The sequence below is a fragment of the Lipophrys pholis genome (assembly GCF_963383615.2).
Source record: "Lipophrys pholis genome assembly, chromosome: 2".
NCBI lineage: Eukaryota > Metazoa > Chordata > Actinopteri > Blenniiformes > Blenniidae > Lipophrys > Lipophrys pholis.
The window spans coordinates 28623026-28695114 of record NC_137636.1 but is presented as its reverse complement, the minus strand read 5'-3'; the positions used below and the strand labels follow the sequence as shown (position 1 = coordinate 28695114).

The 72089-nt window shown below is 41.0% G+C and overlaps 1 protein-coding gene across 1 annotated transcript; it reads right to left on the bottom strand.

Annotated features, from left to right (window-relative positions):
• Positions 1–20464: 20464 nt before the first annotated feature.
• On the bottom strand, positions 20465–68681 carry insyn1 (inhibitory synaptic factor 1). The gene is made up of 3 exons (XM_080458329.1): positions 67876–68681; positions 65842–67596; positions 20465–21567 (listed from the first exon to the last, which is right to left on the bottom strand). The coding sequence occupies exons 2-3, from the start codon at positions 65983–65985 to the stop codon at positions 20746–20748; spliced, it is 966 nt and encodes a 321-aa protein (XP_080314455.1). The 5' UTR covers positions 65986–67596; positions 67876–68681; the 3' UTR covers positions 20465–20745.
• Between the last annotated feature and the right edge of the window lie 3408 nt (positions 68682–72089).

The window sequence follows — 72089 nt, the reverse complement described above, 5'->3', positions numbered from 1 at the left end:
TAGCTGCTAGGTCAATTGAATAATTGGGACTTTAATTAAGTATTAGTTTGGATCAGAATGTTCCAACACAGTCGAGTCCATGTAGTCAAAGCATCAGCATGAGAGATCATATAGGAGATAGGGTGACGTGCCAAGCGAGAATTTAGATATGAACTCTATCATGCGCTGAAATGGAGGGGGTCTGAAGTGGCTTATCTTTTTGATCTCTGAATCCTCCAGTTCCACTCCACAGAGTGGAGCTGTTATTTTTCCGCTTGCCCATATTATGCTGCAGATTCCAGTGTAACCCTCTAAGGTATGCAGCATTTCAGTCTGTATTATCCCTCTGGACGGCTCCCCTCATCATTGCCAGCATGTAATACAATACTTTGTATTGACTTCTTGGGAAGCGGCTCTCAAAGTGAATTGACTGTGTTCCTGTGGCCTAAAGTAGGCTAATTTCACTCAGTGGTGCATGAGTGAATGTTAAATGAGGCTAGTGAACCCTGCACTATGAGAATATTAGTGCCCTCACTGTGTCTCTGTATGTTAGCTGGCGGGTTTTACTGTCTGTTGTGTGTGCAAAGCCTTTGGGATGCCGAGTGGAGGAATTGACTGCTCCAATGAAACTGACTGTTAGATAAGCATAACCACTGTGGTCAGCGAAAACAGGAAGCTACATAATCATCTTACATTGCAAAAATTTTTTTAAAATTAAATCACAGTATCTTGCAGCTATTTGGTTTATGAATATTTGATGACATATCCAACCACATGTGATGTTTTTGAAGACCTTACAACATCGTGATATTTTACAAATTACTGAAAGTCTAGGGAATTTGACACCAAGTTTATTATTGTGCGACTTGTCATCTGAAGGTGATCTGTATTTGCTTGTTGTGACCTTTTGTATTTGTAGTTTTCTGAACAGGAAAAATGGATGTAGTAATGTGTCAGAGTATAAAGGCAAACACTCGGTGTAGGGAAGCCTGATGGGGATGGTTAGCAGGGTCCAACACAAGGCTGCTGTTTGTGTAGAAATGAAATTAAAGGTTCTTCCTTATGGACAAGTACAACTGTAGTTTGTGTTCATACCTTCTCTTGCTGCTCTGCAGCTTTTCAACACTTTCACATGGGTCTTGTTGGTCCACAAATGTTGTATTCGAAGTTTATTGCCCCAAATCCAGCTTTTCCTTGATTTAACTCCATTTGAATATCGGATCATAGGAGCTGCATTCAGAATCTGCTGTGTCTGTGTGAGTACTTCCTCTCATGGTGCCATGTGCCAGAGCAGAGATACCTAATTGTGGGAGGGTCAAAGGGAGGGCCTACCTTGATTGGGATTGGCTCAACCCCCGATGACACTATATAGGGTTTGAGATCTGATTGGCTCATTGGAGTAACACACTTTTTAAAAACTGAAACAAGCCAGGCAGAGAGAGGACAGACTGTCTTCACTTCTGGGGCGTCATATTACTGTTGGAAATCCATTCGAAAGGGAATTTTGCATAATATGACCCCTTTAAGAGACATTTTGGTGGAAGGACGTTGTCAGAGAACATTGACCGCCAGGTGTTTCGTTTCTCAATGAATGCGTGTTGTATTATGCAGCTGCGTTATAACAACCGAGGGAACTGTTATTTGAAACAATCTTCTACTTGGTGGACTGAAAGTTCAGCATCTCGGCTTTTGTACTGCTGGGCCACCATTCTGAAAAAAATCACTATTTTCCATCAGCCCTGGCTTGCGAAGATGCTCAGAATCACAATTATGGCTGGATGTGTCAAACCACTCCATCTTCACTGTTAGAAAGCCTTTTAATTCAGTAAAAGGCTATAATGTTGTTATATAAAACAAATATAGTATGGAGCCAAGCAAAATGCAATAATGTGAGAAATGTCTTATCAAAAGCAAATGTGTTAACGTTCAGTGCGTTTGATGATTGATGTGACTCGGTTGCTATAATGAAGCGTTTAACTGTCTTTGTTGCCAGTCTGTTTACATCGCTTTTTACAAATGCATAATCCTCATAAAGCCAGCATGTACATGGACATCTTATCGACGTCAATATAAATAAATGGTTTTGTTCTCTTACCAGCTAATCGGAATAAAACTCATCCCACAGTGTTAGTGCTTAAAAAAATAAAAACCCTCAAAACAAAATATGAAAAAGATCTAATCTTTGTGGGGCTTATCAGCGAAATAGTTTTTTGAAATGCATCATAAAGGGCGCCGTCTTTCTAACCAAATACTATTAACATACAGTAGAGAAAGTGACAGGACAGTGTTTAATCAATCGTAATCGCATTGTCTCTTTCAACCTGATGTCAGTCGTGGCTCCTATCAGTGCCAAGTATGAATATACTCTTCAGAGACACAAATATGCGTGCACGCGCATACATAAAGCCCATCTGATTTACTGCTTTGTACACATTGTGCTGACACTGAAAATCACACTATGCATCACAGCACCTGATGAATAGACCCAGTGTGAAGTTATAGTTGGGTTGTAACCCTGTGATATATGCAGGTTACAAAGCTGCATGAAGACTGCTTACGCATAAAGTAGTATTTCTGGAGCAGAGACAGAACTCGGCTTTCCAGAGGACTTATAACCAACACTCGGTTTGTAACTTCCAGGGCTGAGATGTCAGAGGAGGTGACTGTGACCTGAAGGAATACTATAACATCCTTTGTATTCAACATGCGTTGGTTGTGATTGTGAATCTACCAAACTCTGTTTTAAAGTTTCTTAGCAATTTTTTCTGGGCCATCTTGAGAATCTTTTTTCTGGTTATGTGACAGTTGTCTATTTTCAAAATGCTCCCTTTGGAAGGTTACGTAGAATGAAACGATAGACATTTCAAAGATGTGTAGTTGGTTGGGTATTTGGACATGAAGACAACAAACCACAATATTCATTTATGTTGTGCAAATAGCTGACACTGGAAACGTTGTGACGTTTTTACAAATCAAATACAGTATGGGCATGTTACCTCAGGTCTCCGAAGGCCTGTTGTGCTCACTGTGGAACATTTTCAGACTTGAAGAGAAAGTTTGCTTCTATTAAATAATGGTTTGATGAGGACTCTTAAACAATGACCTTTCAGGTGGCTTTTATGTTTTAAGGATGGCAAATGTAAAGGATATTACAGCCATTTTTCCGAACACTGAATATGGAGTTCACCCAAAACACTAACTTGAAAACTATTAAAAGTTTGGATAGGGAAATCTGAAAGTGAAAGCACTAATCCATAAAACTGTTTTCTGCCTCTTATTAGCTATTAATGTTGACACTATTACTTTAGATACGATCCCCAGTTGCCCTCCGGATATCGAAACCACTCACATTAATGCTCCAATTAATGGCCAGATAAGTTGCATATTTACCCAAACACAAAACTTAAAAGTATGTATTATCAACAGAAAAATCAAACATGATGTATTTCTCATTTCTAGCTGTTCGCTCTCTTTACATTATAGTATCTTAGGCTTTGGCAGATCTGCAAAAAACACATTTCGATCTATTTTAAATACAATAAAAAAAAAAAGGGGGTTTCCATATCAGCGATCTAAAGTAATTATTGGTTTTAGGATTAGTGGAAATAACATCTTTTTTGTTGCTATCATTCATCGAACAACCATTTATTTATGCGCTGATACAAAAGTGATTTGTTCTTTCTATGGGCTAATCTTTTAAAAGCTGATTATGGGTTTTATCATTCACAAAAAGAAAACGTACACTTATTATCTCCACTCCAGCTGTGTCCAGATTCATACTGCAGCCTATAAAAATTCCACTACATCATAGATTACAAAATATTATCAGGATTATTTAAACAGTATTGAGTGGCCACCCAAGTTTCTCTTACAAACAGATTCATGTGTCTCCGGCATTTTCCTTGCTCTTTGTGCTCACAGTCTCTTTTATTTACTTTGTCATGAAAACCCCCTCATCTGCAAGTCTCTATCGATTCTTAATGCACGCAATGGTGCACATTCTTCTGCTGCTCTGCAAATCCAGAGACGACGGTAATCTTTAACTATTTCTCTCGTTTCTTTACAACCATTTTCTCTTTGTTTCTGGTCCATTTGGGCCAGTGCTTATATCCAAAGAGGAAATTTATTTGTTTTGTGTAAATGTTGAAATGAGGGTAGTTTATTCGAAGAAGTGGGAAAAATGTCAGATGACATGAATTCTTTGTGCGGCTGTATTTTGGGGACTATTTCTATCGGCCAGTTGGAGGGTTGAGTTGCGATCTGTAGTACGGGAGAGGAATAAAAATAAAGTTTCACTTGACCCAGTGCTGTGTGATCTTTCCCACAACCCCTAATATGATAGGGTATGGGATTAATTGATGCGACTCAGGCCAGTGTTACACTGGTGGCGTGCGGTGCATTTACACAAAACAAATAAATCTCATCTTTTAATAATAAAAACTTCTGAGTGTGCACACAGTTCAAGAGTTTGAAGTTTGTGAACTTTTAAGCATACGTTTCATTTTGCACCATAAAAGAGTTGATTATGTTGTTATTTGAGTTTATCAAGAGTACTTTATATTTTACGATATATACAAAGTACTGTTGGCACAAGATGGTTGAAATTTTTTATAAATGTGCTGACTCAGCCCATCCCCATTAAGGGTAGGTGAGGAGAATATTTAAAATCCTACCGATAACAAAATACAACTATTAATACTGTTTTGCAGGAGAAACTCATTAATTACACTTGTGTGTTTAGTCTGTGAGAAAAAAAAATAAATAGGAGGTGACGCTGGCGGCACCCCATTTCCCCACCAAGATGTTGGTTTTATTCCAATAAATAATGCATGACAGTTTACCAGTGTACATGGCTTAACTTCCCGTTTGGTTCATTAGACTCTCTTGCAGTCCAGCAGCTCACCGGCCTGGTGTATCTTTTCATTTCACGGCTGTAGAAGAGCAGCACTGGAATTAGAGATCCATTTTTAACATGAGATGTCCATGACCATTGATTTTACTCCGCAAAACAAATCATACAGGACTCTGTTTGTGAACGTTTATCACGTGTGTCTGGATGTAGAAAATATGATGATTCATCATTATAAGGAAGGAATGACTGGGGTTGGTTTGTTGAGGTGCTTCAGAATGTTTAAACTGGATTCATGGAAAGTTTGGTCACACTGGGAGATTTTGGCTTTCAGTGTGCACTTGGCTCACCCCTTGTTTGTGGTGAGAAGATGACAACCTGGAGAAAACCTCACTCCAGACACGGGGAGAACATGCACACTTTGAATAGGAAATGCCTCCCAAGGCTGGACTCCAAGTGAGCATCAAAATGAGAAAGAAAAAGAGACTAAAGTGTACCAATGCTATCACCAGAATATCCTCCAGCAGAATAATGTGAGTTGAATCTTATCACACTGTTTGGACCGACTCTCATGCGTTCACATTGTTATGTTTTTAAATCTTGAGGGATTCTTTCCATTACTTCGGTAAATCTGTTTTCACCAATGAAGGTAGATCTGAAGCTATACGAGCAGGGCATATCTGAAATGATGTGGCCAATAATTATATTTCTAGAACTCTATTGTCATGTCAACCCAATGTGGTATGGTTTCATGTTAGCAATATGTAAAAATTTGGAGGCAAATCCCAAAAATGAGCTAAAAGATAATGCCGAATCATCCTCAATCCCAGATGAGGATAATATTTAAAAAGTTTATGAAAACCTTAGGTCTACAACTAAAAACAAAAGTGGCAGTGTGAGAATTTAGTGCCACTTAGGATTAACTCCCAGATCAGAGCACTAAATCAGTTTGTTCAACTGCAGCAGCAAGTCGGAAAAAACAAGCTGAAATAGCACATATCATAACCCATTTCCCTACGATTATGCATGCTTCTCAACCGCTAAAGGGATTTATGACATGATAATAAAGATAAAAAGGAGACATTAATGATTTTGTTTCGTTAATTAAAGGGAAGAGGATTAATAGCAACACAGGATCCTTGTAAAGCAATAAACAGAAAGGGCCTCTGACAGTTTTCCAAAATGATTAATAATTATTTTTGGATTCTGTAGCAAGTCTCATGGAATGTGCAAAAGAAAAAAAAAAAAAAGTTATATTCTCACCTTATTTTTGGGACGCTTTTTGTGTAAAAGCACTCTCATAATGGTAGACGCTAAACCAGTGCTGGCTTTGGGAATTTAGGATTAATGCACTTAAAGGGACAGTTTCTCTCTTCCACTGATTGATTACACTAAATATTAACAGGTGCTATCTATCTCAACACTTTAAAATCCATAACCACTCGGGTGGAAACGGCTTATTGTCCGTGCAATTTTTTCAACCCTTTTTGCTTCAAATGGCTAAAATTCATTCAAGTTACCTTCAGATTGAGGATTTCTCAAGATGCTTTTGCATGTTCGTCTGCTTTCAAGGTGTTTGAGACTTCTGTGGGGGCTTGCTGGAGGAGCTTTTCCAGGATCAATTTGTCTTTTTTTATTTCTTTTTTGTAGTTTGAAATGTAATGTTTCATTGAAATTGATTTCATGGTGTGTATATTGGTCTAGTCATCTGTTCAAGGTTTGCTTCACCATCATTGGGGGATTCCCCTCAGCTACTGTGTGTCTACTTCTCTTTGTTTTTTTGTACATAACAGGTACTTTTCTTATGTGGAGGCACTCAGGTCTACTGAGGACAGGATATTGGTTCAGTATGTGGTCCTGCAGGCAGTTTTGTTCATGTAGCATTAAATAATTTTTCTGTGTCCAGCTATGAACGCCATGGTCACTGTGAATCACCCGCTACAATTTACGCTTTCAGTTTCATTTTTATTATTGTTTCAACGTAAGCACAAACTCTCCTCACAAATTTGTCATAACATTAATTTACATTCCCCTTATTTAAAATGTTATATGTTGTAACCCATCACAGGACAAAATGTAAAATAAACGTTTGCCCACTGGGTTAAGTTTATATTTGTGTTGCACATGACATTCCCTGGTGATAAAGTTCATTTCATATATTTATTACTGAAACATTGTCAACAGATATTTCAGGAGACTGTTTAAAGAAATCTAACTATATGGGACCATAGTCCGTTTTTATTTAATTTTCTAAGGGATCATTCATTATTTCCCATTTAAAGGTCTGATAATTGTTTAGATTGATAAACAGTGGCTGGGTTGAATGGAGGTAGTGAAGTTGTATACTAATAAACTATGGTATGTTTTACTGTTACCATCAATTAAAGGTGGGAAAGCTTGAAACACAAATTGCAAGCCAATTTACTGTTTCACCTCATTCAATGTATAAAAAGCTCTTATTTCAACTTCAAAGTTTGACACAAAAAGTTTTGATATAAGTCATAATTTTATGCTCCTTTAGTACTACTTTTATACTACTTTAAGTGAATTTGGTTGGTTGTTGTTTCAGTAGCAAAGACCAGACTGCTGTCTTAAGCATTAATTTAGAATCATATGTGATGTACATCCACTAACAATTACCTTTAAATTATAGTTTATGTATGACAGTTACTGTTATATCAACGGTCTTTCCAAATTTGACCAATTCTGAGATCCTTCACCTTAATTTTTCTTTTTAAATTAGATTTTTAAAAGTCTAGCTTTGTTTGTGTGTGATTTTAAATAACAATCTGTGTCAATACCTCTCTTAAACATCTCCCTAATCAAACCAAATAGCCACCTGTGTGTGTCTACCATGCTCTTATTTTCACGATGATATTTGCAGCTATTGTTTTGTCATTTTCTGTAATTACATAGACAAGCAGCCTTGCTGACCGCAGTACACCTCTATCTTCACACACAAGACCCTGCCGGTGCTTAACATTGTCTCATCCAGTCAGTTATAGGTGGTTCTGACACTCGTCTTGTAAATAGACTTGTCAAACACGGTCAGCTTTGACACATTATGTAATTTAAGTGTGCTACTGACAGGGTCTCAGTCTTGTGAATGCCAGTCGCCTGACACGGCTTGCTCACGCACCTTAATGTCACAGAGCTGTCATTAATGTTATTAGTTACACCTCCGCTGGTCCTGCAGGTCAGAATGAGCGAGAAACCGGTCTGCTGGCTGTTTAAAGGTTAATGGCGAGTGCAGAGTCGTAGATTTGTTTGTAGACGTGGCAAGTGTGGGTTTTTTTTGTTTTTGTTTTTACCGCTGCACACTGCTCGTCATGGTCACTGGTTTGTAGACAAATGTCATGGAAAGCTGTGGACAAATTGAAATGCTTGGTGCTGGAAAATTGCAGATAGAGTGAAATGGACAGAGACGTGAGGAATGACCAATATTAGTGTAACTGCAGCAGTTACTCCATATGGCACATAGTGGTTTGACATTAGCACTGGCGACGTGTGCTTGATGGGGTTTAACGCACTTGATGCATGAAGGCCGTATTGTTCAACTGGCTTACGGATGACCGCATTGTTCGTGTTGTTAATAGCTCCGGATCTAGGTTAAATGCTTGCGGTGTGCAGAGTTGAATGATATGTCAAGTGATTTTCAATTACTTCGCATTATGAAATGTGCTACGTATTTTTTTAGTTTTCCACTAACAGTAAAGTGGTTATGAAAATTTAACTAAGTCCCGACACTGAATAACCAGGGATGTGAAAGGTCTGAAAGCACCACCGTGTTATCCTGCATGATTGAAGATGACTCGGCTTGTTTTAATTCTCAAACGTACGCTCAAATCTGCTGCGAAGATGTGCGCCGTTGATTGATTGAAATTGTCTTTAGCCTTTGCATGTGTGGGTTGTTAAAGCATATTAACAGGGCAAGATAAACGCTATTGCCAGAATGATCGTGCGTTTCATTCTCTGTTCTTTCAACAAATGAATGACATGTCCTGCACTATGTCTCGAATACAGAATCGTGGATGTGTGTGGGAACAGCTGTGCCTATTTAGAGAACAGAGAGCATTATTGAAAATCATATTTACACCTGGGCAGTGGGCGGCTCTCGCCATTTAAATGCTTCTAATTTCCCAACCATTTGAATAAATGTCACAAACGCCGTGTTCAGCTTTAGGATTGGCTGGCTGCAACAGCTGGCACAATGCATAAGTCAGTGTGCCATAGATGATTGTGCCCGGGCTCCCACTCTCATTCTGTCTTTCTCTTTTTTTTTTTTCCTTTCCTTTCATTTTCAGGAAAATGGTTTCTGCATCACACCACTCTGCCTCTAGCTGCCCCACCATGAGGAAATGTAAGTCTCCAATGTTATCTGAGCAGGTGGTTGGACCCGCAGGAACGGACTACCTGGGTGTGAGTATCTAATCGTGATCAGAAACTGGCTGAGAAGAAAGGAAATGACTTAATCCCGTGTCGGGGCATGGGGGCGTGGAATAAGTGAGGTGGCGAGTGTGATGACCCTCCTGGGAGCAAACCCCACCCTGGACATACCCATAAAATGTATGAAAAATGATCAGGCTGTGACTAATTACCCGTTTAGTGTCGCCGAAAGTTGTTAAACAGACCATTGCCTTTTAATACCTAAAGTAAGGAATGGGATTAATTAAGCAGAAATGTATTCTTCTACTCTGCCAAGTCTCTTTCTCACACTCTCTAAAAACACTGTGTGATGGGGTTTGCACCTCGGGGAAATAGTTGGTAATGGCCTGAGAAAGGGATCTCCTTTCCTCAACTCACTACCTTTTTTGGGTGACTGAATGAATGAATGCGTTCATGAGCAGCCGCCTCTATAAAATGGAAGGCAGGGGGGAAAATGAAAGTTTAGAAGACAAAGGATTTATGACTGCACAACTGTTCCTTCCAAATGCATGACCATAAAATGTGAAACCCATAATGGCTTTTCAGTGATAAATCAGCATATATATATATATATATATATATATATATATATATATATATATATATATATATATATATATATATATATACTGCGAGACTAAAAGATGTCTAAAGTGCCACTTATATTGAAGTTCTCTATTCTGCTTGCTGCTGGGAAAGGTTGATTTCGTTTGTGGGGTTACACCCTTCCAGAGATGACAATACTAATGCTGTCAAGCTTCATCACTTTTCCTAAACACTCCCATCAGTCAATGGCATTTACACTGAATCCCAGAGCTAAAAGACGAAATAAGAGCACAAACACAGCACTAGATGCTCCATTATTGTTGTTTTTTCTTTTCTTTTCCTTTTTCTGAATTATGAAAGGGTATGGATTGATGGATCGGGGCTTTAATCACAACATCACATTGAGCCACTGCGAAAATCAAAATTTTTTGAAGCTGATTGAGACTCGATGAGTCGTACGTTCAGAATTGAGCCTGTGTGTCTATTACACATGGTAGTGAATTTAGACATTAATGAGTCAGGTGTGTTTTCGTTAGCGATCCGGTGTGGTTCAAACCAGACCCAACCACCCTGGACAGTGTAAGTGAGAAGAGGTAAGTCAGCAGCTCTGACCCCAAGATCACAAAGCCACGTCCCCCAGGAACGGAATGAAATCCCCGGCGTAAATTTATCTGTATGTCTGTTAGCAAGATAACGTCAAAACTACTGCACGAATTTTGTACAAATTTTTCACCCCAGATAGATATTTGACCATGAAAGATTCCGTTATATTTAGGAGTCCAGGTCAACCTTTGGCGGACGTCAGAAATCTGCGATTGCTCCTGTTGTAGTGTAAAATCTCACACTGACTTGGCTCAAAGAAGATCGAGCAGCTGAGAAGTGTGACTAGTTTTCTTTAAAGGTCACAATCTCAATATTAGATCTGAGAATTACAGTCAAACGTAAGAGCAGTGCATCACTGTACAAAGTAAACAGCTCAAAGGAAACAGAAAGCAAATTTCAAGTAGTGTTTTTTTTCTTTTTTTTCATTTACGTCTTCTTAGCGTCACCCATTTTCCAACTTGAAGGGATGGGAACGACTCTGAATTGTGTTAATAAAGAATTATGGTCTGAGGTGATGATTCCAAAAACGGCTCCCATTGTTCTGGGGTACTGTTTAGTATCCATCTTATAATGCCGTACTTGGTAGTTACTCTGTATTCTTTATTACTATCTATCAATCAACTGCTCCTTATCCACTGATCCACAGATGTTGACATTAGCCGCTGGTTCGCCTCTGTTTTTTTTTCTTTTTAAACTCTCACTGAGTTAGGGCTCACACACTGAAATGTAAATGGACAATTTGCCAGGTAGGACCCTCTACTTGCAAGATTTATGTCAGAGAAATGGACTAAGCTTTATTATATTTAGTTATTCAAGATGGGTGTTAGGCAACCATGGCAACACTCAAGTGTGTCACTGTGTGTGTGTGTGTGTGTGTGTGTGTGTGTGTGTGTGTGTGTGTGTGTGTGTGTGTGTGTGTGTGTGTGTGTGTGTGTGTGTGTGTGTGTGTGTGTGTGTGTGTGTGTGTGTGTGTGTGTGTGTGTGTGTGAGAAAGAGGATCAAAACAAATGTGTTATGTGTATCATACTGTCAATAATGTGCCGGATCCTCATTAAAAGTTAGCGAAACCAGAGCAGTGACCAGTCATTATTTGACAGTTTTCTCCAACATTCCCTGCAGCATTGTGCTTTTAATTGTGATACAAGTAGGCTAATAGCTGCGACAAACATGATGCAGTGCTGCCATATCAACACAATAGATCGCCTGTCATGTAAATTCAGTAATTATTGGATATTGTTTCTCTTAAATAATGACATGTTCTCGTTAAGCAATGGCTTTAAAACGGTGTTCGGTACCTTCTTTTTTCCAGAATATCCACACTGGCCATATTTGACATTGAGATTGCACCATGTGTTTCATATGAGCTAAAACCAGCTCTGACCGTGGCAATTCATTGAGAAATAACAAAGTTACTGCAGATCTATTTCTGCTAAACAGTTTTGAAAAGTATTTTCACTGTTGATCTGAACAGTATACAAAGTATTGCTGGAATAAAGTGTACCTTCTGGGTATGTGTATATATCAGAATTATTTCAGGTTAATTGAAATTCAGTTGTCTGTAATCTCGATGGTTTGTTTTAAAGGATTTATTTGGAGGTGTTTCTGAATACCCTGTATATGTTAGAAAATGATTGCTTGAATCACGTTAAAATGCAGAGTACGTTCTTCACAAAATCCAATGCTTCATGTTTTAATTTTGACATCTTTCGTGCAGATCTGATTCAATACAACATTGTATAATTGCCGAGGTCAACCTCAATGGAATTCACAATTCACAATTAGTGATTGACCACACCTACGCCTGATATTACAGCCTAAAATATATTTTATATTATTATGCTTGTGCCTTTATTATTATTGCATGATGATGCATTATGCAGTCGAAAAGTTGTGAGCTCAATAAAGATTCAAGAAACAAATGGATTCTACCCTATAAGTATCTAATATACTTGTAAGTAGCTGTTTGATAAAATCTGTTGCCAGACAGAACGGAACATGTTATACATGGCATGTTTGGTCGGATTGTTTTGAAGTGCTTTTATTGTCCTTGCTATTTCTTTTTTTTCTTCTGAAAAAAACCGCGCCAAACAAATTGAGGAAAGACCTTAAAAGCTTATTTGGTGTTCAAACAAATAATTAACGAACCAATATTACATACATTAGAATCTGCCAACCTGTACTACACTCCATTTTACTGGAGATTTGTAGGTACATTCAAGATAAAACCTAAAATCAGTGCATTACTCACCCCAGCACAGATTATTTGTCGGGATTGTAATCTAGAGGTTAATGTCTCTATAAAAGTATCAGGGATGTTTTGTGTTTTGATTCAAACCTTAAAAGTAGTACAGCGTTATAAAGCTTTTCCCCAATTTCTATACAATTATTGAGTTACTTGGTTTTTATAGGTCATGATACCGCCTCACTTCCTGAAAGGTGTGTGTGGATAAAGAGAGAATGTAAATTAAAACAGTTTGCAATGATTCTCCGATGAAACATAGTTCTCTGTGCTAACTTTTTCTTAAGATGTTGCTTTTATAACACTTTTCATCAAATGGTACAATTGACGACTTTCAACGTCTGATATATAGATTATTATCTATTGTGACTACTATATCCATTTTTCACTCACATTTCACCCATTGTCCCAGCCTTTGTGGGGATTTCTGAGCTGGTCGTAGTTCAATTGCATTAAACTGTACTTGTTGAAGTTCAACACATAAAAGGCAAGCGAGGTGTAAATGTTCCTTCACCTGCTAAAACCACAAACTAACATGGAAACATGTACCTGTTGACCTGACTGAAGGAAGTAATCAGTGCAGAATCATCCTCACTACCAAAATTGCAGTGTCCTGTCAAGTAAACACACTTCCTCCTGCACACCTGCTGTGTTGCACACTGAGTCACCGAAACAGTAGCTTGGTGCAGATGAGAATAAAGCTGAACACAAAACAGAGCTGCAGAGTTAAATCACTGATTGCTGTTTGGAATTTTCTCTTGCGTTTGAGGATTACCAGTGTTAGTATCAGGGAAGAGGCGTCACTAATTTCTCATTTCTTTTTGGCAATGGGAGGCTGGTACAGCTGGCCTCTTAAAGCTCCATGCAAGGTGGTAAATTCAGCCTGGAGACAGCAAAGATCAGTCTGTCAGCGGCAAGATTTACACTTTACATGCTCTTAAAGTCCTGGTCCGACACCAAGGGTGCCAGAAACAGCTGCCAGCTTGCCAGACACCAGACTAGTGAAGGGCCCACACAGCCATTTTACGGCTGTGCTTTCCAGGCTTTATAGCCCATGCTGATGCACTGAGGAAACAAGCAAAAGAGAGCATTGATTGACCACTTGGACAAGGCCAAGATACCATAACTTAAAACTGGCCTGATTGCTTTTTATCCAAGCTACATTACCGGCCTTTTGCTCACTCAGGATCAATTTTAATGGAAAAGTGGTGATGTTTGTTCATGATGCAACTTGGCATCCCACCAATCACCCTCTATCCTATATTAGCCCATTCTCACTTATGCGCTTCTGTTTGAGTGTAGGGTTGTCTAAAATCTAAAGTACATTACAAATTTGCGTCTATCATTTGTGGAGATGACCCAAATTGAAAACTGTCATCGTGGTTTCCAATGTAGGGCCTGGAAGTTTTATGGGGGAGCTGAAGATTACAGGAGCCCCTCTTGATAGTTGATGAGAGTGGGCGTGTCCACCCATGTTTGGACTATCAAATCAAATTTTGGAGAGTGGGTCTGCTGCCTTTCTTTGAGACAATCTGGGTGGACTGCAGAGTAAAAAAAAAAAGTTAAACAGCCACTGGTCCACGCAATTAAATTGTCAAGAACAAGCAGTCAGGACAATGTCACTGGATGTCCCACCTGTTTTATCACTTTTATTGCACTTTTGATATCTTATTATAAATCGTGTATGTATTTGTGGAATGGGTTAGCACGGAGGTGTTTTTTAAAAATTTAGTTTTACACTCCTACTATGTTCCCTCGACTGTAATGCTTTCATAAATCAGATAAAATTTTTTTTTTTAAATATTTCAGACTGGATCTTTCTTATTGGGCGAATGGATATTTTATATTTTAATTGAGTGAAAAACCAGAAAGTCACAAAGAAAATGTTGTAAAACAACTGAACAACTGCAGCCGAGTTCTCTTTCTATCTCATTGGTTAATCCTGCAGTAAAAATTCTGTTTATGTTCAATTCTTCACTTTCTTAAGCCAAACTGGTGCATGTTTTTTTGATGTCAAGACTTTTTGTTCTTTGTTTAATGTCCGGAGCTGCAGTCGTTGGTTAGTGGACTCATGGATTAATCTCGTGACGATGCCTAATGGCCATTTGCAGTGACACAGAGTTGAAAGAGCTTCTGCTGCAACTTTTGAAGCTGTGCCATTAATGTTATGTTTGATAACACACAGACATAGCACATCCTGATTATTCTTGTTTTCATTTGGATTGGTTGCTATAACATTTTAATATTTGTGGGAGAATTGTCATATTGCAAAAGTCACTGGGTATTTCTTCTGAGCTCTCTCCTTTTGTACAGCAAAAAAAAAAATTGCCATGATTAGTTTACACAACAGGAGTACAGCAGTCTCTTTTTTTTTTTTTCTTGAAGTCTGTGCCTAATTATGAGCTAAACTTCAGGCAGAAGTTGTAATTTGTGTTTATCCCTCCAGTTTCTCTCCAGCACCTTGCTTAATGAAACCCCGCAGCTATTAATCTTTTGACATACCTTTGAGCTACTTTGTCAGCAAGCCACCATGAGTGTGCAAACCATTCCTGACATTTGACTAATTGCAGTAATTTGAGAATGATCGCTGCTATAATGTATTGGAAATGCACAGCGGCGTAGCAACATGAAGTCACCCCTCTCCGTCTGGTGACCCACTTTATAGTTAGAGTAAGGTGGGAATGCTCCAAAAAACTCAAGTAATTGGAGCAAGGTGAGAAGAGTTGTGAGTATTACAATCAAAGCCCCATTATCATTCGTATTATTATTATTATTATTTTTTCTTTAAATAAGGTCCTTTCTGAGTTTTGAAAGCTTAAGAGAGAGACCGATCCATGGCACCATTCCTCACCTTTCGGTGTTCTACAGTGGAGCCCCAGCAGAATGACTTACCTGTCCTTGCCACCTTCCAAATTGCAGCATTTCTTGATGAAGACCTCAGTCACAGCCTCCCGGGTGGTAGTGGAGAGCTCATTACAGCTAGAGTAGTCCATTGGAAAGAATGAATATAGGAAAGTGGACGTGTGTGTGAGAGGGTGCAGAATGGATGGAGAAAGTACTAAATATGAGCGATGGGGAAAGCCCTTTGTAAGGTGAAATAAGGGGCACTTGGGGACTCGGCGTATACATTGCACCTGTCTTATCATCATTTAACTCTTATTTGTTGGTTTTACTAAACTGTCAGCAATTCCCTGCCTCCTTGGCCTTTACCTGTAAAATGCCATGGAAATGCTGACAGGCTGCCAAACCACAGCTGTGCGGAGAAAAAGGCCGTCGCTGCTTTTCCCGGACTTTTATGGTTCGTCGGAATTAGATGTACATGCACAGGGCTGCACTTAGCAGCTTTTGTTATTCCATAGCCCACCTTTCAAATGCAAATTTAATTTAACAGCGGCTCTCTCTAATTGATTCCTTCCTTCCTAAACTCACCCCAAACTTGGTAATATCTAGGTTGTCATCGCACTGTTTCCCTGAGACATGCTTCACCCATTCTTGCAGTCTATCAGTGATGCTTCCTGTAATTGTGTATTTTTCTGGACCAATTCAATTGTCTCTTGATGTATTCCTCGCTCAGCTGAGCATGTCATTACACACATCATTTGTGTGCAATTTAATGCGGTATGCAACAAGGTTACATTTCTATGGTAGTTCAATTTGAGGACTCGTAGCATTTCAGCCGCAATCATTTCTCTCTCTGTCTCTCTTTTTCACTCACTCACAGAAATTGCTTCAGCAATGATTCCACACTCCTCCGCTTTACTCGGTCATGCCACATTTAAAATTCACATTGGAAGGTATTCCAATTATCAGTCAGGTAATGTGATGAAAATGCAAACTTTCTCTTTAGCCTGGGTATGCTTATCAATTCTTGAGAAGTGCTCAGCATCATAAAATTATGTTGCTTACTTCTTCTGAAGCAAAATGTAGCTGTCATTTGATTTATGTGTCTGTCTTTTGAATGGTCGCCATGATCAGGTATGTTCTACTTTTTGAAGAGTTTAAGTAGCAAGGACTAAGCTCTGTTTCTGGGTCACTTAGCATTAGCTGCTGCATTTTACAATTAGTTTTACATCTCATGGGTGTCCAGGGGACAGTTTGTCACTCTAAAGTATGACCGTCACACAAATATAAGTGTAATGTCAAGGTTGTTCACTTTTTAAAGTGTCGCCAGAAGTATATTGATACCACTTTTCCCCAACTCTAACCACGTACAAGCACTAAAAATGATCTGGTCGCTTTGTTTGATCAAAGCCTTACGGACATTTTCTCTTTGACCTATCATAGAATAATTATTGCCTCCTATTACCTTTCTTTGTACTTCTTGACAGATTGTTAAATCACAACGCCATAGTGTATGTGAAAGTGACAGGGTTCTCATTAACTTTAATTATGGTGTGCCAAGTCCTCTGAAGGCATTGTTTTGTCCTAAGAACCGCCCAGCCCCCAGTTCGCAGCCACAGGCCCTGTCCTTCATCACCTGTGAAGGTCTAATCTTATCTGTGGCTGTTGCATGGCTCTTCATTAATCACTCCCCTGGCCCAATCAAATGGTGACTGATGGTTGACGTGGCCTTGCCCGGCCATCCTTTAGGTGCGGGGAGTTGCTCGGTCCACTGTATGGTGTCCTGTGGCCAATCGTCACTGATGTCTGCATGTGCACAGATGCAGTGGTGGACTCTTCATCCTGTGCCATGTGACCCTGCACCAACTGTCCAGTGTACCTGAAGTTCAGTATCATATTTGGGTGCTGCTAATTCTGGCCTATTATGAGCAGTGCGCTCATTGTCAGCTTTGGAACTGTGATTTGGGACCAATACACAGAACCATCCTCTTGCTTGAATAGAAACCAATACATTAAGTTATCATGCTATCTCTTGTTCTTGACTGAAATCCTCCAAGACCATGAATGGCGAGTGGTGTGGGTGCAATGAAAGGAAATTGCAAGCAAGGGGAAAGAGGATGGAGACGGAATAGAAATAGTTTGCTCTCGTAGCAGCAGAAAATAAATGGCACAAAGATGAAACAAATCAACCTTAGGTAGCCCTGGCCCTTAGCCAATCCATAGTAATCAGTGGGACTGCATTGAGCTCTCCGCTTCATGGACCTTTACCAATCAGCAGAGAAAACAGAGATCTGTCATCTGTTTTCCTCTGCTCAATGATGGAGACAAAAGGCCAGAGGACAGAGTGGAGTGTAGTGATTATATATGAAGGGTGGGCAAGACCACTGTTGAAGGTGTATATTGTTTTGTACATTGGTGCCATAATCACCTTTTTAAAGTACTTTTGCTTCACACTGTTTGTCAGTCACTCAACGCTGTCCCTCTGGCTGTGATTAGAGGATTGATCAGGAATGTGAGCTAATACTTGCCTGCTACTGATGTCAAAACACAGATGGCATGACTCACTTTGCAGCCTTCTAAAAGAGATTTTGTTTAATCTTGTCTTATGGACGAGTCTGGCCAAATGACTTCCAGTGGGATGTGCAGCATCTATTTGTATTGATCTCCATTAATTGCTATGACAGAGAAATATGAATTTAAACATGAGGCGATTTATAAGTCTGAAAAGATTGCTCATCTGCTCACACAGTGTTGTGAGCGCAATGGCTGTCAAAATGCAGAAATGAGACTCATATGCACATAGAAACCAATGGACAACGTCTGCTTTGTATTTGCTCGTATCGTCATGATCTTCCTGGTAGGCAGGTGATTTGGCATCAGTGTGCACAGGTTTTCATAACCTTTGGATGCCTCCCATCCTTGTCCTACAGAGAACCGAGGACAAAGCTCTGCCCTATTAGAGATGAATAATGAGCCTGTTGGCAAAAGAGACATGGCTAATGTTTTGTCCAAATATCTCAAATCTGTCCCCAATGATAATGTATTCTTCACCCGTGCCAAACAGCTCTATTTTTGAAAAAGGTGATTTCATCGCAGATATGACTTATAGAATTTTTAGACTGGAAAATACATTTTAAAAAACCCTCTCACGTTGTAATGTCTGGCGGCTGTATATGCATCACAATAAGGGCTTAGTTTGTTTTCCCGTAATTGATGCTTTGCCTGTGTGGCGGCATAGCTTTGTTTGTTTATGCTAATGGCTGTGATGACCTGTTGGTCCCCAATCTAGCAAGGAAATGGCAGCCAATGCTTTGGGGAGGAAGCCATTGATCTCTCTTCAGTGCTTCTATCTTCACAGGTACTTGGGATTAACTGAGCCAAAGCAAGACAAAAGACAACATTACAAAATTAGGGGGTGGGGAAGGAAGGATAGAAATCACAAAATTACTTCTGGTATATGCGTGTATTGCACATCAGCCTTGGGCTAATTAAGACTTGTGTGTCTCCCACCATGCTGCCTGGTATAAAAGCGCTCGCTCTGCTTTCCTTATATCGGGCTCTTGAGGCTCGATGCTGCCTGAACAGCACAGCTGTAATTCCCCCACGCTATGCACTTTGCAATAACTGTTATACAGGAGCGCACAAACAAAATCCTCGGTGTGCTGTTGTGCATGTGTTTTTCCAATGCACCGCGTAATCTTCAGTGTTTCAGTGGCCAGTTGGACTGTATAAAACTAAGTAGGTAACAATGTTCCCAACGCTGGCTTCATTTCATTGACTCTCAATAGGTTACATTTTGAATTTAAGTCCTTAGAATAATAAGAAAGCTCATATTTGTCTTATTTTAAATTATTATAATTTTTTTATCAATTTAGTAGAGTAAATGGAGTGTTTATTTCTGCCTCCTGGTGAAGGTTAAGTCCTTACCGGGCACATAGAAACACAAAGGTCAGCTCCACAGGAGTGAGTAAGGATTTTCCCCTCTAAGACTGCAACATTTTACTTCTTCTTTTCAAACTGTTAAACTGAACAAGAGTGAGGGGACGAGACTCACAAAGCCGTTCCCCAGGGTGGATTATTGCTCTGTGGGAAAAGAGAAAAATCTTTGAACGGGAGCTGTCTCTCCTTTCACAATCAGCGTTCACTCTTGGACGCACATTTTTTCTGAAATGTCAGTTCTTTAAGGCAACAGTTTTAATTTTTGTTCTGCTCGGCGCAAGTAAATAGGTCTGACTGTGAGTTTTTGTTCACAGATCCCAGGAGAGTGGCATGCACACACTGGAGAGAGAGACCTCTCGCTGCAACCTCCCTCTAGCATATTGATCAGGAATGGCTATTGGCGTTGGTTCTGTGAATAAAATGCTGCTCTGCTGAGTTCAATTCCCCACTGGGTGACTGAATGAAGAGACAAAACCTTTAGTGCTTTTTTTGTGGAATGCTATTTAACTCAGATCCTGTGCCTAATAACGTCACCGGGAGGCAAGGAGGAAGAGAGCAAATGGAAATGTCACTTCGGTGAACTGCACCTCCTGAAATGACTTTATATATCTGTTTTCCCTGCCTGCCACTCATGTGTTTCAACTTCTGCAGTAGACCAGGAAGAGATCACAATGAGAAAATCAAGGGCAGGTAAATAGTGTTGTTTTCTGGCGCTTCGCTCAGAGTCATTTGTTGACATCAAAGAGAGGAAGAGGCTCGACATATGCATCTAGATACATTTCCCTGCTGGATACAATAATCCCCTTGACATTTGAAATTACTAGAACATGAAAAAAGACATTGTTTATACAGATTCAGGGTACAGAATGAGCAACGTTTTGCATCCACATTGTAGGAACAAGCACCCCCCCCTCCCCTCCCCCCCTTCTTTGTGACTTATCCTGCACGACGAGGGGAACACAACCTTTTCATACTTTTAATATTGAGCTCTTGAAAGGTTCTGATAGAAACTGACTTTAGTGATTTTTTTTTTTTTTTTTTTTGCAGCGGTTACACAGAAGGAGTCCATCCATTGTATCTTTAACATTAGAACAGGCACTAACCTTTTGGTCCACCGGTAACTTTCATCGCAGTGATCTCATTTAACTCATTCAACATTGTTTTTCCCTGAGCCTCAGAATGACTTTAGGTAGTCGAGTGGTTTCCCATATATCATTTATTTATTTAGTAATTAATTTATTTGTGTATTAATCTATGAGCTATGTATTTAATATTAAATAATGCACAGTCCTCTTCATGAGATTTATGATCAACTTCGGCTCTCTCAGTGGTCCTTTGTTTTCTGTTTGGTTGGAATATAGGGCAGTACAGTTTGGGTGCTCTTATCAGAGACAGTTTGTGTGCTGCTATTTCGTAACAGTTTTTTGCGGCAGCCAGGGTTTAGGAGACCTTTTCTGGGTAGTGTGTGAGCTCCTGTTGTCCCCTTCATAGGAGAGTATATGTAGGAAGGGTCCAGACAGTTATGGAGGAGTGAGTGCTCAGAGGAAGAACGTTTGGGGGCGACCGAGCCGGCCAGAAGGCTGGGTTCAGTATCGCTATCCGGCGTAGCACAGCCACTCTTGTCCTCTTGTGAGTCCTCCTGCTCCTCCTCTTCCTCGTCGTCGTCGCAGCACAATGCATGATACAGAATTTTGTCACTGAAACGGACTCTTTCTCTTGTGCCAGAGTTACGGGAGGTCTTGTGGCTGTGCGTGGAACTGCTGGCCTCCTCGCTGGATGAATCTGGAGTAATAATGCGTGGCCCGTTTGGTATGGGCAGCCCGCCATTCATCTGGGAGTAGACTGAGGCAGTGGTGGGGGGTGGGGTGGGGGTCTGCGTCTGGGTGGGGATGGTCCCATGACCCAGATCCTGTCTTGGATCCCCTGGTTGCTCGCAAGAACGGCGGGCAGCCGCACCTGCGGCCTCCAGATAACTACAGAATTCCCAACTGTCAGAAAGCACATCTGCATTGAGGAAGTCCAGTCTGAAGGCCTCTCCCAAACCCCTCTCACTGCTGGACGTGCTGCTGGCTGTGGCCACTGTCCAGTCATCTGGCTCCAGGTCAAAGTCGAAGTCGGACGTCAGTTTATCGATCTGACCCACCACCTGCAACAGAGGTTGAAAAGCAAAGGAGATTAACTGATGATACTGTGCAGAAGAAACCCAATGATCAGAATCAGATGTTTTAACTCGTGCTGCTTCAAACCATACTTGTATTGAGACTCTGCCATGGTCAGCTGACCTCCATTTTACCTCAGGCTAAAATATCTGATCAACTATTACTTCAGGAGAAATGGTAATATTTGCACTATTCGGAGACCGAATCATTCTAATGTTGATATCACCTTTATTTTAGCCCTGCCACGATATGAACACTTGTGGATTTTTGTGAAGCCTCTTCATTACTGTTGATTGTAGTCATTTGAGAGAGCTTTCCATTTTGTAAGTGATTGTCAGGACTTGATTGGGTTTTTAATTACTAGCAAAAGTAACGGCAGACACAACAACCTCTCCTTATCTATCTGAACTGTTTTGGTCAGGACTTATGCAAAAGTACATGACGTGAATTTCTGCTGGGATGTATCAGATGCAATGTACATAGACAATTTCTGATTTCTGTTGGGTGTTTTCTTTATATTAAAAAAAGTTAACCCAAATTTTAATCTTTTGATTGAATCGACTTTGATTTAACTTTGCAGTTAATCTGTGGTCTAATTCTGCATAAGTCAAGAAATCTTGTGATATTTTGATCCATATATGTAAGATTCATTTTTATGTGAATATGAACTTGGTTGATTTTACAACGAGCCACTGCTCTACTTTTATCCATAAACAATTTTATGATTTTTTTTGTAATATTAGGCGATTCCTGTTGATTTATGCTACATTAAGTCAAAGTATTATATCCTCTGTAATGAGGCCGTAACATTAAGGACAAGGTACGACTCATCAAAGAGGCTTTTTGAGACAGAAGGAAGGAAGGAAGGAAGGAGGGGAACTGAAGAAGCCCCTCATATGAGGGGTTTAGGCTGTGCCTCTTAAATCCAGTGCCTGATTCATTTTATCTTGATGTTGTACGCTAGCTACCAGAATGAATGAGACGAACAATCACGGATGTAGAGCTTTACACTATGAAGCCTGAACCCAGTGCTTTTGATGCTTGTTCTTTGATGTTTATGTTAATTAAAGTGCTATTGTAATGCCCACAAAAAAAACTACCTCAAATACACTCCCATATACTTCCATATGGAAACATATAAAAAAAGCATTTCATATGTTGCTACCTCAAATTTAACCTCAAAGCTTCTGTCATCAACAGCTCCGCTGTTGAGTGCTTCATGAATAGAAAGCACTTCAGCTGAAATCATGCTGGTTTGCTGACAACACCTAAAACTCAAGCCCTCCATACTTGACATTTCAACACCTTTAAACATTACGTTCCACTCTCCCCAAAAACCTATTGTGAAATAAAAACACTCAGCATTACGTACCTCGTGATACATTTTCTCAAACCATTCAGCAATTGAGCACAGTGTTTCGAAATCCTTTTCTTTTATTTTTCTTTCTTTTTTCTGCCTCATGCATGTGTGTGTGCAACATAATAGCAGCAGAATTCAGAAGGTGTAGTTTCACCCTCACAGTTGTGGGAAATGATCCATTTTCCCTGTGTGTCTATATAGAATTTGCAGTGTCTGCCACTTTCTCCCATTTATGACGACAAAACAAGCATGGTTGTGTCAACGTCTGCGAGTCGTATCCCGGCATGTAGAATTACAATCCTAATTCATTCTTTGTAAAACGTTAAAGTACAAATTGCATTCTGCAAAAGGCAAACATACAGATGAAGCAGGAGTTCTGCTCATGTGCCTGTGAAAAGCTCAGGTGATCTACGCTGCAGACATGCCAACTGACACTCGTGTGTTTGAAGATCTTTCTCAAATATATCAAGATGATCACGAACAACTACACATTTGCTCACTTAATCCTTGAATCCAAATTAAGTATACAGACTTACAGTACCACATACTAATTTAGGAAGGGAAAAACCATTCAACCTAAATTTGTCTGGGGGAAAATGGGTGTTATATTTTCCTCAAAGCTGCATTTCATATATCCTTTCAATTCCATTTCAGTGATATGGATGTGCTATTAAGTCAAACCACCTGCATCTGAAACTGGCTGTGCACCTCTGCATGTGCAGCATTGACTCATCTGTCAATGAGCTTCTCTGCAAATCTGCCAGTTGTGGCATCGTGCAGCTCATGAGTACCTGGACCGTGCTTCTATGTTGGCAGCCGGCCTGGAGGGAATTGGGCTGCATGAATCCTCTAATCCTTGGATTACTCAACCTGTTTGCTGTGTGATTTGCCGACGTTCACTCATGAAAATGTGAATGTAAGATGCTTCTCAGGGCCAGGAAAGCCAGATAGCTTTGTTTGCATGACTACACAAGTTCAGCAAATTACTTAATGTTTTTTTAACACGCTGATTAAATGATCAATTAGATGTACTTCACAACTGTCAATACAGCACGAGGGGCAATTGGTTAGTTGGTAGTTATTGCAATGAACATTCTGTCAAAACAAAATTGGCTTTTTGTCTTTGTCTCTTATCATTCTGAGTAATGTGAGGTCAAAGAAAACTTCCAAAGTAATAGTTTCTGACATACAAGGTCAGTGCCTATTAGTTTCTGGCTGAATGAAAAAGTGGCCTCAATCAACCCAGGAGGAATCAAAACGTCCAACACTCCAGGAAAGAATGTCATTCTCATGGATAAAACAAAACTGTAATGGTTTTGCAAGTCGCATCAGCTCTATAGTCACAAACATACACTAAGAAAACAACACCAGACTGATACATTAAGGAAGCTCAGCTGCATTCAATGAACAATGTCACTATACTAAAAGCTTTGTTTCAGGTTATGGATCCTGCCATAGACGATCTAAAGATGCAATAAAATGTATTTTTGGGATAAACTGATATCCCATGAGAAATCAATACAAAATCAAACTTGTAACTATTCCAAAGTGGTCCTCTGTGAGCTGTTATATCAAAAAAGCTTTAGTGAATAAAAAACATACAGTCATGAGGATTAATGTCATCTTTATCCGTTTTGTCTTTTTTTAAAATAATTTCAAGTATTCATTGTTTTATATATAAGCTACTCAAATCAAAATGTGCTATTTTCTGTTCAATTAAAGCTGTGTATGTAAGGTTCATCCATGAATAATCTGTCTAATCTTCTCACAGCTTTTGTGTGCAGCTGGCTCTTGTTTGGTGTTTTGGATGATTGAAGTCTGAAGTGAAAAGATGAATAAATGTGTCAGTAGTGTATGTGGAATGACGATACACGTCCAGCCTGGCGCCGCCTCCTCATGGTGGTCACCAGCCTGGTCACACACTGCTGTGGAATAGCATTTTCAACAATCATTTCTATTTCTGTAGGCAGAATATAGAGTCTTCACGCAACATCACACTGACAATCAAGTGCCAATCGCGTACCTTCGGGTTCCAGAAACTCAAAACCAGACTCAATAGCAAGAGCAAAGAGAAGCTGTTTGCCATGAAGAGAGAACATTTGGAGAAAAATAAAATCATGTGCACTGCCCAAATCCTCAACGATAAAGCTCGTCTCACAGGTGCATGTACCTCACAAATAAAGGAGCCATTTGAAAGGGAAATAATCAGGCCTTCAATAGATACATGAAATACATTTTGTTTTTTTATCCATGAAGCTTTGTTACAAATAATCTGTCAAACACAATAGTCCTTCAGTTTAGATATAAACTATGTTCAAAAACAGCAATGAGACTTGCTAGTTTGATAAGACAGAGAAACAGCAACACTAGTTTCCAGGTAATTTAGGTAGTTTCTCAAATTATTTAGAGATAAAACTAATTTCTCCATTATTTAAGTAAATATATCACCTTCAACAACATTTAGGGTCATTTAGCTTTCCAAACTCACTGCCCAATGTTGTCTGCAGATTTCTTTAAAAAAAAATTTGGGGGGGGGTCACTACATATGACATGCCTAATACATCAACAAAGAACTTTGTGCTTTGTTTTCTCTTTTGGACAATGTGCGAAGATGGAGCCATGGAATTAAATGAATGAACATAACAGGAGCGAGTCTTTAATAATGTACTCAACAGAACAGAAAAAAACATTCTAAAGAGCAAAAATCCAAAAGAAAAAGGTAAATATAACAAAGATTTAACAAAGATCCGATCCTGTTTCCCGAGTGATGTCTTTAAATAATTCTGAAGTGTGTCTGATGTTACACTAAAATGTCATTCAAGAAATGATGTAAATGTTAAACCAGATACCAGAAGAAGTCATCATAGCCTCTAATGTCTGAATCCATCCAATGCAAGCCCACTGTGTGTTCACTTTTCACAATTACTGAATTTATCAAACTAAATAACTTGACAAGTGGATCATCATATGATGGCAGGAAGAAGCCATACAGAAAAAGAGCCTTGACAGGCACAGGGAGAACATGCACACTCCACAGAAATATTCCTGGTAACTTCTCGATACACGTCTTGCAGCAGAGATAAACCTGAGGAGTCAGACTGTGTTTCCCCCGTGGACTTAATGGCACCATCACTCTACAAGGTTTATGATGCAGTGATGGCATATCCTTGTGACTGAAAAGACTCCATTTGCAACACAGTTAAGCAGTAATGTATGGTATAAGTGTGGCTATAAGTACCGGGGATTTGAGTATAGCGTCAGTCTTTAATTTTCTCCCAATGCCTCGGCTGACAACTTCACTTTCTTTCTTCACTTGTAAATGGTGTCTCGTGGAAACTACTAAACTGTGTGATGACTATAACAATATCCATGATTTTCTCTGTGTGAATTGGGAGCACAGGAATTATTGTAATAAAGAAAAAACAACTCTTCGATGGTATTTCATCTATTTACAGTATAGGACATGGAGCATCATGATCTGTTTTATACGGTCCATACAGGGCGATAAGTGGTACTCTAATTTTTTCTTTTTTTTTCCTTTTTGTCTGTTTCTCTGCACACTGTCGGCAAGCAGCCACGAGTCAACTGTGGTCACTGCACCTAATCAACACATAGTTCAGTCATTTCAGAGCTCTCAGAGGTGCTTTAAAAGAGAGGCCACCTCGACAGCATCAGCCGAGGGTTTATTACTGTACCTCAACACCTGTCCAAGATGATTGGGCCGGGTAATTGAGGGTCAGAGTGAAAGAGGGCACTCGGAGCCTTGACTGTGACAGAAAGGTAGTGATGGAAAAGACGGGCAAGGATAATCTAACACAGCGCATTTGAGTGATGTAAAAACTCTTGAACAACTTCCTCTTAGCTGGAGTGGTGATTTGGGAAATAGAATCAGTGCTGTCCACTAAGATTACACAAGGGGCCTTTTTCTTTTCTATTCTGAAGCCTTGTTCAAAACTGGTATCAGAGCTTGTCTTTCGTGATCAGACAGCTCCGAGTACGTCATTTCACACCTGGCATAAGAAAGCATCTCAAGTGGCCTCTTGTAACCGGATCACTTTACCCGCTTTATATGCAAATGCCCACACGTGTCATTGACAATTGCCAAGAAAAGTGCGTTGTTGTTTTTATCATGCTTTGCTGTTTGACCTAAACAAAATGTTTTTCAGTTGTTCACCGGGGATTGTGTTGTGTTTTAATGAGATTCTGGTAGACATACTTACATACACATGCGCCGCTGCTATGCCGGTAAGAAGTGCAAAGTAGTGACATGCTTTTATTGAATCCATCTCTTTTGTAAAACAATCGTCCCCAAACACCTTAAGAAGTAAAGTTGACGATTGGATTTTGATTCTTCTGGGATTTTATTTGCTCCCGCTCTCAGAGCCGGCTGCTTATCATCAAATCACCCAGTTTCTGCTGATTGTCATGAGGTTCTTGATGCGTTTCTATTATTGCTTATTATGTTGTGAAAATATGGAGATGTCAATATCAGCAAATGTAAAACCTGAGGTGTAGAATATCTTCACATTCGAAGGGGAGTATTTACAATTTTCTTTTTATATTTCAAAAGATGTAAGTGAAAAGGGCCGATTGTGTTTTTTTATTTTTTTTTTTCATTCAGGCTTTATTGTGTACTCAAGTATTTTCCTTGAAATGAAAAGAAAAAAAAATAATCATCTGAAATATAGCAGCTGTTCCAATGCAGCTTGTACATATGCAAGAAAAGAAATCGGGTATGGCTTACCAAAATAAATGAAAGCTCGCAGCCTCATGGGTTTGTTTAAAATGCCCACTGTATGAGTGAATTTTCAGCGGATCACTTCATTACGCTGTGTTCAAGTGGCCTCTCTCCATCTGTTCCTCAGCCACCCGTTCTTCCAGGAGTCATTTTCAGAGGAGACGGGGAGAAGTTTGCAGTGCTTGTTTAATTATGCAGGATCCGGTGTCTCGCATGGCTTTCTTTTTTTTTTTTTTCTCTTTTCATGGGGAAAATTTGAAATGTTCAGTGGAGCCATTCAAACAAATCTAAGTGTTATTTCTTTCTCAACATGTCACCATGGATTTTCAGCTTGCCCCCATGCAGCACTTCCAGCGCTGGAAGCGGTTAATGCCAGTTAGGAAGTCTCAGCAATTATCAAAATGGCCTTGCATGCTGACTTTGTAAGTAAAGTGTTCACAAATATTGTTTTAATGCAGTTCGCCCCTGCAGTTTTGCTGTTTGTCCTTGCGCTTCACCCTATCCTTATTTCCCCTCAATTTAGTTCTCCTCAAGATGAGGAGACGGGGGCATCAAAGCCACTCGCATTGCAGTGATATGGTTTATCTCATCCCCCCAGAAGCTAATTTATCATTCCTGACTTACTCTGAAAGGACATTTTTACTGGATTTGCAAGGAAAATGTTCAGTGACTCATAGATCTTTGTTGAAAAAACATTTTAAGAACCATTTTCAGTCTTTGTTATGTATTTACATTTTACACAGTATATTTTTCTGGGCCACTTCCAGTATGGAATTTCCTTTTATCGCCCACTGCTATTTTATACTTTCCCATATGAGTCGCTGTGTCTCCTTCCTCTTTAAGACCAACTTCCCAGAGTTTCTCATGGAGAAAACGCTTCGTACTTGCTTGAAAATAAATCGTAAACCTACTAACAAGTATAACTACTTGCTCTTGATTGGAAAATGCAGCATCTTTCATTTTTAGCCTACATGTTGTTGGTAAATGGCATTTAGAAGCATAATACTGAATTGCATCTGCATTTACAACAACGATTTCATGTGAAGGAAAGAATAATCTTCAGCCTGGGAAAATAAGTTATGTGACAGATGGTTATAGTTGGACTATGACATACCCATAGCTTCACTTTATTTCCACCTGTCTTTCAAATACAGAGGTGAGACGTATAAGAGAAAGTCGGGGCTACTTGGCAGATGGCTTGCAGGGTGTTTTTCAGATGACGACTAATCATCTTTTGCTGACAAGTACGCCTGTCAGATCAATAAAATGCACTTCTGTAGCCTCAAAAAGCAACAGGTGCACAAGAAAATGTGACTATATATTGTGTTTCATTTATTTATTGTGTATATGTGAATTCTTTTAGGACATATTTCACATATCTGTAGCTTCGGGCTACCGCTGATCCTTGCCTGTGAACTATGTAACTTGGGTCAGAAATGTATATAAGCTGCTGTTTTATGCTTTTGCTCTTCATTAGTCTTGTGACGTCCTGCCACATATAACGAGAAAAACGTGTCTGTGTTCTGCAGCAATGTCCACAACACTGAAAACCAATCTTATGGTACCGGCTGAATCTATCGAGTGTGATTGGGATTCGAGAGCAGTTGACTCTGCTAAAGTCCAGTGAGTCAGTGGGCAGGAGGCAGAGGAGAGGAGCCGGAGGGACCTGATTAAGGTCAGGCAATCTTGATTGGTGAGTTGTGTTGCTTTGTGTTGGCACCGGGATGAAGTGTCTTTTGAAGTGTTCGCTGGAAGCATTTGGTGTAATTATCCTGTCATGAGAGGGGCTATAAGCCTGAGACTTCATTAGGCACATGCCTCCTGCTTTTTCATCTTTTCTCAAAAAACACTCATCTTTATGGAGGCCTTAAAGTGCTAAACAACACTGTGATGAGAGCAGGGCCAATACCTCCTGACAACCCACTAATCAAAAGCATCATTACAAACTTCACTGAATAATGGGCCCCATCTATTCCTCTGGGGCTTTTTGAAAGAGGTGGATTTCTCCAGTCCTCGAGTCCTGAGAAATCAACCTCCTCTTTAGTCCAATTTAGATCATTAGACCGGACCAACTCGTCTGCACGTCGTATGACACATTTGGGAAGTTTACTCCATCATCTTGGAGAGGTTATGGGTCGTACAACCGATGAGGGAGCAAAATGGGAACTCGGACTTCCAGATGCAGATGCAGCATGTGTTGGTGCCGGTAGAGTAGACTGATCATTCATTTTCATTGCTTCTGTTGCACGTCGCAAGGCGCAGTGCTGGTACAGACTGGGAAAAGACTGTACGGCCACCCTACAGGGCTCCTCATTGTGTCTGCTTCCCTCAGATAGCAGCTGAATTAGGTCGTACTGTCAAGTCATGCTGGTCACATGCAAGGAGAAACAAGGTATTTCCCCAAGGGAATGATAAAGTATGGTTTCTTTAGTTTAGTTTTAGTTTATGTGAGTGCAGCCAGGACACACTGATCCTTTTTTAATGACTCAGGAGACTTTTTTTTTTTTTTTTTTCTATTCACAACATTGTTTCTTGGTGTAGAGAGCAAGCAAAGGTCAGAAGTGATTGCAGTTCATCCATGTGCAGCCAAAGTGTGTTTGTGTGGTGGGTTGGAGGGTAAATGTAGTTGACCTATACTGTGAAAAAACAGGGGCAATCTCTTGGGCAGAGAGGAGAGTGCCACTGGCTGAGCCCAGTCCAGCAGTAAATCCTTCACCCCGACACCTCAAACCGCAAGTTTGTCTACAAGCCAGACTCACATGAGATAAGCACCAAGTCTGTACATGAAGGCAAAGAACGGGTTCTTAGTATACAGCTGTGTGACTACACACCCGTTTTGTGGTGATGACTACTCATAATGTCTGCATTGGAAAAGACTTTTTAGATTTACTGTAGCTATGGCTACAAAAAACAATGCGTAACATAATTCTCGCTATGGCTCTGAATTCGGAACACTGGCATACATAGAAATATGTCACTATTATATAAACAGTTTTTCAGGGCTGTCAAAGCCTGTTTGCATTAATAGCTGATCTTGTAGAGCCAATTTGGTCTGACATTTAAATATATATACATTGAATTTCAGACGGACTAATTGTTCTTTTATGATATTTTTCTTTTTTTTTTTGAGTGAGGATGCAGATATTTGTATAGGTAGAGGCGGGGGGGGGTAGTGGAGGGGTTGAATAATATTAATGCTAATAATGCTAATAATAGTAATAATAATAATAATAATGCTAATAATAATAATAATAATAATAAAGATACTTTGAGTTGTAATTAAAGTTGGGCAAACACACAAAGATATACAATTGTGAGTTTGTAATTGAAGCAACTATTAAGAATCACTTGTAATGCACCTCAACTTCAAAGTCACTTTATGGGAGAACAAAGAAAAGCTGAACAAGCTATGAACAGTGCGAAAGACTGACTGACAGCAAAATCATCTCCCTCACCCAGACTCATTTTCACATTTAACTTGCGCAGCTTTTCAGGATCTCGTTGTCAGCTTTGTTCCACTTTTGTATCTACGAAGAACATATTCATATCTCAGAGAAATATAGCCTCCAATAAAAACTCTCCATAAGATCAGACTTGATTTGCACTTTGAGGCACACGCGCACGTGCGCACACACACACACACACACACACACACACACACACACACACACACACACACACACACACACACACACACACACACACACACACACACACACACACACACACACACACACACACACACACACACTTTATCATAAGTCAGGATGAAGCTGCAAGCAACCCACTCAGCAAAATATTTTGCTTTAGCCAGTCTCTTTCGCCAACAAAACAGCATTCTATTTATGGTTCACGAGAGAAATGATCCATGTCGGGAGTTACCATGCAAAAAGCTATCACCTGCTCTCTTTTGTAATTAAAAATCCTTCTTTCTGGATTCCTCCTATGGGCCCATATTGCAGTCTGTCCTCCTGGGCTGGGGCAGATGATACTGCCTAATGCCAGTTTTGGCAATGCAGCTACACTGGGTGTTATTTCACAATTCCAGAGGTGTAAATGGATTTGGACGCCCCCAAATATCTGGGACAACACACCAAGTTGCCAAATGGCAGCCCTGAAGGCAAACTTTTGTCAGGGGAGAACATATTCACACCATTTTCCTTACAAGCGTGCGGTTGTGAAGACGAAATAGAGGTAAAACACACTGGCGGCATGCAGAGGAAGTGATATTTTGATATGCTGAGCTGGATTTCTACATCACACAGTTTGCACTTAATTAACCAGGTATCACCTTTACCTGTGCGACTCATGTTCTTCTGTTGACATCACTGCTGGCATATGCCAGGAAGTCGTGCTTGCTGTTAACACTTCAGCTCAAGCTTGTGGCAAGTAAAGGAAGCGACATTTCACATGACAGTGTCGTCATATACTGTAGAACAAGCTCAATCGCAATGTGGTGCCAAAGTAAGTTACACATTATTCTGTAAACGGCTTATTCAGCCTGGAGATGTTTAATGCTGGAAAAGTGATACTAGAAAAATCAATAAAGCCCACAAGTCAAGAGTAACTAAATGTTACCCGAAGGCACAAGAAAAAAATTGTCTGCATGTAACAGTCATAAAACAATCCGATCTCCCCTTCAGTTACAACCTTAGTCTTTAATCTGTTACATAAGAGATTATTACATTAGATATTTACAGTAATGCTTGAAACAAATGAGTGCACCATTGAGCTAATAACTCCAAAAAGAAATAATTGTTGTTGGGAGTAAACCTGAAGTCAATTCAATAAAATCAAATTAAGTCAGATTGTAACTGTAGCCAAAGGCCCAAAGACCTGTCCTCAGGCAACATTTGTATCCTTTTGAAAGATTGCTCGTCAATTTGTCCTCAAATGTAGCTGAGATCACTGGCCGTTTTCCGATACCCGTACTTGTCTATGCTTGTGTTCTCGTGTACCCGTGAAACGTCATCAGTGGGAGACCAAGTACTGACCCAATTCTTAGGTCATTTCTCACCGAGTACGCATGGAATACCCGGATGTATTCTCGCTCCACCCACTTTATCGAGGCTGCACCGACACCGGACCTGTGTTGACTTGGGAAGACAAATTACCCATAATTGCACCCCTGCAAGTAGTTACTCATGACGTATGCGAGTAAGAATTGGAAAACGGTCAATGTCTTGCTATCACCGGCCACACGCCATCTCCATGTTCCCTGACAAGCGCTCTTCTCAGGTTATGGGAGCAAAATCCTCTCTCAACAGTGAATGTAGAAGGAGCATGAGGCTGTTTTGGCTCTGTAAGAAAAGGCTTAAGGGAGTTTGGGTCGGATAATTGACAGTGCATGTCCTTGAGATAACATTTCACACTGCATTTTTCCACCCACATTGTGTTTGCTTCCTCACCATAATAGAAGTTTTTTCCTATACATGATTCAAATTTCCTCAACTTTAATAACCAGAAGGATTGTGAGACAAAATCTCTGTAAACAGGCCTAGAAAGTTGTTGGGAAAGCTATGTCTCCTTTATGCATCCCTGCGTGCATTAATATTCAAATTAAGTTAAGTACTAATACTTAAGACAAAGCTATCAGTCGTTTATCAGTTAAACAACATTCAGTACTGACCACAGCCACAGCTCTCCATCATATACTTTCTTATATATTGACCATGAATTATGTACCTCCTTTCATTCAAATGTCAGCCATGAATCTGCTGCGCTGGCTGTAATTTTTTTGTACGAGTGTCGGCACACTGTGCAAAATCTGCTCTCCCACATAATTCAGTTGCATCTAAAACAGGCAATAAGATGAAGTAAGACATATTCATCAACGGCATGCCAACAACAGAAACAATAAATCCTGTAACTTTGCTTATGGCAAGCAGTAAAGCAGAGTAACATGCTGTGGACTCAGGAGTTTGTCGCTGTTACACTTTGTATTATGCTCGGAGTTAATGATGCCAATTAGCTGGCACATAGGTGAATATATGTGGATATTGATCAGTAATCAATGTTAATTACAAATCCTTGTGTTCACCACAAGTGATTAATTCTCAGACTGTTTTCTCTGCTGTTACAAAGTATTTTTTTACTGTATAAATACCTGGAAACTGGAACCAAGCAAATGTAAATCAGTCAATACGAGATGCTTATTGATAATCTATTTATGCCCACTGGTTCACAACAATTATTGATAACAAGAAGGAAAAAAGAAGAAAAGAAACCCTGACTGTTTCCACTGCTGTAATTTAGAAGATATGGCTATTCTATACTAACATAACAGTGACTATCACAACTCCCGGTATTGCAGATTTTGAAGCGTTGAGTTAAATACAAGCCATGGTATTATTGGTGCGTTCAAAATGACCGCATGTTGCACGTTTCAGTGCACCACAAATGTCAGGTTTCAGCTTGACAGCACATGTGCCTTTTCATTGCTGCTCATTGCTGTTGGATGATAGCTCTGGAGAAGCTATCTGGGACTGACAGAGCAGCAGCTACCCCTACTATTAATATAGAGCATGCAATCAATATGCCACTGGCATTTCTAGGTTTCCTTTGGCTGCAGTACTTATCTTAATGGGAGTATGCTCCCGTTTTCTTTTAATGTGTGAGCACATATATCATTACCCAACAAACACAATAGCATCTTCCGTGGTCGAATGAAAACATATAAAAGCCTAGGGAAAAAAAAAGTTTCATGTAATTTATTTTTATTTCAGCCTTCCCTGTGCTGCTTTATGACAGGGATGGTAGACCTCAGGTATATTCAATTGCCATTTCCTTTCTGCTCCATTGTTTGCGTTTACGTTTCTCTGCAGTTGGATGGCGATTATCATCCAGGCAGTGTTTGCAGTCGTGCTATTCCTCATGAACCGCAGAGGATGATGTTCTGTGCGTTAGTCTGCAGAAATGTATTTCTATAGAGAGGTATTTTCCCTCCTCTTCCTTCCTGCTCACCTGGGATTATCTCAAAACGATGCACATTTAGCCACATGGGGCATTATCTCGCTTGAAGACTGTGACCATGTTGAGATGCATCTAGTCAGCAAGCCAAGACTGCATAATTTGTGTCTTTCAAAGGCTTCTCAGTCGCTGCTATAGCCACAAATGCAATATGTGCCATGGGAATATTTCATGCAAGCACATCAACACTAAATACCGGCGACCCGCAGTCTCAACGTGATGAACTACAAGTCCAATCTCTCAGTTAGTACCATGACTTGGAACTTGGTATGGTTCATTACCATAATGAGCCATATGTCTTACACAGTTTGAAGATGTGTTTATTTTTCTACACCATTTATCACATGCTTGCAGCATTAGGCATTGAGTTGTGGCCACTCTGTTATCTTGAACAGGTCTCCTCTTCCTCTGACCTCTCATCAACAGAGCTTTCTCACCCCCAGGCCTTTGACTGTGACTCACTGTCTGGAGGAGTGAGCCGTTTAAAATAAGCGCCGTATTTTACCTTCCCACGTTAACAGAAATGCTATAATTTACAGTGATGCATTATCCCAAGGTGTTTGGTTTTTTTTCCCCCTCCCATCGGGCTGAAATTGGGAAAAAAAAAAGGGCCTTATAAAGTGTCACCTCATTCAGTAAATATAAACTTCAACATTATATGAGTGATCATCCAAAAAAAGCAAACAAAACACAAACACATGGTTGTAATTATGAGCCAGTCTCTCCTGGGCTACAGATGGTAGAGAAGAAGGGAAGCCCAAGTAATGAAGACTTGGAGATATAAAAACCTGTGGATAGGCCTATTAAAAAAATAATTGCAGATTAAATTTGTGTACTCATAAAATGTTTGTTTGAGCTCTTACACCCAAATGAGTTTTATCTGGTGTAGTGCTAGTGCTTACGGACCAAAAAATGTGCCCATATCTCTGTGAAATCACCCTGGCTTCTGTTACTGTGCTCACAACGTCGCTCTTACACTCCATCAGTGGAGCACATCCACGATCGCTCTCCTGAAGACATGAAGCAAATATTGACAGCTATGTTTATTTTTCTTTAGAATAGCCTTGCTTGTGTGCTCACACATGTATACTTTAACCGTGTTGTTTTAAGCTACAAAAACCAAAAAAAATTCATAGGTTGAAATGATTATTTTATAAAGGTGGCAGCAGCATTTGATGGGAATCCCCACGGCCAAGCTTGAGCAAGCTTTTGAACGGCGTATTCACATTCAGACATTTTAATATCAAAGTGGGATTACATGCTGCAGTTTAAACAGAATACGTAATAGCTACATGTAGGAATTTAAGTGACATATTTAATTATACTGATTAATGGAAATCTAATTTATTGCAGTGCTCATTTATCAAAAACATTGTGACTTGTGACACACATAATGACGGGTATTGAAAATCAAGATCTTGAGTGATGTATTGTTCCCGTCCTTATCCACAACCAGGCTGAAGTAGACCACATATATTGGCATGACGCGCTCTCGTTTCTTCTTTTTCCCAAAACAATTTGACTTGGCTTCCAGGTTTCTGCCATTCCTATATGTGACAATCTGCAGGGCGGTCGCCTCAGAGAGTGACAAAACCTGTCACAGAGAGTCGCTTTCACTCTCTCGCCGGCAAGCGGTAGGACATCTTTGAGTCGGCAGCACCTTTATCTGATATGGCAGTTCCTAAAGCTCTGCCTATAACAGCAGGCAAGTTGGAGGAGAGGAGTCGGTGACTTTACAGAGACCTATTTGCAAACAAAATCACTGGGAGACATTCCCCACAAGGCACCATCTGGCTGCCACATATACCTGCCTCCATCACTCCCTCGCCATCACCAGCTTCTCTATTTATAGACGCTCCTGTCCGCCCGCCCACACATTGCTTCTAGTAAAACAGCAACTAAAATCGAGCAAACGGAAGGATTTCCTTCAGGCAGTCAATCAAAAGGGTGACAGATGTCAACACATCTCCCCCATAATGTGCCGATAACATCTTCCTAACAGTCTGCCGCCGCTAACAATAGGAATGAACAATCAGCCAGCTCCTTGCCAGACCTTGCAGAGATAGGGAGTCTGGCAGTGACCTTCTTTGTCATGATTTGAACCGTTGTCCTATTTTTAGCTCGGCAGTGTTGGAGTAAGTAGTGAGATGAGCTAGAAAATATACAGTGGCATCCAAACTTAGCGACTGTACCGGACTCCACTTCATATTTGTGTGTTTCCAGGCTGACGTCTGCATATTTGGTGATGACTTCAGAAGGCAACCGTCATTGAACTGTCAGAGTTATCAATAAAGCAATTAGCGTCTCATCCCTGAAGGGAGGGGGGCTGAATTATGATTGTTGGTGTTATGTTATTGAATATGCATTCCCCAGTGAGGGAGTGATATTGAGAGCCTTAACACAGAGCACAAACGTGTACTTGCAAGCTTGCGAGACATTTGCTGCATTTTGATAAGGTCCACAGTGACTTTACTTTGAATGCTATAAGAACCCTCACAGCAACATTCTGCTTTAATTGCAAAGCTAAAATGTCACATATAATTAAACTTAAGTGAAGGAGGATTGCAAAAAATACTGCCGCCTGACTAATAGATGCTGCTTCCAAACACAATTCCTCCTGCCTTCATTTGCACACCTAACATTTCCCATTTCCATTTCCCTCCCAATCTAAGGGTTTGATACTCTTGAAAGAAGAAAGAACTTTAACAATTTTCCTTTGAAAAATAGACAGTTTCAATGTGAAATCACTCATCAAAATCCAGATGTTCTGGCACAACTCTTCATTAAGAGTCTCTCAGAGAATACCTCTCTTCTCTTCTTCTCTTCCTGTTTTTGGATGCATTTCTATCCGCTGTCTCATTAGGAGAACAATTAGTCAATGTGTATGGATATGCTGCTTAAATTAATTATTGAAATGTCGCTCGTGAGCTCAAAAACGTATTGATTACTTGCCTGAAATGTGCACAGAATATACATGTTCCCGGCAGAGAAATATCACATGATTCTCTTCAATTATTTTCTTTTGATTGTAATTTCTGTGTGTGACTCTTGATATTTATGGGCGGCAGAGTTGGCAGGGGAATCTGATAGTATGGAGAAGAACCACTAGGTCAGTCATTATTGTGTCTGTAAATGAATCTCTCAACAAAGAAAAAAAAAAAATTATTCAGATAGTGTATTGGTGCACTATTTATATTTTTCTACTACTCTGTCCAGACAACAGACACGTCACCAGGTAACCTTCCTCAGTGCCCATCATTACAAAAAGTACGTGGATAATGCTGAATTGTCAAACTCGCATACAGCACGGAAGTAAATGCAGAGCCAATGGATACTCAGCCAGGAATATATTGTATTGCAGCATGCATTGTTCATCTGTCAGATATCCTCCCATCAGCTACGCTCCCGCTCCTCTCCGTTGTATAAAAAAACCAAAAAGAAAACACATAACTCAGCGTGGTTCTTTACCTGCATTCTCCAGGAACATTAAAGGGGCCAATTACCACCGACAAATAAGCAATGCACATTGTAGGTGAAGGACAGGAGAGGCAATTTTCCGTCCTGTTTTTGACTTCATCTCGGGCGTTCACGCTTTAAATTGCCGGTCTGTAAACTGCAGGCCAATTGTACTGTACTGTTAACACAAATGGGAAAGAATGAAGAATGGCGATGTATTGTTCTATGGAAAGCGTAATCATCTTTTCAATAAAGTCGGCTTTGGCAAGGGAAGAGAAGGTGTAAAGTCAGGCGCAGCATGTAATTAGCTGGTGGAAGTATGGTACAGAAGCTTCGCCGAGCCATCCCTACGGCACATTTGTGAGGATATCTGTGACTGAGCTTCTGTGGCGTCTTTCTCTTCACCTGCATTTCTCTGTGATCCGTCTCCGCTATACTTTCAGCCTGGCAGCAAATCAAATCTTCCCAAAAAACTACAGTATAGTAGCTGTTTGCAAGGCTGCATGACGCAACAACCAGTGTTTGCCAAGGCACCTTCTGATGCAAGCTCCTCGCATTTCACACACCATTTTACAAGGTTCCTGGAAACATTTGAAAAGGGGCTTCATTAATAATCCATGGATTTCATGTCCATGCGTAAATGCAGGGCCAAACTACAAGTGCAAGCCCTTAGTTGGCCACTGTTTTGACATCTTTCAGTGCTTCTCTCTCTTTCTGTCTCTGGCAGCTGAGTTTTGATTGATGACTACAAAAGGAGTGGTGAAATCTGAGGGCTGGATGGAGAGATAACTGACTGGCGGAGAATGACTCAGTACGTAGCAGAGAGTTGGTATGTTGCAGCCTGGAGGAAAAAGCGCGAGACAAAGCAAGAGTGGGGAGGGAGCAGGAGAGGGAGAAGGTATCACAGGGTAAATGAGGCCTTGCGGTTTGGTGGTGCACATAGCTTCATCATCCTTGGCTCATGTTTGGGAGGCAAACATGACTGGACTAATGTGGCTTTATTTGAGAAGAGAAACATCAGAGTCAAAGCGATGTGACCAAACACACAGCAGGGCCTCGCCAGCAGCATTCCATCTAATCAATCTACTGTTGGACTGTGGGAGGACAGAAAACACACACACACACACACACACACACACACACACACACAGACACACACACACACACACACACACACACACACACACACACACACACACACACACACACACACACACACACACACAGTCAGCAGTCACAATACTACAATATATGCACATACACACACATGCATGCATGCACCCAGACAATCTCATTTCTTCTGGCAGATACTCATGCACCCACATGCATCAATCACAAGTGCTTTTTTTTTTTTCTTCTCCCCCTTTTCAGATAAAAACATGCTGTCATACACACACAGTGAATAACGTATACAGCACAAGCCAAGTCACACTGACTGCCAGGCTGGCTCATGTTAGTTTGATCCTGATGGGAAACAGTGATTATTTGGATGGCAGCACGTACAGCTAACCTCAGGGTTATGTAGGTTTATTTATAGGCTAACAACAACCCCTTAAAATGTGCACGGTAGCTACGACTGCATCTCTGACAGCATCATGCAAATTCCTTCATGCTTGACCTTGGGTTTTTATATGCGGTGAAGTTACACAAATGCAGAGGACCTGCAAATGTGATCAGGTCAGTCACGGCGGAGTAAATATGCCCCCGTCCTTTTACCTCCTTTGTAGCCATCATCTATGCCTCATGTTTTGTTTAGTTTTTTGTTGGTTTTTTTTTTTGTTTTTTTGTCACAAGGTGATGCCTGCCAGTAATGTCAGAGCGGCGGTGGATGCAGTGTGGACACTGGCGTCAGGGCTTTGGCGTGCGTTCCCTCTTTAAATAGCCCCAGATCTAATCTGCAGACAGCAGCAGAGTTCTGACAGATTCTGCCTTAGTGCCTCCTCCCACTAGGTGACACATTCTTTATTTATTTTTCCTCTCCTCCGCTCTGGTATTCACTCCATGGAGCACTGGCCCCTCAAGCTATTGTCAGTTCTGTTCTCCATCCATGTCTGAAAAACCAAATGGATTTACAGGGTTTACTGTCAACCCCTCCCCTTTTCTGGGCTTATAAATGTGGCACAGTCTTCTATTTCCACTCTTTTATATCCACACTATCTGTTCCTTCATGATCAGTTGGTCATTCTTCTCACAGCTGCAGCACAGTAGTGACATTGTTTTCATTTATTTCGGCAAAGCATATCTTTTGTAGGTGACCCCATTATAGGACATGACTTATGTATGTGTAGTGCTGGTTGAGGTCAATATATAACATTTATGATCATTTTATGGCCATCCTGATCATTTCAAACTTAAATGAATGGTTTAAGCTTAACAACTTTTATATTCTCATTGTAATAAAGCCCAACAAAAAATGCGTGAAACAGTACTGCATATAGCCCTACAAATTTACAACTACTCGGTAAAAAAACCCACAATGTAAAAAAGTAAATATTATTAAAAACAGCTGTTTCAGTGGCCTAATTCGACCAGGCCATATTTATCAGTGTGGCGCATTTTAAAAAGCTTTCATTTTTCCAACAAATGCTGAAAACTATCTTCAAAATGTGTTTTACAAATGTGAATGCCAAAAAGTGCAGTTTGGTTAGTTGATCCTTCACACCACTTTAATGGGAATCATCAGAGGTAATAAATTACTCTTGATTTGTGACAAGTTGACATTTTCTATTTTCACGTATTAACCTGAGCAAAAGCAGTCGTGATGAATGATGATGCGGTTTTCATTATCTTTTGCCTAAAAACAAGGATATAAAACATTGTCATTGTTCATACCTGGAAACCACTGATACTTTGAGTGCTTGGAGGCTGTTGGTAGCTTTTTATTTCACTGAGGCCAGAAGGTGACTTTTAGTAGCTGCAATAATTATGATGGAAACAATGGCAAAAATCAGGGGATGGAGTATAAAAAGTGACAAAGGAGTCTGGATGGCAGTGTTAGTTGGGATGGATAAAATCAGTGACCTTCATTTGAAAAAAGCTCTATTCATACCTCAGTGGAAAAACAAGCAGGTTGGCCAAGACCATCTTTTTGTCCTATCATTTCCTCTCCTCCTGTCCCCTCACCCCACCCGGAATAGCAGAAAGTCTCCACCCCTGAGCCTGGTTCTGCATGTTTCTTACTGTCAAAAGGGAGTTTTCCCTTTCCAGTGTCGCTTATGCTTGCTCATGTGGAATTGAGTTTTTCTCTGTAAAAGTGCCTTGAAATGACAGTTCTATTTGGTGCTATATAAATAAAACTGAATTGTTTTGGATAGTTTTTTTTTTTTTTTTTTCTTTTTCAACTCAATAAATCTTTGAAATGTCATAATGTTGCAGACTACGATGACAATGATAATGAGCCAATGCTGATGCATAGAAATGTAGATTGTGTGCTTGGATGAGAAATGTTGAAATTCAAGATGTTCATTGTGTGCTATAGAGGAAATGTAAGCATTCTTCTGGTAATCTTGGTAACTGGATGTATGCTGGTGTATTACAGAAAGTTGTGCTCATGCAGAACACTTTCAGTCTGAGAATCAGACACACTTCAGACCACTACTCTTCATGCTTATCAAGTAGCTGTTGTCCTTCCAAAGCAACAAGCTCATAAACTGTGAGATGTGGTTTTGGTACACTACGTATGCCAGAAATTAGCGACCCATATCATCCCCAGTCTGTACATCATAGGCTCGTATAGGCTAAAATCAAAAGGCTTAAGTGTTCAGGACCAAGCATCCACTTTACAAGCAGAGGACTTCAAATCCATGGGGTAATCTTCAGGCAGTAGCTTCATCATATGTTGGTTTTGCATGGGCATCTCAATGTAAATTCCATTCCATCTATTCTGCAGTGACAAGCCTGGAAAATAGCTAATATGTAATGCTGCACCATAGCCCCGCACTGCTATTCTGTATTCTAGTGGTGGCAGCAGCTGCGAGGACTTCGCTGGGATGAAAGGGAAGAAAACAAGGAATATAGTTTTACGTTATGCTATTGTGTAATGACATGGTGAAATCCATTTCTATAAGATATTCTCTCGACCCTCCTCACTCCATGAGCAATTAATTTGATACAAGCAAGAAGCATAAATCCTAGATGATTATGCCGTGGTCAGGACAACAGCAATGAATATTTTCATCTTCTCAGGACTCAAGAACAGCAGGAGACAGCGAAATTAGTTTTGTTGTATTATGTAGATGCTGGCTCATTCTGCAGCATCGACAGGATTCGGCAGTCGAGGTGTATGTGCGTTTGTGCAAGTGCGTGTCTGCTGTATATGTTTGTGAGAGGAGGGGGTTAACGCTATCAAAAGTAAGCATTCTTGGGATCCTTAAAACATTTTTGCTTTTTTAAACCACTTCACATTTCCCCCGAAAAAAAAAAATCCAACATTGTAAAACAACACCTTGTGTTCTCCGGGGTTGCGTGTGGATTATTGTCAGGCGGATCCTCTTGAGTGTTCGGAAACCGGAATAAGAATGTAATCAGACTGAACCGCCCCGCGTTCTTTCCCCATAAAACACGAGCACAATTAAAAGCGCCGTCGTTCAAGCTGGAAAGGGGCCAGCTGTTGTGGGTTAATAAATGGGTTTGGCCAGACGTCTGCGAGGTGACCGCTACCTGGCAGCTCGCTGCATAAGGTCGCAGATTGTAAGTAGACATGTACTTTGCTTCCCTCTATACGCAGTTGTCACTGGAGATGATAAAGCACCCTGAATTTTCTTTCTTCTGTCTGTAGCTCCCCTGTCTTGCCCTTATTCTATCTTTTCTAACCCTCTTTTGGCTGATGAAAGTCTGTTGACACGTGGGCACAATCTTCCCAGCCCCCTGACTTTAGACCCCAGAGTGGAGTGTCTCTGACTCGGGGGAGTTCAAGGACTAAAAGAGCAGGATAATAAGAGAGACGGGGGATGGAGACTGATACAGCAGAAGCCAGAGACCATGCCCTTTGATAACCTGTGTCCCATCTCTCTGACATAGTGTTATTTTCCTCCCGTGATTAGCTGGCAGTGCCCCTCTCTACTACGATGTGCATTTGCCCTCAAAACTGGTGTGAAATCAGTGCAGGCACTGACGTGATCTGCGTCGACCTGGAATGACATGAGTTGGCATGTTAAAATATGTACATCGCTCTAAATACTCGCCCAGTGTGTCCTGGTTTTGCTCTGTGTTATTTCAGCACTGCTCTGCTTAGTGGTTTCATTTGGCATCTGCTGTCATTTCCAAAGCAAAAAAAAAAAGACATAGAGGAAGGAGGGGGGGGGGGGGGGGGGGTTGGGGGGGGGGTAGTACACTCAGTTGGAAACTGTAGTGTTTAGTGTTGAGCTGCATGAAATGGGAGTTGAGTGGAAACATTGTTCAAAAATTCTCATAGACAGATTTCTTACATCTCATGGACAGGCTCCCATCCATCCCAAAACAGGTATTATATTACAAAATAGATCAGTTGATGGCTCTTGGTGTCTGTTTAAAGACCAAGGTTTCATGTCACAAGCCCGTTTTGTCCTGTTAAATGTTTGTCTGTCTAATATTGGACTAAAAATGTACATAATGTGAAATTGTACAAGAAGTACAAAATACCAAATGCTGATTTCTAACACCTGCACATGCCAACCTTTCAATGATGTATGTGAATATACTGTACCTTCTCAATAATTAATGACGTCAAACAAATGACAGTTGGAGCCTGAGAAGTATTCACTCTCTCTAATGCAAAATGGAAAGAAACCGCAGTATGCGGGTAGAGCAATAAATAATAGGTAATGTTTGAAGTCCCTGATAGATCCCATCAAGATGTGTATGAAATATTCATTTAATGCGTCACACTTTATTTGGACAGTCCTTTGGTGAAAATTGGTGTCCCATTAAGTGACTTTAATGTGTCACTAAAATGCCTTAGGTGTTTCTAAAGCTGCTCGTAATTGTGCGAGAAGTAGTCAATTTATCTCTGGGCCACAGTAAAGCCTATGCTTGGGGTTACTTTAAGTAGTACAGTGTCCAGAAAGCCTGAAAGCTTTAATGCAGTTGAAAAGTAGGAGGAATACAGGAGTGGAGTCTCTTGCAGTTCTCGTTGGCTTCTCACTGGCCTGATTAGTATTCTCTCTGCAGCGTAGCACACTTGGTCTAAATTTAACCAGTAAGAAAAAATAAATATATATATATATATATATATATAAGAAACTGGACTCGCCCATTTCTGAAAGAGCAGAGCTGACCGGGCTTGAACTGCTCTTACACTTGCTGGAGGAATGATGTTTATTTTATTTCATATTTTGCCTCTGGCCTTTATTTTGACACTTGAGCAACGGTCCTCTATCTAAACTAGATTGGGTGCTTCTAATAACTTTCCGATGATGTTGGATGGACGCTTTAGGCCCACACTCACACCGGTACAGTGGTACCACGCTATAGCTGGGATTTAGCGCCGAGATAACTCATTAATAAATACTCACTGTCTCAGGTTGCATGGCATTACAGAGACACTTTAATCAGCAGCATGAATAAACATAGAAACATGCATCTGAAGAGCTCTTGTATGTGGAGAGCCGATATTAACCTGCCCTCATTGGGAGCTTCACAAATAACTGTTAGTCATTACTGAGAGAGGATACGGGATTAAATTCAAGACGAAATCCACCGATCTGACATGCAGTGTGTCAGTGCAGCTGCAGCTTTTAGTCTCTTTCTATTATCGCTCTGAAAATGTCTCTAAGTGTCGCCTAATAGCAAAGGCAGATCCTCCTGCAATTGCTGCAGTCCATCTAATTTGTCAGCCTCCAAATATCCAGCACTGATCTCCAAAAGGCACTGATGTGCTCCTAATAAGGAAAATGGCCATGCATAGATGGCTTTGTGGGGAGAACGGGAGAATTGGGGCGATAGAAGTGGGAGGTCAGGGTGGGAACTATCCATCTATAATTTAAATCACAGGCAAGAGTGTTTATGTTGTGAATTATGAGAATTGAATGCATGATTTTTTTCCCCCCCCTCTTTCATTGGAAACCATCAACACCAAATACAGTAAATATAGGCAGGAATTCCACTGAAGTATAAAATGGACTGGAAATACAACCACTCGCTGTCACATAAGTTTACCGCACAGTTTACTCTGAGGAAATATTCTCCATTGCTTCAAACGGAGGTCTTTCTGTGAGGAGCTGCTTAGGCTTGCTGTGGTGCACCTTTCATCAAATAAATAATATTTCTAAATCGAGCTGCTATGCTAGATTTCTTTCTTTAATGTCCTCAATATTGTGAGCACACGGCACCTCCCACAAAGGCCAGCAATTTCTCCAGCAGTTCTGAGGCATGAAGCTCTTCTGACAGTTATTTTGACAATCTGGTGTGAAAGGAGGGTAAGAAGTGGGTGGGTGGGCAGAGTGACGATGTTGTTAGCAGCGCCAGCACTCCTTTCTGCTCTATTCCCTGGAAGCCTGTTCTTGCCTTTAATGCCCCTCAAAGAGATGACACCCGAGGCAACCTCCGATTGTTTGTCTCCCGCCCTTTACGATGATCACGCTGAAATTATCTGCTGCTGTTTTATTTGTCTACCAAAGATAAATGACACCCATATTGAGATATGTACATGAGTAGAAAATAAAATCCAATTTATGCATCTTCATGGATCAGAGGTTTTAGTATCCAGAACATTTGAAGCCAGTTGTTCTGAGATAATGCGCTCCAGGTTTACCTCTGCACATCTCATTAGAATGCAAAACCGTTGACATTGCAGTGTCTAAACATTATCTATTAAATGATCAGATCTTGCAAAGATATTCTCTAAGGCATGGCTGCACCAGATCTCGTTTTTTTTTTTTAAAGACTCTTGATACAAAAGTGATTTTTGATACACTCGACGTTCAACAAAGTTAGGTTTAGCTCTGCAACAAAGTTTGTTATTCCTCAAGGATATCCACTCGTGTCTTAGAGTTAGAGATCAATAATGTAGCCTCTGCCTCTGTTAGGTTGGTTCATGAAAAAAAATAAAGTAGTAGAGTAAAAGTAACATTTACTGATTTCTGTACACACTTCTGTGTGCAAGTGTAGAAAACCTTGCAAAATCTGCAGCAAACACCACAGCAGACCATGAGCATTAATTAGTTGTATGAATGAAAGGAAAATAAAAAATAATAATAAACTTAGTCTTTATAAGGTGATTTCCAATATGTATTTCACACAAGGAAAGGTTATTAAACACCCTAATGTGGGAAATGTAAGCTGATCAGTATATCAATTGGATCAATTTCTAAAATTCTAATATGTGGTGTTGGTTCTTTGCTCTCTGGCGAGATCTACATCCATAAACTACATTAAGACTAACAACACGTCCATCAGTTTCTACACCTGTAGTATTGTGGCCAAAATCAACAGTCAACAAGCCATAAATGTCTTTGCCTCTACGATCAAGTGAGATGACTGTAGGCTCAACTGACTTGACTCTCCAGCAACGTGATTTGAACACTGCATTCTCACCCTTAAAATGACAATTAACTGTTGAACATCTTAATTTGAGAAATAATTACTAGCAGATTGCAGTCTTTGCATGTGAAAGTGATATCTAAATCTGATTTGTGGTGAATTGTATGTAAAAGGTATTAATATAAGGGCAAAACAAGAGTCAACACATGTGGGTGATTGGGATCGTATGCCTCCCCATTGCAACCCATTACGACAAACTGTATTCAACACTGATAATAGATAAAGCTCATGGGTAGTTTGCTACTTCTTTCCTCTTCCGGAGTTTATACTCATACATATGTATAGTGCTGAGGCAGGCAGGCAGGCAGGAGTGGGTTGAGAACAGCATGAGGCTGTGTTTTGCACTGTGTATATCTAATTGCCTGACCACCAACAGTTATAGCCAGATTCAAATCCAACACTAAATGCTTCCTGAGCTGTTCTCCACCTCTCAATCCCAAAGCCAACCTCCCTGGAGCCCCTGTGGAGGTGGAGCAAGCAGCCCCTCTACCTGTGGCGTACAGAGAGCACAGCCAACCTTCAGCAATCTGTCAATCAGGCTGGGACTGTCAAAATGAATTTTAGAGCGTGGAGTCTCGGCTTCCTCTCCCGCAGAATTTGGCTGCTCCACCATTTCCCGACTGCCAATGTTGTGTCGGTGCAATTAGACGGAAGGAGAGGTAATGATGTCGCCCTCCTCCAGGTGTCTGAAAGGGGGCTGCATCTGGTCAAGAAGGGGACAGGGTGCAAATTTCTCCGAGGCGCCCCCGTACAGGAGAGGTGCTAAATCTTCACACGAAGGAGTCAAAGCGGCAGTTTTTTTTTACACGATGTTGCTGCAGGCATCAATTAGTGGAGCGGGAAAGCTTTGTGTGAGATTAACATTCACAGCTATGTTATGTGCAAAGGTCACGCTGTCTCCTGCTTGTGTCAAAGTGGAGCACAAAGAATTAAAAAAAGTTTTGAAACCAGAATCCCCCTTGCCTGTCTCTCAATCTTTTGCTTAATTACACTGGAGACACATTGACTGAGGCTGATGCGAGCAGATTTTTCTGGACATCAAAGTAGAACAAAAATGTCAAAAATGATTTAGCTTTAGATGATAAGTTGCTTTTTAATACTTTTGTCAGACGTTCTTAAAATGCTTGGTTGAAACATTATTGGCTGAGAAATTAATCGAACGAAGAGACTCCTTTTTTTCAGTAAAATCAAAGTGCGGCATCATAATGGCGTCTCAGCTCTGGATACAAAGCACCGTGGGACTTTTCTGCAAAGTCGAAAAAAAGGAGTACACTGATCTGAACAAAATAATGTGATAAGTACGGAAATTGGGTTTTCATTTCCATTGAAATTTGTCTATCACCTACATGCTTGCTCGGAGTTTCGTTAATTGAATTGGAAATGTTATTGCGTCTCGCACCGTGATTCTCCATAGCGCATGCGGTACGTGCTTCAGAAGTGTCACTCTGTAATGCCTGCTCACATAAAGGTTACTCAAGGATTCACTGATATTTCCATCTGTTTACATCTACGCAGTTCCATCAGTGGAAAACACACCTACAGTTATATTCATTGCACATTAGTAGGCTTACCAGCACTTGGATATCAATCTTTTATCCATCCAAACAGTCTTAGAACACAGTGTAAAAGAATGAAATAAGATTGAATAAGAATATGTAAAACGACAACTCATCTCATTTTGGTGAATAATTTCACACAGACGCTCCCAACCTGGTCTGGATTCCAGGACTCCCCCAGACGTCTTGCAGATGTCACAGAAAACTTCAAATTGCTTCCATAATAAATGTTAAAGGCCTTTGTATGTTCACTCTAATGGTTTGGTAAGTCTAAGAATGAGGAGGGATTCAGAGAGAATACTTTGCTGCTGCTCACCTCCAGGATTGCCACAATGGTTCCTGCAGACCGCATGTTTGATTTGGGGCACGCTTTGTGCCCGGCGCCCTTCCTGACACAACCTGAGCAGTTCGGGGTGTCGGGACCACAGCAGTGACGCTGCAGCAGTGGGATTTGTAGTGACAAAACTCTGGTTACAAGCTTGCTCTCCTTGCCTCTAGGCCACCATTGCCCTTTTAACCAATGCAGAGACCGTCTTTAAAATAACACCAGCAAGGTGAAAACAGGCAATGGCCAGCTGTTCCAATCCTGACTGCACCTGTTCTGTGTCTTGTGGTGAAATCACCCTCCAAGTATTATACAGTAGTCTTCGCCATTATAGTTATTTGTGTGTTTTGTCTTGAGTGTCTTGAGTCATATCACATTAGGCGTCCTTAATTCCACTTTTCTTGCAGTAGATTGTATAATAGGTTTCAGTTGGCAAATGCAGACTTGTACTCCATTTAAAAACATTTGCGTTGCAATATTGCCCCCCGAAGTGTAGTTGAAAATGCAGCTGTGGTTTGTATTGCAATACAAATGTAGTTATCGTACTTTCTGAGGATGCCTCTTTGTTTTTTCTGTGCTTTGACTTTCCTCTTTTATTTCCCTCCTTCTTCCTTGAAATGGCATTTCTGATCAATACTCCCTCACCTGAAGCTGGAAATTGATATCCTGTACGCGCACTATGTCAAATTAAGGAAGCTCTCCAGGAGATGAGCATTTTGTCAAGTGTCAATTTTGCTCTTCGTTTGTTTTTTTTTGTTTTTTTTTTTCATGTTCTTTAAAGACGGATCCCTTTAAAGATTTTCAGCTGCCACATTTAGCTACTGGCCAACCCATTTAATATTTCCTCCATTTAGGTCACACAAGATGTCATTGACTAAATGTAGACCAAAGCTATTTTTGGTTTGTTACAAATGACTCTGCAAAGCAATAGTGATGCAAGACAGATGGATTGGATGCTTCTGCAGGGCAAAGGATTTGTGAAATTCTAGCACCAGTTAAATAAGTGAAGTCCAAAAACACAAACAAACAAATAGGCGAGCGCACAGATGGAAAAGGAGAAATCCTTCGTGCTCCTGTGTGAACCCTTGCAAATATGCTTTGACTAACAGCCGCTCCAGTCAGCCTCTCTGTGCAGATGCTGGAATGACAGGTGTTAAATAGCTAGACCTACTTTTTTTTTTTTGGGGGGGGGGGGTTCTTTGTCGTTCATCCTGCGACAGACTCGCAGCCATAGAATTATGTGCTGAACTGCTGACCCTCTGGCTCACGCGCCCCGAAGAGGAACACACCAGCAGCCCCTCGGCGCCGTGCACACAGCTCCAGCTCCGAAAGAGAACTGTTGTCTGCAGGCCAAGAGATAAGCCTTCTTTCTGTCTGTCTCTTCCTTTTTTTTTCTTTTTCTCCATCGCTCCCCAGCTCCTCCTTGCTCCCCTCCGTCTCTTTCATACCGCCTCATTTTCCACTTCATCTTCTGGTTTCTCTAAATATTTTCCCTGCACATACACACATACATCAGTACAGAGTGCGACAGACATGGGACGCCCCGCTGCGCTTTATCCTCGTCCCATTTGTTTTGTGCTGACAAAAGCCTCCGTACTCAAGCCCAACAATGGATGACCTGCGTGTCTTCACCCTCACCTGACTCTGAAAGTCCTGACTGTGGGCAAACCACTCCATCAAGCTCTGCCCTCTTTGCCAACATGAACAGCTGATTCTAGGAGTTATAATTTCAGCTCTGACCTTGACCGTGTGTGGAGGGCGTCATTGCAGCGCCACTCTGCTTCATCCTTCCTTTACCTCCCTCTTCTCATCCATAGTCTGCCCTTGTTTGGCTTCAAACAGTACGTCAATTAGTCAGATGCCTTTTTTTAGAGTCACATATGCACGTTGAATTTGTAATAACCCTCAAGCTGGAGACGGGACTCAATGACTTGTGTGGGTGGGACAGAAGATTTTGCCCCTCAAGGGTCATTGCAGTCATTATTAACTTTAAGTTCTTGGTCACACACAAGTTGTCAATCTCATTTCGTCACACTGGACCTCACATTGACCAAGTTCATTGCCGACTTGAATCATGAATTTACCATTTTACCTTTCAGAACATACAAGTACAGCAGTATTAATGATTCATAGTCTCTCATCTCTATCATTTTTCCCACCTATATTTATCACACATTGTGTTATAGCAAGTTGTCAATGAAAGTCTGCTTGCATCTTCTCTCATCCCTGAAGTCATTCTTCCTGCCATCTCATTTTCACGGAATAATCTGTGCTCTTCGCTGGTCGCCTCAAAAATTGTGAGTCATCGTTGGATTGAGGACAGTGGAGAGGCCTCAGTCGTTAGACTCGCCTGCTATTCCGTACTTACTACACACTGCATGCAAAAGTGTCTTACCCAGTGATTGTGTTGTACGCTGGTGCTTGGTTGCTTATTGTACATCGAGTGGAAACTATCGTGACGTTACCTTGCTTCATCATTCTCCTGGTCATGCTTACCAACGGCCTGTAACTTTGAACCTTTTTTTTTGGATGATCTTTCAGAAGTTGTCACATGGATGATGACTAAAATGATGAAAGTGATACTTTCATGAAATTAATCAGATATTCATCTCAATAAAGTTTGGAGTCCATCTTTTCACAGCGGTAGGCTTCAGGGATAAGTATCAAGATGACCATCCTCACAGGAATCTCTAATTAAAGTGACCTTTACCGATGATATCTATCTTTAAATGAATAAAGTACATCTTGCTATAGCAGTGTAGTAATAATGAATAAGTAAACTACAAACTACAGAGAACAACACTGAAGAATGGTTCTGAATTGCATGAATGTATTTAATTGTATTTAATATTACCCTGTACTCTCAGCAGAGGAATATATTAGAATAAAAAAAAAGAGCATAGTATAGTAATTCCATAGCATAGCAGATTTACAAAATCTGGGTTAAAATAGGAATGGTGGCATGGTACCATTCATCACCATCCCTCTGGCACCCAGCATCATAGCATGGCAGAGTAAGGAATCTAACTATTGATTAAATATTGATGGAGTTTTTTAGAATCTTTACACAAACCAGTATCTTGACACTCTACTGTGTCTGTATTTTTAATATAAACTCCTGGGATTGATAATGACTACTTAATGGAAATTTGCATTTTTCCATGCACTTTTCCATTTGATCATTCATTTGATTTGATCATTTTAGAGCAAAATAATTTGCATTCTTCCACACTTTTTGTGTGCAGTGATACACTGCCTGATTTCTACTCTTAGGGTAAAATAGATCAGGGACAACCTGCGCATCCGAACGTCCTTTATACCAATTTATCCTCTTAAGGTCATTGGTGCTCGAACACAGAGACAACCAGCCAAACTCTACACCGATCAGCATTATTTGAGTCTCCTTATTGACCTCAAACATATGAACTGAGGTAGGAAACTGGACTCCCCAGAGAAAACCCACGAATTAAAGGCCACTCAGCCGATTGGAACTTTGGATTTTCTCGCTGTGAAGCAAGAGGGCTGACCACTGCCCCATTTCAAAGCTAATCCTACCCAGGCCTTTAATTTCTGAAATTAATTACAGTTGTTCTTTTCATAAATTGTTGAAGACATAACGACAAAACTAAATTATGTATGACTTAATGCGTTGATAGCTGGAGTGCTCGATGCAAAACAGTTAGTAAGACATTCATGCATCTAACAACTCCATCTTTTAGATTTGTAGTAAACATTTATTACTGTTATTGTTTCAGTGGTGTCAATGGCAGGTTCTCTTTTTTGCTTCTTTGAAAACTAATGATTAATACCTATGTAATTCATAAGTTCTGTTATTGCTTTTGAGACACATATGGCCTGATCTGCTAAAGCTTTGCACGTATTAAAACATTTGCATACATGATCTATCACCAGGATGCATTGAGGAGAGCATCTACTGACATGCAACACAACGATTTGCTCCTTTTACATTTATGAACATGACATATCGAGTGTGTGTTCCAGATCATGCAAAATTTGATTTATTCAGGGTGACTAATGTGTATTGCACAATGTGATTTACTACATCTGGAAGCTTTGCATTGTGTATCATTGCGTCTGTTTTTAGAAAAGGAGGCACAAATTGGCTCAGCCTTCCTTTTATTGTGGTGAGAAATATTTCCTTAGCTGGCTTGCCACAACTTTTGTTTTGTGGAGTTTATCATGAGATATTTTCTGTGTTGTCCCTCAAGATTTGACCTTTCGAAACCTAATCTCCCGTATTGAATTTTTCTTTTCTTTCTTTACTTTTGTTCTTTTGCCAAATTTACATCTATTTGCTTTGCAATATATTTAATAACTTTCTCCACCAACAAGACCGACTCCCTATCTTTTTTATGAGGATTTTTTATTTTTTTTTCAATTCGTTATCACTTAATACAGGTTTGGTTTCTGGCTTTTGCTTATGCCTCTATTGTACAAAAAAAAAAATCACATTTCTTATGAGTCTGTTTTGCTTTTACCGAACTGATATGAATGATCGCTGGAAATTCTGCACAAACAATCTTATATAAACTGTTTACTAAATATTCATTCACATTGTGACTGTAATGGTAAAAATTGTGAAAACATATGTTTTGTGTTAAGCAATATTTGAAACACACGAGATCAGACTTTTTCTTTATCCAATCACATATCAATATTCAGCCACCAATCCTTCTTCTATACTGCTACATCCAACTTCATCTGACAAAAAGAAACAGCAGCATGGTCTGAAAATAAGAGCATGTAAAGGTAAGTATGAGGCCTATTGTAAATCCCAGGCTTGATCTCCTAAAAAAAAAGAAAAATCATCCTTTTGACAGCAGAATAAGCATTTGAATGGTTCCCTACTGCGTTTACTGTAATAAACCCATAGAAAGTGTTGCCTCAAGCCAGTGAGTCCAAGTAACACTAGAAGCAGTCACCTACAACAACTAATACCTTATCGTATACAAAGTGGGATCATTTGGGACACTAATACAGAAGTTGTTTACCTTGACAATTTGTTATTGCATGTTTATCACCTATGTTCTTTACAATCTTCATACATAATTATGGGTATTTTTCTAGTATTTTCTTCTCTAATCCCAACCTTGCAGGACATAGTCCCCTGCTGCCCGTCTCAACCTGCGGTTCCATCTTTAGTTAATATCCTCAACAACAACAGCAAATCAGAAAAAAAGTCTTTTCTCCCCACATAGACCGTGCTGCTTTGCATAAAAGTCAGAAATCTTTATCGTCTTACTCACAAACTGCTAACTGTACAGGTGACGGCTTTCATGACAGAAATTATTAATCACCAGAAGAGTTTGTTGACATGTCCCCCACCCCCCTGCGCTTTCCTGTGTGTCTGAATAATTAGCCTGTCCTCTCTGCAGTGCCTCTTTTATTTTGTCTTGCCCTGCATTAGAGAGCATGTTGTCGTGCTATTGACAGTGGTCGTGGTGGCAGCCATCCATGGCGTGCCACTGGCAGAGTGTGAACTGCCAGTGCGCAGCAATGACACAAAGAAGGACAGGCAGAAAGAGATTGCAGAAACATGGGGGGGGTGATTGAAGACATTGTATAGCTTCATATTTCTGGTTGCACAACTATAACTTGATATCAAAGGGGACTCTCTTTGCAGGAAAGCAGGGACACTAGTAAAATGTGCACTAACATGTCATTATCACAGGTTTCATGAATAATGACTAGATAATAAGGGACTCTTCTTTTCCACAAATGAGCCTATTTTTATACTGGATATATAACTTATTACCATGGCCAACTTGTTCACCTGCAGCCTCAGCACCTGCTCCACCAACACTTCCTGGCACGAACCTGGTTCCATGTTGGATAGATGGCTTCCCTTTGGATATCGTGCCCGTGCAATATGCAAGCCAGCAACTAACCACTCAGCCAAAATAATTGGTGACATAATACAAATAGCTCGGAAAACAAACAAAAATTTTTTTCTCCTGACCCAATATGTACCCACCTCCCAGCATGCACGAGTCTTCGTCAGTGAGCAGGTGTTGTGCCTTGATGTGCCACCCTGTTTATCTTGGCTCAGTCTTTGTGAGTGTCTACATGTTAAAATTCCTATGTTTAACAGAGGCATCTTTGAAGAATGCATTGTTGTTGTTTTTTTTTTTTTTTTTTTTTTTTTTACAAAGATTTATATATCATTGCCCAGCATTCGCTCCGAGGCTCTCAAACCATATTGATACCCATTTAAAAAAGAAAAAAAGAGCTTTAGATTTGGACCCAAATAAAAGACCATCAAGTGTGTAATGTATATATTAATGTGTATAATATCAAAATACCTCCATATACATTGACTGCTATATTGAAACAAAAGTGGCCACTGTTCCTGATGTATCCTCGGGGGTTTGCACTGTTTTACTAAAAGTAGTCGTTGTAAGTACAACACAGAAAAGCCAAAAATAAACAAAATTTTGCAACCGTGGTCGTAGCCGAGGACTGTAAAAACTCGCTATCTTAATGCTGGGTGTTTAGCATTTGCATCTAATCCATACCATGGGGGAATCTGTGCAAACATGCATGTTATATACTGCAGAAATCCTGTGTTTTGGAAAGTGACCAGCTTCTTCACACATTAGTCAAAAGAGAAACAGTGGCAGGATTTACACATTGCAATTTTTCAACAAAAGGCTGCAGGGTTGGTATTTTAATGGCAATTGTAGGTTATGTCCTTTTAATATCCCACCAAAGTTGAAAGCACAGTTAGCTGGACATTGACCCTAAAGAAAGGAGTTTTACATCTTTGCTCTATGGCCTCATTCGTTGGTCCAAATGTGAATCACCATTCGCATTGCACAAACATTGAACATTTTTAAATTTTTTATTCATTTTCTCTGTGTTTGCCTGTTGACTGACCGTATGCGTGGGTTTTATTGTGGCACACCAGGTGGAGCTGGGGCAATGTGGGGGGGGGGGGGGGGGGTCATGAAGCCTCCAGGTGATTGATGCCAGGTGTGTAAGCCTGGGAGAGCAAGCAGTTTCTGAGAGACAGGTCAGGGTGAATGGCAGAGTCCGAGAAGTTTATTTGATGAGGAAATGTTTAGAAGTGGGCTGGTAAACTATGATAGGCATGGACTTGTTGGAGTCTGATATCAGTAAATGGAATGATATATCCAAGGACGAGCCGCGTATTGGACATTGATTGTTGCCCCAGTACACACATGGAAACCAGTTACCCGTCGTCAGCAGATTGATTGATCCTTGTCTACTTGCTAATAGACAAGTAGATTAGAACCTAACGCCAATGAGAAAAAGCAATGTTGAGCATTACTTTTCATTCTGGTGCTCAAATGGCAAAAGTGCCCGACTTAGAATACAGCGGTCCTACTTTGACATTTGTTTTCTTGAGCATTAAAACATTTTGTGGAGACACAGAGACATTACTGCATATTTAAAAGTCATTTGCAGGCTCAGCTATACCTCAGTCTGACCATTGTACAAGCAGATGGAGGCTTTGATCTTTCCCACTTTGCCAGTGCTGGCCTCTTTCTGTGTGGCGCCACTTCAGGTTTCCCTGTGCTTATTTCAGTGCAAGCCAAACAAAAACAAAACCAACCATTTTATTCCCGAGCTGCTTGAGAGTGCTACATATGATGAGAGTAAGGACTCGCTGGACCCTTAGGAACAATCAACTTCCCGAGCTCGCTTTAGAAAAATAAACAACCCTTTGGAACTGTTTGTCCTGGCGGTGATTATAGTTACAATAGCAAGTTGTTCACACAGATCACACATCAGAAAGCATACGTTTTATAAACTTTTAAGAATAGAATTAAGGAGCAAGGACATTGTAGTCTGTTTGGAATTTTTGAATTATTCTGGTTGTAAGTCGTAGTTTGTCGAATAATGTTTTGCTCAGGATTTTTCTTTGCTTTTTCTCTGTCATTTTTTAATTGTGTCAAGTTAGTTTATTTATAAATCAAAACGTTGCTGATCAAAGTGATGTACAGCTCATCCAAGGACAAAATCCAATGCAATAAAAGTGAAACACAATCAATATGTATTTCAAATATTTTGTGGCACAGCATAACACAATACAATACGATACAATTGACAATTGAATAAATTCAATAGATGATGAACCAGATAAAAGAAAAATAACAGTTGAGTTTAATTAGGATAAAGAGATGTTTTTGTTATCATTGTTTTAAACTGATATATGGCTACGGCAGCTCTTTTTTGATAGGGGAGGCTATTCCAGAGCCTGGGAGCAGCTACAGGAAAGGGTTGATCAACATAGTTGTTTTTTTTTGCTTTTTTTTAAGTGTCGATTTGCGGGGTATGTCAAAGCATTTTTATTTTTTTATTTTTTCCTCTTTCAACTGGAGAGGGTGTAACCTGTTAGTGGCTCTTTTCAGTATTCACATTGCTGCACGCCTCAAACCGAAAAGAAAAAAAAAAAAAGAAAACCAGAAAAAAAACAATTGGTGTAAAATCTTTAATTCTAAAATGGACTAAAATGCAGTGTAAGGAGGCTAATGCTGGTGTGATATGATGACATTGTTCCCTTCGCATTTGTTTTTTTTTAGGGGGTGGGGGGGATGCTTTTAGAAGGCCAAACTGAGGCCCTGCAAAACAAACAAAAGATTATCAAGTACTTAGATGTTTTCTTAACTGGTGAAAAATTATTAAAGTCAATCCACCCAGAAGAGGATGGTACAAATATGTTTCTATCTAAAAAAAAAAAACAAATTACCTAAGAGGCTACATCTGCCACTGAAACTGCTTTCACAGCATGAAGAAGAGAGCATTCAAAAATGTTTATAAAGCACAGAAAGACCTGAATTCATCCACCATGCTCGATGAAACTACTGCAAAACAAGATGAAGCAAGTGAGCCAAAAGATGATATCAAACTATGTAGGCCCAAAAAGTAATATACTTCCATGGTGGTGTGTTCCCATTTTGTCCTCTGCATATGCTGTTTTTCACCACACACAGAGATAATGCTTCATGAAATGTGCTTAGTAATAAATGTCCCGACGGTGCTCTAATGTATAACTCTTGACACCTTGTTCGTAGAATCACAGTGCACTTTTTTGTTTTTTGAAAATAAGAGGAGAACTTGGCACAAATATACTTTGTCACAAAGTAAACAGGAAGCAAAGCACCACGTGTCACTATCACATTGGAGTGTTTTTGGTACTGCATATTTACAAACCTGACATTTCAGGAGAATTTCCTTCTTCATAAACCCACAATAACATCTCAAACCTGCGGTTCTTCGGGTTGCTAAATGTTATTTTTATAACATGATTGTTCTTACATTGTACCTACATTTACTTGTTTTTGTCACTGTGATTTATTGACAAATATTTTTTTTATTGGATTATATTCCACTGCTTTTATAACCAGTGACACATTTTGTTTTCGAATGCTCACAGCTACCAAGTCGAGAAGCTAAATATTCACATATTCATCACAATGATTAAATTGAGACTTATGAGCTGATAAAGCACCAAAACACATCACGAAGCACTGAAAGCTTAAACAAATTTTAACTATGACACACACACACACACACACACTCTTTCCCCCCTCCGTCTCTATTTTCTCGGCTGTCTCCCCTCTCACCAGTTTGCAACTTGAGAGATGCCAGAATTAGAGTCAGAGTAGTGAGTCATTCTGTTAAGACTTGTCACCTACTTTTTTTGGCAAGGATTCTCACTGCACAGAATAAACGGAAAGTCCACCAGTGACATACTTTTGTTCAAGGTCACCATAATCAAAGATATAGCAGCAATTAGAAAGGCCATTGAGAGCATCCGCTTGATACCGTCAGTCAGAATTTAAATTCTTGTCCAGTTTGTCCAACTCTTTCAGAATGACTGGACACAGTTAGTAGTTAGAAGTATGCCCAATGTTATCTATTTCTGTTAGTTAAATGATAAATCTCACTTGGTTGATTCATGATGTATCCCTATGACTTGGGACCAGAATAACTGTCTTGATCATCTCTCAGTAAAACCCACTTCCCAAGATTTTAGCTGGATGAAGCTGCGATGCCAGTGATCGCAATGGCTCACTCGGCTCTGAGCACTTTTACGAGCAACGGAAAATCAAATAAAATATAGTATCTCTTCAAAATCAGATCACATGTAGTCATTTTAGCTTTAGATTTTTATTTTTTGCCTTAAGTGCTCCTGTACACTTTGTGGATGAAACGAGTCTCCACACCTTGTGAGGGAGACAGTCAGTCTGACGGCCTAATGGAGAGAAAGCTGTCCTTCTGCGTACAGTAAGCGTTGACACAATGAAATGATGTAGCTATTCTGGGAGGCTGCTTGTGCACTTCGATGGATGCCATTTTTCACACCATTAACTACAGCCTACTGGTTTTATTCACAGCACAGAGATAGGCCAAAACAATCCTAAACACGCCCACGAACGAGCACAATTGCAACAATTGATCTAAGCTGTTCCACCCAGTCTGTCGCAATTCTGTGCAGCAGGAGAAACCATTATCTCCATCCGCCCTTCATCTCACCCTCTCAGTTTCTTTCTCTCTTGCCCACAGTCTGTCTTTCTTTGCTCTGCCTTTAACGCCGCCTTTTTCTTCTTTCATCCCATTCAGCTCCATGCCTGCCTTGGGACAAGCGAAATGTTTTTCGTGGCTGAATCACAATCATGCATGTTAAAAGAAAACTTTTCCTGCTTCATCAGTAACTCGCCCACCGTAGGTGTGTGAGTTGATAAAAATCAATGAGCGCGAGCAGTGCAATATTTAACATTTTTTGGGGGGGAGTGTTTACCTCAGCAGAGGTCTCACCTAAAGCCCTCATTACAGTCTGTGCTGAGTGCAGGGTTCGCAGAGGGAGGCAGAGCTCAAAGGGCCTGCTAATCCAGTGGGTCTTACAGGCATGATGGGCTAGTCAATATGCTGGGCCTGCATCTTAAAGAAGCTGGAGCTCCACGGCAGAGCTAGGTAAAAGAGACTCAAGGGAATGCTTTGCCTGGTGCACTTTTTATTCTCGACACAGCTCTCAAGGTTAGATGCCGCTAAAGTCTTAACCAGTTGTGTACCTGTACTCCTTCCCTGCTTTGATCCTCTCTCATTCCTTGATACTGCTTACGTTTTAATATGGGGATCCAGGACTTAGCGGTCTAATAGTGTTTACCTTTGCATGCTGGTCAGCTTTTTAAATTAAAGCAGCGGGGGGTCGTGGTGGGTTTTTACCTCGAGTGTGGCCAAGTCAGAATTTGAAATCAGCTCAAACGGGGATGATCGGACATTTGTGCTTCAAATCCCAAAGCAGCAATTTGTCACTTGTGTGAATAAATGAGCCCCTGATTCCGTCCGGGAATGGATAAACATATTTTCAGCTCAGCCGAAGACAGACACGCAGGTGTAGAAGATGGAAGGGTGTTTTGTATTCAGTCGAAGAATAGATAAGGCTCGAGGTGCCTTGTTCTTGTTGTTTTCCTGAGCAAAGAGAACTCCGCTCGAGGTGCATCACCTAAGTTTAATTTAGGAATTTAATTTCCACACACAAAAGAGGTCAGACAAGGAGGAACAAATTGACAGACACAGCAGGGCGGGTACTTGTCATTTCATCCAAATGGCTTTTAATGAGAAGAAACCCTTTGGCCCAGGTATGTCAAGATGAAGGGTACTTTCCTCCGCGTGTGCAGTTAAAGCGTTGCCTAGCATGCACCACTGGCCTGACTGGGACAGCTGGTCGCCATGTCCGCATGTCGGAGGAAGTGGCCAAACCCGGCCTTGATCTAAAGTAAATTGATTTTGTAGTGGAGAACAGACTGGTTTTGCTCTCATTTGAGATCACTGGGCTGTGGTCAGTTGGGCAGTGAACCCACAACACTGCCACCAAATCAAAATGGTTGTTATGTAGAGAAAGATCCATCAGAACAGAACATTTTTGACTGATTGTAATCTGTAATTTCTAGTTGATAAACTGCAGTTAACTGCCGTGTGTGTGTGTGTGTGTGTGTGTGTGTGTGTGTGTGTGTGTGTGTGTGTGTGTGTGTGTGTGTGTGTGTGTGTGTGTGTGTGTGTGTGTGTGTGTGTGTGTGTGTGTGTGTGTGTGTGTGTGTGTATCCTAATTCTTGAATTGAGGTTAAACGTGTAATTTGAAAATAAATATATTTTTGTCTATTTTAGTCTATACCATAATTTCCTATTAAAAGTCATGATATCCTCCAGATTTAAAAAAAAAAAAAAAAAAAAAAAAGCAATTCTTATAAAGGGAAGGAGTGTTTTCCAGTGTCCTTCATATTGTTCTACTCTGTGTGTAGTAGTGCTTGTGAGATTGTGAGAGCCCCCCACATGGGTAAATGTTAAAGTGTTCTTGCTAAGCAGTTCTCTCCTTCCTGCCCTGCTCAGCAGCAGCAGCAGCAGGGGGGACATAGCAAGAGAGGATATGGCCCCCACAGAAAAAAAAAAACTAAAAAAAAAAAACTGGTCTCTTTGATTTTGGCTTGAGTCTCCCCTGGGCTGCCTCTGGGTTTGAAACAGATTTGGTTCACCACTGAGCATGGTGGCTTCTCCCCTACCACCCCCTACCCCGACGTGTGTGTGTGTCATGACTGCTTTCCATCAGGAGACACCGCTGGCTTGCTGGCTGGCCCGTAAGGCTCCATTGATCTGTGGCCAGGTGTTTGGATACCTCACTCTCCTTACCAGGCTTCCCACAATGCAACGTTTTGAGCTCGCCTCACACATGAAAGAGTAGCTTTTAGCCTGATAGCATCATTTACATGTCAGTTTTTATTGACAGATTCCATTTTAGCACAAATGCCTTGATTTGACAGCCAGGCCAGTCGGATCATGCAGCTGCTATTGGGTGATGAATAGAAAATTGAATGGGCCACCCATTTCAACTACGTGCAGTTGCCATTTGGTGGTGAACTGAGCTTGTTGAGCGTGAGTCGTCCCCTTAAAAAAACAAAAACACAACAACAACCTGAAAAACCTAACTATAGAGGATAATAGCTCTGCTCCTGGAATCCGAGGTGAAAACATGATTTTGTTTTGTAGTTCCAAAGCATTTGCAAATATATCATTTTCAAAGTGCCTGCTGGCTGCATTCATTAATGGAGCTGTTAGTCTGCACTTCATTCCCAAAAAATGCTGACATTTGGAGATTACAGATTTCTCTTGACACTGGTGTTTTGCTCCCACCTCTGTCCTCCTCCTCTTCCTCCTCCTTCTTCAAGCCAGCCTCCTACATTTCATAAGCATATGCACACAGATACCAAAAGGCCGACAGATAGAGGGAAGTGTTCTGGACATGCTGTGCTCCGTTACTGATAATTGCTCTTTGTCCAGCATTTATTCAGTCCGCTCTCTTGGAGCTTTAATTCTGCGAGTCCTGATTGCCTTCCTGTGTTCATTTGTCTTTAGAGGGGCACGGACATGAAGCATCGTCTGCTCATGCTATCATTCTGCATAATAACTACATCCACATAATAATAGTCCATCATTCCTGTTTGGTTCCATATGAAGATGTGCAGCTCACCACGCACCCCCCCATGACCAACTATACAGCTGCTTTTCCCTGTGCCTCGGTTTTCCTTTCGTGCTTCATTAAATTCTATCAATTTACCAGCCCAAGTCCGTTTAATAACCTAACAAGAGTGCACTTCTGTATCTGTGACTCCACAATTGTCTTTTTTTTTTCCCAATGGAATTCCTTTTTTCCCAGCTCTGCCTCCAAGTTGCTGGTTGTTCGATGCCATTTTCCTGTCTTTCGTATATTCAGACTTCCAGAAATTCAAGGTTGACATGATATCTAAATGAATTATTTCCCCTGAAGTTGCCACACTCTTGCCAGTAATGATGTTACGAATAGAGTAGTTTATCAGTATATTACCTTCCAATGTCCTTCCTTTAGGTCTTTCTCATTTTAGCTGTCACGAAACCTGTAATGGGATTCACAAGTAAGACAAGCTGCGTTTGACAGTAATGGGCTTTAGAAGAGACCAATCTTGAAGAACTGCCAGCGCTCTGTGTTACATTTTTTCTTGTGACATGTAAAGAAGATTTGCTGCCTGAGATTGTGCTGTAACATGGGCAGTAAACTGTTTGCATGCCTCTCTTTCAATGATGCGGCATATATGGAGCATAATAATTATGATGGTGGATATGCAGTGTGGAAGTATATTTCATGGATTGTGAAGTTTCTGTTGGTCACTATATGGTCTTGTATGGTTTTCAACCAATCACTGTGCCGGTTTCTGGCAGCCGTGTTAAGTCTCCGGATTGAATACGAGTGCAGCATTGATGTTGATACCAGGGCGGCTTGTGTGTTTGTGAGGATTTGACAGAAAAAGCATTTTACTAAAAACCTGCTAATGGACATTTCCTTGGTTATTGCTTTTTGATTTAACAACCATTACTGTTGTGCTGTCAAGTTTCTCAAAAAGGCAGAGTTTGAATTTTTACTAAAATAGTTTTCTGACTAAAAGGTTTCTTAATGCTATGCGGTAGCCACACAGGCCATGGCATTTACTTTTACATAACAGTGATTAAATTTTAACACTAGGTTCACCACGGGGTTCAATTAGAAGCCACAGAGTGTTGTCGGAGAAACGGAAGGTCTCCGGTAAAGATGGTGATCCGATTTTTTTTGTCAGTGAGTTTAAGATGTTACTTGAGCACGTTCTAGAGGGAGCGGATCTTTAGGGGTGAGAATTAGAAATCTGGGCATTTAAAAAAGTAAAAACCAGCAGTGACCCCATTTTACGACATTTGTGTCTTTTTAATGAGAGCAGACAGGTTTTAGAGAGAAACAGTCAAGGTGAAAGTCTGTTTTTTAAACTTTGATTCTTGTCTAATGCAGTTTGTCTGATAGCAGTCTTTCTAGTTTTAATAACTGAACCAAGGCCACTGACACAGATGTAGATTATAAGTAAAATTAAAAGTTTAGCAGTGCTATATGGTTTCATATACAATGTACGCGGTTATATTTTTTACAGCACCACTGTTGATTTATTTCCTTTACAGATATCCGAAACCAAGAGTGGGCAAATCAATCTAAAAACAATTAATTAGGCAATGTTTTGTATCACCTACTTTTACGGATGACAACTCCCCCTTCAGCCTTGTTAAAATCTTCCTTGGAGCTTGAAATATTTATTCAGTCAAAACTGAGAAACTTTGTAAATTCACTTTAAAAAAACACATATATGAAGATGTTATTCCTTCTTCTCTAATGACCTAAAAATGCAGAAGATGCACTTTTGTTTTTCAATGTATTTATGCATAGAAATGGTTTAAATGAACACTAAAGTACACGTAAACAGTTTCTTGTCTTAGAAATTGAATGTCGACAGATTGTTTTGCAGTGTGACTAATAGTTAAAATGAGATTTCTTAATCATGAGTGTTGATTCAAATGTGACCGGTTGGCACATTGACATCGTACATATGCAATCTCGAACAACAGAAGTGGTCTTGTTAAGTAAAATTTAGTAACAGACATGTAACTTCTTAATTTTTGGGCAGCTTTGTGCTTTGGCGTGTCAGCTTTAACTCCTCGGAGCGCTGCAGTATTTCCAGTCCTCCAAAGACCGTGTGGGTGATAATCAGTCATTACTGCTGCTGCACCACGTTATTTATTTCACTTATATTCACAGGGCAATTCATCATTTATTTATGTGACAGTTGTTATCCCATGTGGTGTGCCTTTCATGTGGCCAAGAATGAGAGCTTTTATGGAACATTAGGCTTCCATGCATCCGCCGGCCCTTCACCGATTCCGTTTCGTCGTCTCTTTTTCATACAGTCTGCTATCTCACAGGTCAGTTAATTGCAGGATATTGATACCCGCATTATGACTGCCACTGCAGCTAACATGAGGTCTTAGCCATTTCAATTCAATATGTGGGATTGTTCTGTGCCAATAAAAAATGACATTTGAGCCACTTTGCAGAGCCTTCTCTAATAGGGTCTGGGATAAGAATGGTAATATGCGCTGGAGCTGGCAGAGGCACGGCCTGTGTTTTTGTTTATAAATAGCTACAGTCTGCGTTATTGCACTTGCAGTTGTCCCATAATCATCAATCACTCCTGCACGCCAGTCTGGTTCTCCTGCTCACCAAAGAGAAGGTGCCCTGCGAGCGGTGCCCTTGCACCCTCAAACTGTGTGAGTACATAAAGTAGACTGTAGTGAATGGGAACTAGGGGGGTAAAGTGATTCCTGTATTGGGATTGCACGAGTTATAAAAAAATTCACCCCCAGCTGTTAATGGCCACTTCCCCACAAATCCCCCTCTCTCATCTCCTTTAGGTCATTACATGCACCAACATCCACCATTTTGCTCTATGAGCACATTTACCCGAACACATAGACACACTCCCTCTGCATCCCTGATCAGAGGCAGGTGGGAGGCTATTCATGTGACAGGCCCGGCGGAAGTGGGATGGGTCAGACGCAACTGTTTGCTCGGGTTTCATTTGTCTCTGTCTCTCTATCTTGCCTTCATCGCTTTCTGCAGAGAAGCTTTGCAAGAGCAGCTCACAGCTTTGAGGACACTTCAGGGACAAGATCCAGAGGAGATTCGGTACTCTTGTACACGTGTACGCACATACTCTGACTACTCCCCATCACAAGCATATCAATGCATATTTGTACAAAGCACATGAGAACATGTCAAGTGTCTCTCTTTGCTGATCCTTCTTCAGACCATTTAGTGAAACTGAACCTCGTACACACACACACACACACACACACACACACACACACACACACACACACACACACACACACACACACACACACACACACACACACACACACACACACACACACACACACACACACACACACACACACACATATAGTCCCGTGTTACCATGGCAGTTGCAAAAATACAGTACGACTCCGGCTGATCTTTAACAAAATGGTTATATAACTCTTGCAGCGCTAAGTCCTGTAGCTTATCTAAGCCTGCGTCTGTGATTCCCTTTCAGCCTGGCTTTGCTGCCTTCCAGCAGCCCTTCACATCTATTGTAACCTCGCACAAGACACCGCTGAAGACATGAAGGACATTCGCAAAAGCGATACACAAGTGTTCATTTTAATTGGACATTTACCTCATTTTGCTTGTTATTAACAGGAGGTTCTCGATACTAACACACAAAAGTGAGATCTCATCACAAACAAATCTTAACCAGAATCTCCATGCTGTGAGAGAAATTTTACACTTAGTTAAAGGCAACCTACTGGAGAAGCACACCCACCTGGCAGCTCCAAGTTCTGTCCCTGCCTGTGTTTTTTCCTCCCCACATTCCCCTCTCCTAAATCCCCTTCCACAAATGTGTGTTGGCTCATTTTGACGCTCACCTCCCGGAGTTCCTTGGCCACATCCTTGAGCTCTTTGAGAATGCCTTCCAGCTGGTTGATCACCATCTTCATGTGGCTGCGGATGCGTTCTCTCGGGCTGGGGGTCTCAGAGGTGTCCCGGGCCGGAGCTCTGCTGAGGGACATCCTTTACAGGGCGACGTGGGGCCAGTGGCCAACAGGCTGAGGGCGTGGGGGAGCCGAGTCGGGGTCCATGTCTTTGGCTACAAGGAGCCTCAGTGCTACTGATCCGAACAGGGGCCCCGGCCACGCAGGGAGACCTCAACATCTTAAAAGCACCTGGGCAGCCAAAACACCTTGCCTCGCCCGTACTCTCGGCACAGGGTCACACCCTGACATCCATGCCTTCTGATAGACGCGTCCAAAAACAGAGAGAAAAGGAGCATGGGAGAAGTCAAACACAGTAAATCCATGGAAAAAGAAGAGGCAAAATACATGAGCTCAAGCTGGCTTGAAACTTTTACATAATCATGTTGCGCCAACTCATCACATGTGTCAATGTGTACGTTTGAAATTGGTCCTTTTGAGATGCGTTTGAAAATGCCCGTCTACAGGGAAAAAAGACTTCTGCCTTCTTCCACTTGTCCTCTATGATCTTTTTGCCTTGTGAAACACAGTGACATGATGGCGGGCTAATTTACAAAAAGGGAAACAGAAAACTGGGTCATATAGAACCTTTTCCAGCATTGATAGAAAAATAGAACTTCCAGTGGTTGCTCAATTTTCAAAATGTTTTATTGGTGGTCAGTGGAAAGAAATTTGCCTTCTAACTGTAGTCTTCCCGCAAGTGCTACTGTCTTTTCAGAGAGGAAGGTCAGATCCTGTTGTGGGAAAAAAAGAAGAAGAAGAAGAAATATTCCTCTGTGCAGTGTGGCGTTTCCTCCTCCTGGGAAAACAAAATGAGATTCTCACTGGAAACTTGCTTGGAAAAAACTTTGCCTCACATCCATTGTCTGTGCAGATGATGCCCTAATCATGTCGTCCTTCATTTCTCGTTGATGAAGAGGGAGAAAAGTGTAGGTGTGGGTCTTTTCAAAGAGCGTCCAGTCTCCCTCTCCCTCTCTCTCTCTCTCTCTCTCTCTCCCCCACCAAACACACAGCTCATTCCAAGTGGCGTGGGATCATCATGAATTGATTTCTAAGCCAGCGGAACGTGACTTGTGATGAAAAATATGTGGAGGGATGAGAAAAAAAAAAAATCCTGGTGCCAGTGTCACATTCAAATAAAAAAATAAAAGAAACTAAGAAAAAACAATCAGAAAAGAAAACACAATGGGTCCCAGCAAGCAAAAAAAAAAAGCACCACCTTCCCCTGGAATTTCGGGTGGCAGCTTGTCTTATGCAACGATGCTCTCCAAGTCCTCTCTCGAATTAAAAAAATAGAAACACTGACCCACAGCAGTCCACAGGGGTGTGCCCAAAAACCAAGGGAGCAGAAAGAGAAAAGGATTCTCTTCTCTCCTTCAGTTGTTGCTAAGGGAACCCGGTCTGCCTGCTTGTGCTGTGATTGGATAATTATTTTACTTCTTATCCGTGTTGTGTATGTTTTCTCAGTGGACTCGCTTTTCCTTTTTTTCTATCAGAGAGGCAGAAAGCTCCGTGCCATCCAGCAGGACAAGATAAATCCCATGAAAGCTTCCCAAAGGAGCCCCAGAGAACAAGCTGTGGGGAGAGCTCCTCGCCAAATCCAGGGCGATGCCACTGCCACAGGGTGCGCTGGCCAATCACACATGGCACCTGGTCAGAAAGGAGGGGAAGGAAAGCAATCACTTATCTCTCTTTATGTGTCATGCTGCTCTCCTCTCGGCAGCTCACTCTTTCTGAGTCTCAGCAGTGGAAAAAGGAACATCGCTAGAGTGATGAAGGCTCATAGATGGACAGAAATTAACTGCGTTGATGATTTCCCCCCCCCCCTCTATCTCTAGGTGAAAAGCATATCTCACCTTCACAAAAAAAAAAAAAAAAAAAAAACACACACACACCCACACACACCTGCCGAGACACACACCTACTCACCTTTCCTGTGCATCACTGTGCTGTTGCTATGCCCAGAGCTCTCTGTCCAGGCACAGCAGGATCCCTCAAGCTACACACAACCTGCAGGTTCTTTAGAAGTCCCTCGCTCGCACACACTTACATCTTCTCCTCTTGCTGTTCTTTCCAGCTCTCCCTCTCTTTCACCCCCTCTCGCTCACATGCACACACACAAACACACACACATCCACACACACTTATTCCCCCCCCTCCCCTGTCCTCCCCTACTTACTGTCTTGACAGAGAGAGAAGCTTCTATCAGCAGGGTTATTTCACTCGCAGGCTGTGGCTCATCAGAGGAGGAGTAGAAGTGGAGGATGAAGCTGTGGAGGAGGAGGAGGTGGAGGAGGAGGAGGAGGAGGAGGAGGAGGAGGAGGAGGCAGGAGGCATGAGATGGGAACGATGAATGGCCCCTGATAGCACTCTGAGGAGGGAGAGAGGAGGCTGAGGATGACTAAGAGCCAGAGCGGTGAGTGGAGCTCCTGCCTTGGATTGCGATGCCGCTGCTACCATCACTCAGATAACCTCGCTGCCGAAAAACACGCTACCCATCATCTCCCCCCCGTCATCATTCGCCCGCATCTGGAGGCAGCAGACAGATCGAACAGGCTGGACCGCTGCTGTGAAAAAGAAGCTGTATGATTCTTATGACAGCCTCTCCCTCTTTGTCTACTGGCCTGTTTTTTTAATCTCTCTCTCCCTCACTCTCCTTCTCTCTGTCCCTCTCTGTCACTCTTTCTCCGTCCCCGTCTCTCTGCCCCTGCGCCCTCACTGTGTCCTCGCTGACTGCCGGATGAAGGGAAGCTGATGCCAGAGTTTATCGTGGGGCTCAGGCTCCTGCCAGCACCACTCGGCTCCTCTGCTTGGCTCTGTGGAGGAGGAGCTTGGCACTTTAAAGGCACAGTGTTATCGCTTGGTCCCTCCCCTCCCCTTGCTTCTCTCCTGTCTTCTCCTCTCTGCCGGCATCGACACTCCCTCACTATCTCCTCTCACACTGTCTATCTACTCTTTGTCACAGTTTTGTTGGGGGTGTTATCTCTCTCTTAAATCAAGATGAAGTCTTCCTCTGCCGCCAGCCGAGCACTCTCTAGGGACGGGGTGTCCAAAGATCCCTGGCTGTTACATCATTAATATACAAAGCAGTTTGGTGTTTGATGACCTCATCTGACTGAGAGACAGGAGCAGCAAGGGAGGACTTTTTCCTCCACCATGTCCGTATAACCAACAGCTTCGAATAAACCATTCCAGAAGGACTCTGATGTAAAGGTTCGGCTAATTCAAACATCAACTTCTTGAGCCACAGATGCCAGTTTCCTCAGGGGTGTTTCAGCAGTGAAGAGCCAGAGGCTCCTCGCATTCCTTTGCATAAATGCACAGAGAAATGCAGAAAGGTTTCAGGTTAAGGTTCCCCCCACACTGTGTGATTTTAACCATCTTTAGTAGTCACAGCCTCTCACACCGCACAAGACGAACGTAAATAATCAAGTCTGCAGACTGTACGAACACACGTTGCCTCGCAGCCCGAATGGGTTGCGTATTGCGTAATTTCATCGACTGATCGCGTAATTGCCGAAACATACACTTGAATGAGGCCTCAGCGTCGTGTCATTTATGTGTTTGGAAAGAGATTGCCAAAAAAAAGAGAAGGAGGCAAATCTGGACTCAGAGAGAGCGAGGCCAACCTGGAGGGTAATGTTGTAACGGCAGCTTGAAGTAAGTGCTTGTCAGCATCTATTAGCATCTACTAGCATTTTGCATCAGCATTTCCTGTTGTGGTCTTTCATTTTCCAACAAAACACACTCCTGGTAAACAAAACAAACAGGCTGCAGGTGGCAGCAGCACCTACGATCGGCCCAAATATCATGCTGTCCGGTATTGATCGCGGGCTTACGAGCACCGACTCGGCCGTCCGGTGAACCTTGCACATGGCCAGCCACTGATTAGCGCTACGATCACAGATTTAGCTAATGATTCGCCCATGATCCAATCTTTCATCTCCGACCACCGGAAATCTCTCAGTGTATTTGAGCCTTTAGGTGGGTGGTTCATGCAGATGACTTGTTCTGGGGTCCACTGTGGTTTCCACTGCAGGATTAGACATTATGCTGATGCTTCAAATGTGATTTCATCAAAGTTTTACCATGTCATCACACAGTAAAGCACACTGTTGGCTTCATGTGAACTTAAGTAATGGCTGAGGGATCCAGACCCCCCCCCCCCCCCACCCCTTGTTTCATTTACACGTGGCTGCTGTAGTGTTGCACAGACAACATGAATTTCACAAACTGCTCCCTGCAAGAAACAGGTGTCCTTGAGCACGTTTCCTTTGTAGCTTCTCTGCTTAGTCTCCCCGCACATATGGGAGGCTCCCTCTTAAGAGCATAACAGTTAGTAGCACTTTTTCAGCACCTGTTTTCCTTCTATGCGACGGTGAAAAATTAACTTTTACCTTGGATAGTCATAGTGTATTTGACAGCTTTACCTCAAAGAGAGAATGTAAACTGAATGACCTCTCTGTGGAAACGCCCAGGTGCACAGCACAGATAGCTCCGTGGCAGTAACGCCTTCATTGGAAGCAGAATAGGATTATTTTTCCCTCTGTAAAACATATTCTTTAATGCTTGGGTCATCCTGACTGGTGAGTTTTACTACAAATCTGGAGTGGGTCCAGCAGGATATTGGTTCCACTTAATATTTCTTCTCTGGATTTATTGTGGTGTGTCATTTATAGAGAATCTTTATAGGAAGTATTATGGTTTTTTTTTTCTCCTCGTTGGACACAGGCTGACAAACAAGCACAATGATGCATAAACTGCAATACACACAAGCGCACAGTGACATCGACCTACAGATACATACACAAATATTTGACGAGGCATTTCTATCAAGGAGCAGCTAGAGTGGTGATTTGATACTATGAAAACATTTATTTTTCAGTTGCATTGTGTTTTGCCCGAGAAGTTTACATCTTAATCAGTTTTAACACAATAGATATGCATTTGGTTCTAAATTGTATTTTGTTTGTTTGTCGTCACAGTGGATTCACTTCACCTGGTAATCACAGGATTTATTTTCTACAATGCAGTCAGGAAGCAGAAGCTCCATGGCTTTGTAAAATGTACATTTTAGTTTTGAATAGGCACTCTCTTTCCTGTTTAGTTTTAAGTACAAAAGCAATGGAGGAACTCAAGACAAAATAAAATCATGTCTGGAAATTTTTTTTTATTCAGATTAATTTTTAATTTCTCTTTCTTTCTTTTTTCTTTTTTTTTTTACTTTATGACTACACGTGCCTTTAACAGGGTGGACCAAAGCCTCTTAGTGCAGCTCAGCATTTTGAAGAATTAAACTCTATTACTGTGTTGCAAAAGAAGATTTGATATGGTGTCATCTACCATCATGCATGATATTGCATATGTATAGAAAAGAAGTAACAAAACACAGCAGGGTTTCTCTTTCCCTGATAGGTTCAGTCCTGGAGTCCTTTCATTACCTGGAGGTTGCCAGGCAACCAGCAGAGATTTCCAGGAGTTATTGTCCTTGGTGTAGAGTCAGGCTAGCTGTTGTTTCTAGTTTCTCTGGGGTTGCGCCAAAGTAGGGAGACCATAAAGAAAGTCCTCCACAAACATCCTCCAAACATGCCAACATTGTCCTTTCACGTAAGCAGATACGTGAATATATTGGCTTTACATTTCTGAACCAAAAATATATTTTGTATCTACACATCAACAACTTGGATCTTTCCAATGGAAACAAAATATGAGTGTATTTTTTCCTTGCGCCACAATTTCTTAGATTTGGCCATCACAACTGCCAGGTTAGATGTAGGAGAATATGGTTTGGGGTAAAAACAGTAATTACAAAAATATTGTGTGGCTCTCCCCTCCAACTGCAATATGAATTGAGTTTTTGATGTATGAATCGTAACCCTTCCAGCAAGGCCCTTCTGTCACTTTCAAGGCTTGTGTATGCTCTACATACACAAAACACGCACGTGTGTAGATGTCACTGCCTATATATGTCCATGTGTCAAATGTGTTCCATCAGAATCCATCAGAGGGCTTCGCTCTCATTAAAATACCGGACAAATAACAAGAATCAAAGTGGAGTTTGCGTTTAGAGAGGATGACAACAGCAGGTAGTAGCACTATTGTTGAAATGGTGAAAGAGGCGATTGGATGCAGCGTTGCAGGTG

Excerpts from the sequence above, each read along its gene's own strand:
- insyn1 (XM_080458329.1), bottom strand. The coding sequence starts at position 65,985 with ATGTCCCTCAGCAGAGCTCCGGCCCGGGACACCTCTGAGACCCCCAGC. Across the intron at positions 21,568-65,841 it reads TGGCCAAGGAACTCCGGGAG|GTGGTGGGTCAGATCGATAA; the intron begins GTGAGCGTCAAA and ends CCTCTGTTGCAG.